Source organism: Nymphaea colorata, chromosome 5, assembly GCF_008831285.2.
Source record: "Nymphaea colorata isolate Beijing-Zhang1983 chromosome 5, ASM883128v2, whole genome shotgun sequence".
NCBI classification, from domain to species: Eukaryota; Viridiplantae; Streptophyta; class Magnoliopsida; order Nymphaeales; family Nymphaeaceae; genus Nymphaea; species Nymphaea colorata.
Window position 1 is genome coordinate 9,834,164 of NC_045142.1, and position 71,879 is coordinate 9,906,042.

The following is a 71,879-nucleotide window of genomic DNA, read 5'->3' on the forward strand; positions in this document are numbered from 1 at the left end:
TTTTGTCCCCATCATCTATGCCATGAATCATTCAATCTTATCCTTCAAAGCATAAGTATATTTATAGGACCGAACGTTAACTAGTCTGATACCATCCAACAGCTATATCATGTGATCTTGTGGGATAAGCCCATGGGATTGCAAAAAAATGCTCAAAATTAGTTAGAACTTACCACAACACTTTGCTCCTGTGACATATGGTGATATGGTAAAACCTCTTTATGTAGCCAACAATCCAATCAACTCAAAGGATGGGTGCTCATTGATGGGGCAGTTGTTTACACGCAACATTTTTCTATTTCATATATAGATTGTAAAATGAGAAATATGCTCGCATCCATTATGCATTATAATCTTAACAATAGGACGTGACCTATTGGTACGAGGTTTGCCATTCATTGTGGTTCTACCAAATGTAATGAGACCAAAGATTAGGCCACATTACTCTAATATCTAAGTAACTAAATGTCATCTTATGCCTAAGCATGTTGAAAGCAAATTGTGCCATAGTTTAAGAAAAATTTGATTGGTGAAAATCTAAGTGAATCATTAGATATGAGGGATTTGAGCAATAGATCACCCTATCCAAATCCTTGATTCATGAAAATATTGATGCCTAATCTAAATGATATATGCATCTAGGGATTTGTGTGATCAATACTAAGTTTTGTAAGGTTGAGGTTGGAGTTAAGTTTGAAATCTAGGGTCTTAAGAGAGCAGGCAACGTGAATTAGGGTTTTTTAATGTTTAAGTCCATCTTTGATACCATGTCATGAATTTATATTTTGTCAATTAGTGTTTAGAGTCTAGGGCTTTGAAACATAGTTTATGAAACCAGGGTTTTAGTGATATGATTGAGGTCTTTAAGGTCAAGTTATAGTAAGGACATCAAAGTGGATCCAAATTTATGGTTTTAGCCAACTAAAGTTTAGATGAAAGAGAAACTTTTAAAGTAGAGGTGTCTCATATAGATTTATAGTTAGGGTATAGAGTAAGACACAATCTAAGGGTTTTTAAAGTTAGAGTTTTCGGAATCATGATTGTGGTGTTTAATGCAGGTCTTAGCTTGGCATTAGAATCAAGCATAGACCTAGGATTTATAATAAAGTAAGCAACCTAGTGTTTATATATTTTCGGAATCATGATTGTGGTTAATGCAAGTCTTAGCTTGGCATTAGAATAGACCTAAGATTTATAATAAAGTAAGCAGCCTAGTGTTTATATATATATATAGAAAGAGAGAGAAAGAGAGTCTCGAGCATAACGGGCGGATAGACGGACGTGTCTCACGTGGGTGGGATGCGTCCCATCGAGTTTTAATGAGAAAAGGGGACATTTCGAGATGGGGTCCTCGAACGCGCTCTCATTTCTCCCCCTCTTCAATCTCTCTCCTCTCTCATGCTCATGCTCTCCGCCTCAATTAGAAACCCTCTGTCGCCCTCTGCCCATCTCAACTGCTCACTGGGGACTCTCCACCTCTCTCTGCCCCCACTCACCGGATGCTCGGACCCTAAACATTTTCTTAAGGCTGTCCCTTCGAGCGGACTTCATTTCCCCCCCAAGCTCTTTCTTTGTTCTGTCTCCCGTGGCAGTTGGCAGCCAGTTGTGGTAGCCACTTAAAACCCTATATTTTTCATTCTCTCCCTCACACACTGACCCTTCCCTTCTTCAGTCCTCCACTTTCCTCTGCCCTCACTCCTCTGGTGCACCAATGACTAGAGAGCCATTGAAGCCATCCAATGTTTGGGAAGTGATGATTGGAAGACCAGCCACAAACCTCAGGTGTATTCTTTCTTCTGGTTCTTCTTCTTCCTCTTTGTCTGTTCCTAATTCATTTGTTTTCTTCTTCTTTCTTCTATTTTATTTGAATATCTCTTGGGTTGAAACATCAATCTAAAACATACTGAAAAGCTAAGGAGATACCTGTTATTGAAATATGAGCATCTCTGTCAGCAGTCTTATTTTTGTTGCCTGCCGTTGGAATAAAATTATTTTCAAACTGAGTGCCTGCCGACCTAATTAGCCATGAGTATAGTGTACCACACATGATCAAATTGATGGCAAAAGCCTACAAATGGTTTTTGTGTTTTCTGTCATGAGTATAGTGGACCACACATGATCAAGTTGATGGCAAAAGCCTACAAATGGTTTTTGTGTTTTCTGGTTTTTCTTTCCCTGACTTTACTAACCAACTAGCCACCTTTTCTTTTCTTTTTCTTGCTATTTCTCTTTTTCAGTTTAAGAATTTGGCTTTACTGAAAGATTTAGTTTATAGCCCTTAGTTTGAAGCTTCCATTTGGTTTTGCTGATTATATTTCTTTTCTTTTCCCGTCTTGATAATTTATGATTTTGTTATTCCCTTCCCTTGGCAGTGGTCAAAAGATGGAAGCAACTAATGGCAGCTAAAAGTTTATCATGACACCAATTATTTCTAAAGATGGCCAGCCTTTGAACCAGATGATGGTACAACAACAAGAACTAACAGAGACCCTTCGCCGAACATAGAGAGTAGTCATAACCCCTTGGTTCAAGATTTCTCACATGGTCCTTCAAGTACGATTGCCAATAGATTTGACCCATATAGATGCTCACATTTTATGAGAGTGCTGGCCTCTTCCACTTAATTTTGGCATCTTTTTGTTGTTTATGTGGAAGATGAAGCTCAATTCTAGTGTGAAATTTTGTTTTTCCTTAACTTTTTTGGTAAAATTTGGCTATGGAAAATGTTGTACAGCTTTCCAATATGGTGCAGTTCTTTCTTAAGATACAATAGAAGTCCGGACTATTACTTAATGGATCTGATTTTAGCTTGTAATGATGAGGCTAATTCAAAGCTCATGACGGTTTTGATGTGTATGTGGCTATGGCAATTCTTGATGCCAATGACTATTTGAGAGTCGAATTTGCAGTTTTTCAAGGGCATACTTGAATGATCCTTCAAGCGCATACTTGAATGATCCTTCAAGGGCCTACTTAAATACAATTATGAAGGTCCTATACGCATAATGTATGTGATCTCTTGGATTTATTTGAATTTATTGCGCACTTGATCATGTTCATTGCCGTTATCAGATGAGGAAGAGCCCTTGCAATCTCTAAAAACATGATGGCTTTTGTAAAATGGTGCTTTTATAATGTGTGGAGTAGACGGCACTTGTCAAAAACAAGATTGTATTTTGAGAAAACCAAAGATCAGGTCTGCCATTGTTACAATAGGATATGAGAACCAAAGATACAAATACTATAAGAAAACTAAATTTGAGTGGGCCTTGGCGTCATCCTAAATCTCTTCTATGAATTTGCGTGACCATGAAGACACACATTAGTAGGTAATAAGGTAATGGATAAGAGAGGAGAAAGTGTGTGAGAGAAGGAACGAGAAAAAAAAAAAAGGCCTTAAGTGTCTACCGCAGACCATTCCTTCTACTCGCTCTGTATGCTTTCTGCTGATTGCCGTGGGAGAAAAAAGAGAGAAAGAGCTCGGGGGTGGGAACTGGGAATGGAGTCCGTTCGAGGGGACCGCCTTCAGGGAATGTTTATGGTAGCGAGCATCTGGTCGAAGAGTGGGCAGAGAGAGCTGGAGGGGAGAGAGGAGAGGGTTGAGAGGGCGCTCGCCGCTCGAGGACCCCCTCTCAAAATTTCTTTTTTCTCTCTCCACATCTTAATCGTCCGATTAAAACTTGATCAGACGGCATCCGCTACAACAGGACAGCATGTTGTTGGTGGGAAAGGAAGAGGCGACCGGCCTCCCATCAGAAGGGTGCTGTTGCTGCATCTCCCATCCCAATCCGATGTTCGGCGCATCATTTTTTTTCTTTTTTTTATTTTTATTTTGGATGCGTCATTTTTTCTTTCTTTTTTATCTTTTAAAAACAAAGAATGTTTTCAAAAAGAATGTGGAGTGGAAGAGAGCATATATATATATAGCATGAGTATATATATATATTTAAGATGACGGTTGGGCTTGCCTGCCTAGACACCCCACACCCAAAAGTTTAGAAAAATAAACCGTTACCTGTTAAAGTTTTTCAAAATTTCAATTTGGCTGTTGTAGCACTTTTGAAAAAATACAGTTGGCCCCTACAATTTTTTTTTTTTAAATGTAGTTAGCTACTGTACTATTTGACCCCCAAATAAATGAACTCCAAGCTCTGCGCTTGTGATGGAAGTTGATGTCATTGCTTCTGGCAGTTAAGTGAAGGACAATCTAGTTACCTTTCATTGTTAAGAAATAGTTTTATCATATTGGGGCTAATTTGTAATTACTTTAACGTTTTCTTCTTAGGAGTGGTTGTTTTGAGAATTAAGTGAAAAAATTGTGTGCTTACATGAGGTCTTTCCAAAAGTTGCAATACTTTGAAAATATTTTTCCTTGGTCAATACTTTGTATTAATATTCTTTATTGGGCAAAGGCCATTTTATGTTAATTGTCATGCTATTTGTTGAGATAGTGTGCCTAAGTTCAGGTAGGATTTCTACAAGGGTATCCAGCAATTTGGGGAGTTTTTACCATGACAGATGAAGTTTACAAAGGTATGCTTAAGTTCAAAGTGTACGTAAATTATCTACTCCTACACTCGACCCAATCATTAAAACACAAGATGACAATGCCATGCAGCTCAACTATCTTATCCATTAGAGCACGTATGCAGAAAAAACACTTCAAGAAGATTGAAGAACAACTCCAAGTCGTCCATGATAACATGGAAACTATCAAGTCTCTCGTGGATGTAGAGAAAAAATAGTTTAAGGTATGAGAAAAAGAGACCTTAAAAGCACATTCCAAAAACCTGTCGAAGAAAGAAATTAGTCCATATTCTTTCAGCAGTCGATCAAAACCCCTGGCATACAAAGATTTTTATCTTATGCCCAATTTTAGCGATGCTAGAGATGCTAAAGGATACATGAGGATGTTGCAGAATCAGCCCCAAAATCGGCCGCCAGAAATAAAAAAGCATGTGATCTTCCTAGGATCAGAAATTTCAATTCTGAACATGGATACATGCCCAGCTATAAAAGTCGCTAAACTAATTTAACTATAGGCTCAACACTTGTATATGGTGGTTACTGAGAAAATGATGTTTCCAAAAAATGTATAGAGAATACTACTCTTCACCTTTTCAGGATGTGTAGCAAATTGGTGGAAGTTTATACCATACTTAAAAAATAAGAGATCATTCAAAAAGACCTAGCAGTATTGGGAAACTGGATAATTTTGCAGTTTCAGTCGAACCTGCTAGCACACCAGTCATCACATTGGTTTATGTTCACAAAAAGAAAGTTGAAGGATCTGAGCCAATTGGAACAATACGCCAAAAATTATCTCAATGAAGCATACCGCCCTGGTTAGAAGTGAATTTTGCAAATAATTTTGCATCAACTAGTACGTACAAAATCTTTCGTAGTGGAAGCAGTGAAAAGAATACAGATTTAGAAGAATCTCAATCAAAGGAATCAAATTATGAAATAGAAATAATATATTTAGATAGTGAAGTCCCAATAGCTCCAAAACACCAGAAAAGGTGGGCAGCCTCAGAAAAGTAGCAAAGGTTATATAAGTGAAAGGTATAACTCTTATTACATTTTGGAATTTCACACCAAAAAATAGTCTTAAACATTTAGAGATAAGGCAAATAAAAAAAGATGTTCCTATCCAACATTTTCATAATTATCTCAATCTAAATTGTTGTGGACAAAAGAGAAAAATGGAAAAAATAACAAACCTTCATTGATACAGGTGCAAACATGAATTTTTACAAAAAATAAATAATTAACGACTGGCTATACATGAACGCACCATAGTAAAAACAATGAATGGATAAAGAAGACTACATAATTTTGCCAAATGTAATGGCAAAAATAGGAGAAAAAACGATCGGTGCAAACTTTATACATATCAATGATGTCAGACATGATTATCAGGCTTGGATCAGTTACATTAGATGAAATTGGTTCATACACTATCTGTAGAGTCTTCAAAATAGGAAAAAAAGGATAGGTAGTCCCACATGTGTTAGCCTCTTTTAAAAGGATGTAAAATAAAGGAAGGAAAAAATAGGCCAACACAAAGAAAATGTCTATACTTGAAATCATGAAACAGGAACTAGAATTTAAAGAGGAAGAGGAAGTAAAGAGAATCATGGCTATTAAATTTATAAATTTACTATTAGGACAGAGAATAGATTGTCTTCCAGAATTCACCCAAGTAGTGGATTTGTTGTAATCATGCTTTGTAGAACATTTATTACAGTTTTGAGATAAAGATTCACCAACAACACACATACCTACTATACACAACATTCCTTAGTCTCTAAACTAGATAAAAAAGAAATTACTTCTTAAATCAAGGAATTAGAGGATAATGGTCTGATCAAAAAATCAGAATCACATTATGAAAGTGCAAGCTTCATATTAAGAAATCATGCAGAGATAAAAAGAGAAAAGGCAAGAATGTTAATCAACTATATTTCTCCAAATAGTTTGACAGTTGACATAATGGCATTTACCCAACAAAATATTATTAATACAAAGGGCTGCTTAAGGAAAAATATTTCAAAGTTTGATTGCAAGTCTGGATCTCATCATATTAAGATTGTATACCAGGACATACATAAAACATCATTCTACACTCCTTGGTTTGTATGAATAGCTGGTCATGTCAATCGGTCTTAAGAATGCACCATCATAATTTCAACGAAGGATGGATGAAATTTTTAGAGGCTATGATTTCATAATAAATTATATTGATGATTTTCTAATAGTTTCACAAACAATGGAAGAACATTTGTAGCATCTTAAGATCTCCACTGAGATATGTGTCAAACATGGCATTGGACTATCAAAATCAAAAGAAAAATTCCAAAACGAGAAATAGAATATCTTGGCATCAAATTCATAAAAGGAAAAATTACCATGTAAGATAACGTTTTAAAGAATATTGAACAATTCCCAAATCAACTAGAAAATAAGGTGTTGTACTAAAGGTTTATTGGGTGCCTAAATTATGTTGGAAGTTATATTCAAAATGTCTCGTAGAAAACACAGGCAATCGGAAAAGTAATGAACCATGAGCCATATGAATGGAATAAAGCAGCCATATGAGCAATAATCTCTTCGAAAGAAGAATACTAGAAACTATCAGAATTAGAACCAGCATTCTCTAGGCCCTTTGTCCTGTCAACAGATGCATCCAATGATACACGGGTGGCAAAAAGTCAATAAAGAAAAGATGTGTTTTATACAAACGGGCAGTTCAAGTTCAATTAAATCACATACTAGCCTACCAAAAAAGAAATCCTTGCAGCAATCAAAGGATTAGAAAATTTTCATTCTTATCTGATCGGGGAAAAGTTTATTTTGAGAACAAATTCACAAAATCTATTAATCCTTAGAAGAAAAATCACTAGCAGTCTGAAACTGCAAAGATTTGCATAGTGGTAATTTTTGTTACCTCAATATGATTTCACCGTTGATTTGGTCAAATGGATACATCATTCCTTACAGACGTATTCACCAGAAAATGCAAAATGATGAGATTAAAAGGGTGGCAATGGAAAGACTTGTAGGTAGATATGTCTGAATGAAGATTGAAGGCTTTCAAAAAAATAGAAAGCTATATCCGAAATTTACAGATGCAATAAAAGGATGATACCCAAATCTGGATTTCTTCTACACCACAGCAAGAAGAATTACATTCATTGTAAACAATCTCAAGTGGACATTATTTGAAGTTGAGATATTGTCATGGGTCATTGAGACAAACATTCTGGACAACTTAATACTCCATCGACGTCAATTGTATGTTAATTTTGTTTCTAGATATTTTCTTAATTTTATTGCAAGACCCAAAAAGGAAGAAACACTATGTTAAAAACTTCAGAGGATCAACTTCGTCAACTATCTGGAAGTAATAATTTTTCAAGACAAACATCTCATCTACAAAAATATTCTAAGGACAGTAGAGTTTGAAGAAAGTTGCACATCATTGGAGCAGACCACTAAAGAAATTCGCTAGTGTCGGAATTGTCAAATCCAAACAAAATGATTCTACCCCCACCATGAAATTGTTGTATGAAGAATATTGGAATCTGAGGCAAAAAGCAGTGAGACAAAATAAATCCAAAACTCCGACAAGAATATATTCGACTCTATAAGTGGAATGACAAGTCATTTGTCCACATGTATGAGTCATTTGTTCTTTTGTAAATCTTGCTAATCTTGTAAATTTTGTAAAATATTGTTCACTGCGAACAATGTCACTTTATGTTTTTTTTATATTGGGCATATGTTAGTTAGTTTTACTTTTGAGAAGCGAATATATTCGCTGAATTTTTGAATTGACACCATATGTTAGTAACTCTGTATAAATAGATGTTGTTAAGCTCATTACAAGACATTGGTCTTTTGCCATCAACTTTGTGCCTTGTGCCAAGAAATTTTCAACCCTTTATTTGCTTTGAGCAAAGAGAGATGTGAAGTTTGAGTGTGGTTTGCCTTTGCAAACATTAGGTTTTATTATCCACTGGCAACCCTTCAGTGGAATTGTGCAACCACGGTCCCTCGTCCTTGTAAATCCAAAGTAGCCCTTTGTAAGGTACTATAGCACTGGCTGTCACTATAGCAAATATTGTAGCACCACTCATTTACTTTCCTTTTGGTGCATTTCCCCTCCCTTCCATTTGACCTTCCATCCCTTCTATTTGATCCCTTTTGATCCCTTCCATTTGACCTTCCATCCCTTCTATTTGATCCCTTTCGATCCCCTCCATTTGGTATGAGATCCAATGGTCTCCTCCTCAAAATATCCCATGTGCTGTTTTCTTGTCCACCTATCTTTTATTTTCACCTTACCTCTGCCCCAATCTTCCCAGTTTGTCAAACACTATAACGAATGTTATGGTGAAGATCCTATACAACCTGGTCAAAAACCTGTGTACAGCCAAGTACTTGACCTTCTTAAACAAGGATACATACAAGGAGGAGAATTCTAGAGCTTTCGGGATCTCTATTCTAAGGGAGTGTCAGACTAAACATTCAACTACAACTGCATAGAAGTGTCAACTATCCTAGAGGTCACCAACAGATCGTTGGATTTTCATAAGATGGCTAGGCAAAAGATAGATGTCATTTTTCTTTATTCTCAGAAATGATACCTCTTTGTTTTCATCAGACAATTCTATCTCATGTTTAATGAGAGCAAAGTGGATCTCAAATATTTTTGTGGAAAGTCTTGCTTTGGAAATAAAGTGTCTGCCTGACTATACTCGAGATAGCATCTTCATCTGCGAAAGATTGGGTTCTTTCTATAGCATGACTCGTCTACCATGATTTTCTTTGTGTGGATTTTCTGAGGTAGATGGCATGTGGCATGTGGCATGACTGCATGAAAAATCATTGTCATGGTCTGGATGACCATGTCTCTCTTCATGTTCATCGTCATTGTCTAGCACAATGTGCTCCACAAGTTTTGGTTAATGATGTTTGATCCATTCGATTTCATGTGCTGAATCTATCCACTTTGATATGTACTCCCAATCAATTCATTCATCGAGAGTTGCCTTGATGTGGATTTCACTTCCAAACTTGTGTGGAACCTTGTTGAGATTGCAGAAAACGGAAACAAATGAATCACTATCATCAGGGTCTAATATTATATATTTGAGGCCGAAGTACAAGGGTTCTTTATCTGTCATTGACATAAAGTATCCTTCCCAACCTGTGATATCTTGAATGCAGCAAGTTGGGCCTTGTCATTGTTCAATAGAGGCTGAATCACTCCATGATAGGAGCATTCCTTTGTTCAGGGCAAACAAGGCTTTCTGTTTGCACCAAGGGTTTGCTGGCATCCTTTGGGATAGTTGAGAGATTTCTATGCACTTGTAGTTGAAGGTTCGGTCTGGCACTCCCTTGGGATAATGATCCTTAAGGCTCCAGAATTCTCCTCCTTATATGTATCTTTGTTCAAGGAGGTCAACTACTTGGTTGTACATAGGTTGTATAGGATTTCACCATAACATCTGTTATAGTGTTTGACAAACTGGGAAGATTGGGGCAAAGGTAAGGTGAAAATATGAGACTAGTGGGCAAGATAACGGTACATAGGATAGCTTGAGGAAGAGGCCATTGGCTGTCATACCAAATGGAATGGATCAAATGGAAGGGATCAAATGGAATGGAGGGGAAATGCACCAAAAAGGCAAGTAAATAGGTGGTGTTACAATGACAGCCAGTTCTATAATATCTTACGAAATGCTACTTTGGTTTCACAAGGATGAGGGACAGCGGTTGCATAATTCCACTGAAGGTTTGCCACTAGATAATAAAACCCAATATTTGCAAAGGTAAATTACACTTAGACTTCGCATCTCTCTTCGCTCAAAGCAAAGAAAGGGTTGAGAAGTTTTTGGCACAAGGCACAAAGTTAATGGCAAAAGACCGGTGTATTGTAATGGGCTCGGCAACATCTATTTATACTGAATTGCTAACCTATGGTGTTAGTACAATAATTGAGCAAATACATTTGCCTATCAATAGTAAAATTGACTGACATACCCCCAATACAAACAAAAGCATAATGTGACCTTGTTCATAGCAAACAATACTTTACAACATTTACAAGATTCGTAGGATTTACAAGAGGACAAATGAGTCATACATGTCGACAAATGACTCGTCATTTCACTTATGGCATCAAATATATTCTTATCAGAGCTTTGGATTTATTCTTTTGTCGCACTGCTTTCTGCCTTGGATTCCATTATTCTTCGTACAACAATTTTATGGTTGAGGCAAAAGACTTTTGTCTAGATTTGATAATTCTGACGTTTGTGAATTTCTTTAGTGGTTTGTTCCAATGATGTACAACTTTCTTCAAACTCTTTTGTCCTTGGAATATTTTTGTAGATGAGATCTTCGTCTTGAAAATTTGTTACTTCTGGATAGTCGACAAAGTTGATCCTCTGAAATTTTTGGCATAGTGATTATTCCCATCTGAGTCCTGTAATAAAATTTAAAAAAAAAATCTCTAGAAACAGGGTTAGCATATAATTGACATTAATGGAGTATTAAGTTGTCCATAATGTTTTTCTCAATGGCACATGATAATGTCTCAACTTCGAATAATGTCTACTTGAGATTGTTTAAGATGCAGGTAATTCTTCCTATTGCGATGTAGTAGAAATCTAGATTTGGGTATCTGCCTTCTCCTGCATTTGCAAATTTTAGATATAGCTATCTAATTTTTTGGAGATCTTCCATCTTCATTCAGGTGTATCTACCTGCCAGTCTTTCCAATGCTGCTTTGTTGATCTCATCAATTTGCATTCTCTGGTGAGAGCGTTTGGTAAGGAATTGTGTACCCCTTTTACTAGGTCAACTGAGAAATCATATTGAAATAACAAAAAATTGCCACCAAGTGAATCTTTGCAATTTCGGACTGCTAATGGTTTTTCTTTTAAGAAGGATTGACAAATTTTGTGAATCTATTTTCAAGATAAACTTTTTCTCAATCAGATAAGGATGGAATTTTTCTAATCCTCTAATTACCGCAAGAATTTTTTTTCGGCAGGCTATTAGGTGATTTCATTGGACTTGAATTGTCTGCTTGTATAAAAACATATCTTTTTTTATTGTCTTTTCTTTTTTAGAACAGCTGCCCATGCATCATTGGATGCATATGTTGATAGGATAAAGGACGGCGAAGAATGCCGGTTCTAATTCTGACAGTTTTTGGCATTCTTCTTTCAAAGAGATTACTGCTCCTATGGCTTCTTTATTCCATTCACATGGCTTATGATTCATCACTTTTCAGATTGTCTATGTTTTCCATAAGAGATTCGAATATAACTCTCAACATAATTTATGCACCTGATAAACCTCTGGCACTGTAACTTATCTTCCAGCTGATTTGGGAATTGTTCAATCTTCTTTAAAATGTGATCATGCATGGTAAGTTTTCTTTCTTTGAGTTTATTGACAAGAAATTCTGTTTCTCGTTTTGCAATTTGGAATTTTTCTTTCGATTTTGATATTCTAATGCCATGTTTGACACATATCTCAGCGAAGATCTTAAGATGTTGCAAATGTTCTTCCACTGTCTGTGAGACTATTAGAAAATCATCAATATAATTTATTATGAAATCATAGCCTCTAAAAATTTCATTCATTCTTCTTTGAAATTGTGATGGTGCATTCTTAAGACCGAATGGTATGACCAGTCATGCGTACAAACTAAGTAGAGTATAGAATGTTGTTTTATGTATGTCTTTGTTTGCAATCTTAATCTGGTGATATCCAAACTTGCAATCCAACTTTAAAAATATTTTTCCTTGGGTAGCCCTTTGTATTAATACTTCTTTGTTGGGCAAAGGTCATTTTATGTCAACTGTCAAGCTATTTAGAGAAATGTAGTTGATTATCATTCTTGTCTTTCCTCTTTTTATTTCTGTTTGACTTCTTACTATGAAGTTTGCGCTTGCATAGTGTGATTCTGATTTTCTGATTAGGCCTTTATCCTCTAATTCATTGATCTGAGGAGTAATTTCTTTTTTGTCTAGTTCAGAACCTACAACTGGTCTGCTCTGTACAGTAATGTTATGCACACTAGTTATGTGTGATGTTGGTGAATCTTTGTCCCAAAACTATAATTGATGTTCTAGACAACATGATTTCAACAAATCCACTACTTGGAAGACAATATATTCTTTGTCTTGATAGTATATTTGTGGCTTTAATAGTCTTGATTTTCTCTACTTCCTCTTCAAATTCTAGTTCTTGTTTCATGATTTAAAGTAGAGTCATTTCCTTTATCTTGGCCTCTTTTTGTCTTTCTTTGTTTTGCATCCTTTTAAAAAAGGCAAACAGACGTTGGACTACTTGTTCTTTTCCTATTTTGAACACACTACAGTCTGTATAAAATTACAAATAGTGTATGGACCAATTTCATCTAATGTAACTGATCCAAGTATGATATCATGTCTATCATCATCTATCTGTACAAAGTTTGCACTGATTGTTTTCTTCCTATTTTTATCGGTATATTTAAGGCAAATTGTGTAGTCTTCTTTCTCTGTATATTGTTTCTACTTTGGTGTCTTCAGGATAATATAGTCAATTGCTAATTATCTCTTTTTTGCAAAAATTCATGTTTGCACCTATATTAATGAAGGTTTGACCTTTTGTCCATTTTTTCCTTTTATCTGGGACAATTTGGACTGTGATAATTATGCAAATGTTGGATAGGGAGATCTTTTTTATTTGTCTTATCTCTGAATTTTTAAGACTATTTTTTTTGTATGAAATTTCAAAAGGTAATAGGAGTTGTACATTTCTCTTGTATAGCCTTTGCTACTTTCTTTGAGGTTGTGCACCTTTCTTAGTGTTTTAGAGCTATTCGGACTTAATTATATGAATAAATTTTCTCTATTTCAGAATTTGATTTCTCTTATTATGATTCTTCTAAGTTTGTAGTCTTTTCACTTCTTCCACTATGGATGATCTCGTACGTGATAGTTGATGTGAAATTATTGCAAAATTCATTTCTACAAACTAACTAGTCTGGTTCAGACTTTGATGTTGTGAACTGTTATGTCTTCTTCTTTCTTTTTTTACACCATGCAGATTCGCCCTACTGCTACCAAATATGTTTTTGAAATGTTGATGATATCCAGTGTTTCATCGTCTTCTTCAATTTTTAGTTGAAACACATTTTTGTCTTAGAGACACTCTTCAAATTCTTCCTCATTTTCTGTTAAATCTCGAACTTGTTCGATCTCTAGGACTTTAAACATCATTTTGATTTGTTTACGGCTTCTGCTAGGGCATTTGTTGGCATAATGGCCCTTTTTTGGCAAGCAAAACACCTGTCATCCTTTTTTTTTGTCATTGTTTCTTCTTGTTCTGAAGAATCTATAGAGCTTGAACTGCCTTTTCGTTTTGGTTCTTCTGAACTTTGGCTTGAATCTTCTTGATAGATTATGTTCTTATGTGCCATCAATCTGACTATAGATATTTTTTTTGGCTTTGGGACATTCATTTTTTGCTCAAATTCTATAATATAACCTTTTTTTATTTCTTGTTGGCCTATCTGTTGCAAATCTACGAGAGTTAAACTTTCTACCAGTACATTTTTGTGAGATAGTTCATTCAGTACTATATTGCCAAGTGATTCTGGCAAAGAGGCAAGAAAGGACATACTAATTGTTGGCAATGCATGTGCTCCTAGGCGGTATGCTTCATTGAGATAATCTTCGGCGTACTGTTCGAATTGGCTCATATCCTTCAACTTTCTTTTTCTGAACATAAGTCAGTCTGATGACTGATGTGCTAGCAGGTTGGGTTGTAACTCCAAAATTATCCGGTTTCCCAATACTGATAGGTCTTCTTGCATGATCTCTTGTTTTTTCTAAGTCTGGTAAAAACTTCCACCAGTTTGTCACATGTCCTGAAAAGAAGAAGGGTAGTATTGTCCATGCATGTTTTAGAGACATCCTTTTCTGAGTAACTATCATATACAGGTGTTGAGCCTATAGTCGGATTACTTCGGCAACTTTTGTGATTGTGCATATATCGATGTTCAGAATTGGTATTTTTTATCCTAGAGAGTTCACATGTTTTTTTTTTTTTACTTCTGCATCCTCATGTAGCCTTTAGAATCCCCAACATCACTAAAATTAGGCATAAGATAAAAATCTTTGTATGTCGGGGGTTTTGGTCAGACTAATGAAAGAGTATGGGCTAATTTCTTTGATCGACATGTTTTTGGAATGTGCTTGTAAGGCTTCTTTTTTTCATGCCTTGAACTCTTTTTTCTCCACATCTAGGAGGGGCTTGATAGTTTTCATGTTATCATGGATGGCTTGGAGCTGTTTCTTAAATCCTCTTGTTTCCTCTTGAAGTGTTTTTCTGCATACATGCTTCAATGGATAAGATAGTTGAGTTGTTTGGTATTGTCATCCTGAATGACTGGGCTGAGTGTAGTAGTAGATGGCTTATGTTTGCTTTGAACTCGAGCATACCTTTCTGAACTTCATCTGTCATGGTAGTAGTATAGGTCATTTTTTGGGGGCCACTCTACTAAGGACATAATTTGCTCTTTCTAATCTTTCTGCTTTGGGTGATGCCATCATCTTCATCTTTACTGTAGAATTCCTGTTAGGGGATGATTCTCCTCAGAGAAATTTTTTATGGTTGGAAGTATCGGAGACAGGCTTAGTGACCTTATTGGTTGCAACTGTAACTCACACCCAAAAGTTTATAAAAGTAAGCTATTACTTGTTAAAATGAACTCCAAGCTCTGCCCTTGTGATGGAAGTTGATGTCATTGCTTCTCGTTGTTAAGTGAAGGACAATCTAGTTATCTTTCATTGTTAAGGAATAGTTTTATCTTATTGGGGCTAATTTGCAATTACTTTAACCTTTTCTTTTTAGGAGTGGTTGTTTGAGAATTAGGTGGAAAATTTGAGTGCTTAACTAAGGTCCTTCCAAAAATAAGTGGCTATTTGTTATGTGCTTTGAGTGGCTTTTTTATAATTTTTTTGCTTTTTAAACTAGTTCTCCATTGAGTGCTCAAAGAAGTAAAGGGCTGAAAGCAACTAAGTGCGCCAAATGGGCAGCCTAGTTTTGTATCTGGCCGTGGCCAAACTTCCCGAGCCTCTAGGGGCTCTATGCAGCTAAAATGGTAGCATGTGGTCGATATTGTTCCATGCCAAAATATTTGGCAGGCAAAACTTCTGTTGTTAGCACTGTGCTTATGATTGGGCCAATTCATCCCTTAGGAGCTGTTTGGAAATAATAACAATATGTTATTGTTACATGTATTTCTTTCTGAGTAAATTTGTAAAACACTTTTTAAAGTGTCTAATAAATTTAACCAATTTTTGTGGTAGATACATAGAAGTGTAACCTAATGTTTCTATTCTCAAACAATGTTTCTATTCTCAAACAGCCCTCTAAGACACGTTTGATGGGAAGGTGTAGCTCCTTGCACATCAAACATGGTATCAAATTTGTTACTTTGGGGTGATTTCGAGAAACATTCCGAAAGTTCATCAATTTCGGAGCAAAAAAAATTGATGTTAGGATGAGCATTGCTTCTGCCGCAGCCGCCCTCCTCCTTGCCTCAGCCTCAATGCAGCACGAAGAATTATTTCACTTTACACATCCGCTCTGTTCAGGAAACAGAGCAATAAGTTGTCCCTATGATGGTGCAGCGGAACAGTGACACTGAAGGCGGGTTCCGTCTCGAACCGCTGGTGAAGAGAAAAAGGAAAAACAAACAAAGTTATCTTTGCAGAAGCAACAAATACGTGGTCGAGTTCTTCTTCAGCCTTATGCTGCTGTCATTGGGCTCCATCGTCTCGCTCAAGGGAAGGAATATGCCCCTAGCTCCATGGGGAAGTTATACCAAAGCATAAGACAATTGGATACTTCTTACATAACTGCAGGCCCCGCTTCACTTGACAATGTAAAGGCCGAGCTCGTAAACCCTCCGCTGCCTTGTTTCAAGCTCGGCCAAGGTAGCCTCCCTTTGCCATAGAAGGGCACTACTAGTGCACCCGCTTCCAACAAAATGTTATACAAATGCATCTACTGCCACAGAGGGTTTTAATCGGAGAGGTCCCAAGCATTGAAACCAAAAAAGAAGCAAAAAAGTTTGCAACTCGAAGGGTTTCCTGTAAGATCATTTGGTGGGCCGACATATGTCAATTAGGAATTTCAGACATTATGGCTGTCTTAACTTAAATATCCGCTTAAGTGATTGCATTTTGGGATATTACGTCATTTTAGATGGTATGGGGTAATTTTGAAATGTATAGATACCAGTACGCAATTACGGAGTCTTTGATGGACAGAATCCGTAATTGTCCTTATTATAAAATGGTAGTGGTCCCTGGGGTCGTGCAAGGGTTGCCTGAAACCTTGGTTTCTAGGGTTTTCCTCTTCCCCATCTGAGAGAAACCTCAAGCGCGCCGCACGTACCCTGGAAGACCCTGCTGCGATCTTCCCGTGCACCAGATCAGATGGATTCAGGTACGCTTCCACTTTAGTTTAAGGTTTCATTTATTTCAATGATTTAGCATGAGCATGATCCTGTTTAGGGTATATACGTTTGGTTTTGTATATGCGATATGGGGAAAAATCCCAACAATTGGTATCAGAGCCCATGTTCTTCGTTAAATCGTTGAATTTTTGGATGATTTTGTGTGTCTTCCCGTTGGGTTCTTCCCTGTTCTTCGGCTGCAAGTATTGTTTTCAAAAAAAAAATTGGGAAGGGGGCGACGGCCTCCATCGCATGGGCGATGGAAGCCGTCGGCTTCCGTAGCAACCGGAGAAAAGGGAGAAGGGGAGGAGCGCGTCGGCCGGGATGGGTGGGCAGCAACCGCCGGATTCGTACGGACCGGCCGCTTGCTTGCTGTGCGCCATGCCTTCGATTTCTGAAGGAAGGGCAGCGAGGGACGATGGCGGGAGAAAAAGGCTTTGCCCACCTCCGTCTGGCCACATCCAGCCTCGCCGGGGAGTCCACCATCGCCGGACGGCGCCGTGCAACGAACTGATGCCCACCCTCTGCCTGCCGGTGGCTTCTGGCCGCCGCTTCAGCCACCCATTCAAGCAAAAGGGGCAAAATCTGAGAAATAAGGGCTCGCCCGATTCCAGCACCCACCTTCGCAACTCCACCGCCGGGAGATTCCTCGTCACCGGACGGCGCCATGCCACCCGCCGGCGCCCACCCAAGGCCCCCGGAGGCCTACCGGAGGTGGTGAATATGTCGTTCGCTGCCGTTCGGCGTCTGGCAGGCGAACGGTGGTTTTCGGTCGAGTGGAGACGACGCTCGGGCGGTCGAGCTGGGTTGGACCGGGTCGGGTCTTGCAGACCCGATCCGGATCCATCAGATTTTAAAAAAAAAAAAATCATTTTGCCGCCCGCCCGCGCCTCGCAGTTAAAAGATTTCGGACCGGGTCGGGGCTGGCAGGACCCGACCCGTATCCATACGGCCTGGTTTTAAAGCTCGAACCGGTTCATTCGGTTTCAGACCGGTTCAATCTGATTCAGAACCGATTCGGTTCGATTCAGACCGTTTCGGACCTTTTGGGGACCGATTCAGATCTTATCTGGACCGGTTCAGTTGTTTTTGGGACCGGTTCATTCAGTTTTAAAACCGATTCGGACCCTTTTCAGAACGGTTCAGTTGTTTTCAGACCGGTTCAGTTGATTTTCAGACCGATTCAGGGCATTTCAGACCGGTTTAATCAGTTTTAGAACCGATTCGAACCATTTTCAGACCGGTTCAGTTGTTTTCAGTCCGGTTCAGTGGATTTCAGACCGGTTCAGTTGATTTTCTGACCGATACAGGGCATTTTAGACCGGTTCATTCAGTTTTTGGACCGATTTTAGCCATTTTTTTACCCGGTTCAATGGGTTTCGGAACCGATACGGACAATTTTGAACGGTTTGTCCAATTTTTAGACCGGTTCAGCCCTATTTAGGGGCATGTGGGTGTTCTAGTTGCGGTTTAAGAACGATAAGGGCCACTTTAAGGCCGATTCAATGGTTCTTGACCCACTTAAGTACAATTATGGTATCGGTTTATAAAATTTTGGACTCTTTTGGGCCCATATCATTGAATCATTTGGTTTTGGATTTAATGTAGGGCAAATTTGTATGTAATTTGGTTTATGCATCAAGTTTTGGATTCATGTAAGGCAATTTTGTATGTGTCACGTCATTGAATCATTTGGTTTTAGATTCAACGAATGACAAATTTTATATGTAATTTTAATTCATGTATCATGTTTTGTATGTTTTAAACTTGTGGGTGTACTTTAGATGAATATTTGGATTATGAATTTAATCTTTGGCCATGTCTATTGTTTAAAATGAGTACGTTTGTACTTTATGTCGCCAAAGTGACCTCTGTTGTACGAATTTGCCTGTTTTGAACATTAGATGATAGTATACTTGATCCATGTGGACAATGATCAACCCAAAGGAGGATTGTTGTTTGGTCAGGTTTAAGTATACAGGACAATGAATATGTGATAATTTTTCAGGTTTCCATGTGAATAGCGAGTCAATCCAAAGATAGGCTCGTTGTTTGATATGGATAATTATCTATATTCATTGTTGACCAAGAATACCACTTATAGTTAGTATTTCAATCCAAAGATTGGATATTAACGTTGCACCGGTACCTTGTGATGGGATTTAGGCCATTGTATTTAAATTCATTTATATTTGTTATTTCATTTTTGTACATGTTTTGATTGTGAGCATGTTTGGTATTTTTTGTTCTTTGTACAGTGAGTTCTACTTCCATGATATCTGCAAATTTGAGTACTGAGTTAAATGGTTCGAATTTTAAGGACTTGAAAGAAACTGTTATTATTGTTCTGGGTTGTATGGATCTAGACCTTGCATTTAGGGAGTTATGCCCACCTCATCCAACAGATCAAAGTTCCCATGAGGATAAGCGGTACTTTGAACGGTGGGAACGCTCAAACCGCATGTGTCTAATGATCATGAAGATATCAATCCCAGAAAATTTTCGGGGCTCTATTACTGAAAATGCTAGTGCCAAGGCGTTCCTTGAAGAGATTGAAAAACGTTTTGCTAAAAATGAAAAGGCTGAAACAAGCACTCTTTTGAGTAAACTTGTGAAGCTGAAGTATAAAAGTAAGGGGAACATACGGGAGCACATTATGGAAATGTCTCATATTGCTTCAAAATTACAGGCGCTAGGTCTGAGGTTACCCGAAGACTTTATAGTGCATATGGTTCTTCTTTCTCTTCCACCACAGTTTGGACAGTTTAAGTTAGTTATAACTGTCAGAAGGAGAAATGGACTCTTAATGAGTTCATTTCGCACTGTGTGGAAGAAGATGAGAGATTGAATCATGATAGGATAGAAAGTGCTCACTTGGCTACTACGCCTAAAAGTAAGAAAATGAAGGCTATTAAGGAAGTTGCAGTTGATCATGCATCCATCAAGAAACAAAAGAAGCATAAGGAAGGCAAATCAAGCTGCTTCTTTTGCAAGGATGAAGGTCATATGAAGAAGGATTGTACTAAGTATCACGCATGGCGTGAAAAGAAAGGTACGATTCTTACTTTGGTTTGTTCTGAGGTTAATTTAATTTCAGTACCAAGGCACTTGTGGGTAGATTCGGTTGCTACTACTCACATAAGTGTTTCCGTGCAGGGCTGCCTAAATTGTCGAACGTCAATTGATGCTGAAAGATTCATCTATGAGGGCGATGACATGAAGGCGAAGATTGAAGTCATAGCAGATTTTTTGAGTTATTGTTAAAGACTGGTTGTTATTTGAATTTGATAGAAACTTATGTAATACCGCCTTTTAGACGGAATTTGGTTGTTATTTCCTTACTGAACAAATTTGGTTATTATTGTTCATTTAGAGGAAATAAATTTAAGTAGTTTCTGCATTCAAATTTGAATTCCACTGGTTCTTTGTCTAGTAGCGATAACTTTTATTTGTTTGATACGGTTGCTTCATATAATGAAACCTTGCATGTTACGTTTAGTGGTACTAAAAGAAAATTAGCCAAAGAAAATTCTGCTATGTTATGGCATTGGCGCTTAGGACATATCTCTGAAAAGAGAATATAAAGGCTTATGTCAAAAGGAATTCTTGAGTCCCTTGATTTTGCAGACTTTAATGTTTGCATTGAATGCATAAAGGAAAAATGAACAAACATTAAGGGGTTATAAGTTTTTTTAATCCATTCAGTAAGTCTTTCTTTGAAAGAAAAACGTTCATTTCTTTGAGGATATTGAGTTTGGGAGGTGATCAGGTTATGAACATTGCTTTTGAAGAGGGACCTGAGTCCACTCTATTCAGAAGAAGGCAATGATGTCGATAAACTGAAGAACAAACTCAACAACCTCAAGAAAATTAAGTAGAGGTGTCACTAAGGAAATCCATATATGGACTAAAGCAAGCTTTCCAGTCAATAGTATTACAAATTTCATTAAATTACAGTTTCATTTGGTTTCGAGACTAATATGATTGACGAATATGTATACCAAAAGTTCAGTGGGCAAATTTATCTTTTTTGGTTTTATATGTCGATGATATATTGCTGGCAAGTAATGATGTAGGCATATTGCATGAAACTAATAATTTTTGTCAACAAAGTTTGACATGAAAGATCTTGGTTGTGCATCTTTTGTATTGGGGATCCAAATATTTCGAGATCATTCTCGGGGTATCTTAGATTATCACAAAAAGGTCTACATTGATAAGGTGCTTCAGTGATTTGACATGAAAGATTGTAAACCAGGAGATACTCCAGTTGCTAAAAAAAAAGTGAAATTGAATCTAAGGAAATGGAAAGGATTCCCTATTCGTTTGTTGTGGGAATTCTTATGTATGCTCAGGTTTGTACTCATTCGGATATTGCTTTTATCATTGGAATGTTAGGCAGATACTTAAGTGATCATGGTATGGATCATTGGGAAGCAGCCAAAAGGGTATTGAGGTTCCTACAAAAAACAAAAGGTTTTATGCTCACATACATGAAGTCAGACCAGTGGGAGATCATTGGGTATTCAGATTCTGACTTTGCTGGGTGCCAAGATAATGGCATTCAATCAGGTTTTGTGATTGCAGAATTTTGTCACGAGGCTGCGCATTATGTATGGTATAGAAAGACCACTAAGGTTGTTGTGTGACAATAATTCAGCAATCATGTACTCTTATAACAGCCATAGTTTGTCAAAGTCGAAGCACATCGACATTAAGTTTTTGGGCTGTTAAAGAGGGGATACAGAATGGTCAGGTATCTTTAGAGTATATTGGGACAAACTCTATGATTGCGGATCCGCTTACCAAGGGTTTAACACATAAGGTCTTTCACGAACATGTTGTTCATATGGGGGTGTTATCCTTGGATGATGTGCTGGTTTAGTGGGAGTTTATATTTTGTTTACTCTTATGTATGGACACATATTCAGTTTTCTGTAGAATAAAGTTTGAAATTCTTTGGTTTCATTCTGTGTTTATGTGTTAGGTTTTGATCTTCATAAGGTTTTAAAGTTGGACCAGTTGAGAATAGACATGTTGTAATCACATTGCATGTAATTCTCATGCTATACATCCATATCAGATCTATGTCATTGATTATGTTAACATTTGTGATCATTGAAGGTTTAGCTAATTTTAATATAGTGAAAGCCGCTTTGGTTCTGTGTTGATATGGTCATGGACGAGATTGGTGAAAATGATGTTTAATAAGATAGCAATTATGAGCTCCTAAGGTTTTGTGTAATGTCTGAATGTATAAAGACATATTTGGCCCAAGTGGGAGATTGTAAGATCATTTGATGGGCCGACATATGTCAATTAGGAATTTCAGACATTATGGCTGTCTTAACGTAAATATCCGCTTAAGTGATTGCATTTTGGGATATTACGTCATTTTAGATGGTATGGGGTAATTTTGAAATGTATAAATACCAGTACGCAATTACGGAGTCTTTGATGGGCGGAATCCGTAATTGTCCTTATTATAAAATGGTAGTGGTCTCTGGGGTCGTGCAAGGGTTGCCTGAAACATTGGTTTCTAGGGTTTTCCTCTTCCCTATCTGAGAGAGACCTCAAGCGCGCCGCACGTACCCTGAAAGACCCTGCTGCGATCTTCCCGTGCACCAGATCAGATGGATTCAGGTACGCTTCCGCTTTAGTTTAAGGTTTCGTTTATTTCAATGATTTAGCATGAGCATGATCCTGTTTAGGGTATATACGTTTGGTTTTGTATATGCGATATGGAGAGAAATCCCAACATTTCCATCATAGAGAGAGAGAGAAGAGAGAAGCGGGCGACTAGCGAGAACCTCACCGGATTTTTGGTTGGTTGTCTCCTTGGTTGGACAGCAATGTTGCCACCCATTTTGCCTCAGTCTATTCTGTCACCGGTAGTCGGAACAGGAGTAGATAGATGTCACTCTGTGGTGTAGCCTGTGGTTGCAAGAAGTGTGGTTGCAAGAAGAGCAGGGATATAAGGAATAGAGAAAAATGAAAGAGAGAGAGAAAGAGAGAGCGAACGAACGGCGGTTTCGAGCATTTATCGAGTTATTGGCTATTTCCTTTATCGCCCCAGAATTTTCAATAATTTGTGAAAAGTTGGTGCTTTTAAAACAATTGCATCATCACCACAAAACGTTTTATTAGATTAAAGAAAAAAAGGCTTATGCTCCACATGTTTCACCTTATCTCCAGAACCCATAACCATCAAACGAATAAACAAATTACTTAGAATCTTTATTCCATCCCATCAAACGTAACCATCAAACGAATAAACAAATTACTTAGAATCTTTATTCCATCCCATCAAACGTTCAGCAAAAATAAAATGGACAACAAATTTCTCATTCCATTTATTCTTGAAAACATCTTTCAGTTCCAGGCTGTCAAACTTTACCATATTGAATTCGATTTAGTTAGGTTCTAGAATATTCCAACACCTTTGAGTCATATTTTTTGAAACTAAAGTCAAAACTGGCGATCCTAATATTCAAGGCTTATACTTAAGCGGGTGGACTCTGATCTGATTTTTCGTTACAAAACCGCATATGAAATTCCGATTCAATTAGCAAACTGGCTTTGATTGCTAAATTTAGCTTAGTGGATTCGAAACAAGGGATAAAAAGTATATTGGATTCAAAAAGTATATTGGATTCTTTAGGATTCTTGAGTTTGAGTTGTAAGAACTCTATTCATTTAAACTCGACTGGGTTCAACTAAATAGTGAATACTAAAATATAATGAGAGAATAGTTAAACAAATAACCAATTAAACTAGTCAAACAAGTTACGGTGTTGAAAATAAGACAGACTTAACATAAACAAGCCAAATGAGTTATACCAGTCGAGTTTGAGCTCAATGCTGTATTGCTGAGTTGAGCTTGAACATGTTCTATGAGATTGATTGAAGTTTGAGCAGAGCTAAAGCTCCAGTTTTCTGAGTCGAATCATGCTCCAGCTGACCCTTCTTCATCCCAAGGTGCACTTGCAAAGTGAAGTGAAAGGCCGCTGTCATGGACAATACTTTGCGGGTGCTTTGTGGGCTTTACACGCACTCGAACAGAGGATCGACAAACAGGTGAAAAAGTCCCGAAGCCGCGACCGCCCAAACCAGGTCTGGGATGCGAAGGACCCGACAAATAGTCTCGGACGAGCATCTCGCCGAAGTGGGGGGCACAGTGGTCAAGACTCGAGACTCGCCCGGGTGCCCAAACTCTGAAGCCGCGCAGGAACAAAGCCAGAAGAGGACCAGTCGAGTTGGAAGACGAAGACCCTTCGGCGCCTGTCTCCCTCTCCTTCTATACGGATTGGTGATGGCGAAGGTGATTGCAGGTCGCCTGCTTGCTTCGCAGAGGATGCGCTTCATGCCATCGTGCTCTTCTCTTCTCACCAGGAAATTCAGCACCGATTTAAAGGGTAAATAACTCTCTTTTTCGTTCCTTTGCGGTTTATGGTTTGTTGTGTTTAGGAACTGATGATTTGATACTGATCATTTTGGTACCCTGAGGTTGGCTTTTGCCAATACTGGGTATGTTTGACAAGCATGCTATTTTTCTTTCTTCCACTGAAGACAATGGTCTTGGTGATCAATCTCGGTCGTTATGCTGTGTCCTATGTGAGACCTCACGCTCGTGGATTAACCACCGAGCTAGAAAATGTCACCTTTTATGAGATGACAATGGAGTTTGAATTTTCGTGAATGGTCTTGGTGATCAACCTCGGTCGTTCTGCTGTGTCCTATGTGAGACCTCGCGCTCGGGGATTAACCGCGGAGGTAGAAAATGTCACTTTTTATGAGGCTATACTATGACAATGGAGTTTGAATTTTCGTGAATGGTCTTGGTGATCAACCTCGGTCGTTATGCTGTGTCCTATTGAGACCTCGCGCTCGTGGATTAACAGCCGAGCTAGAAAATGTCACTTTTTATGAGGTTATACTATGACAATGGAGTTTGAATTTTCGTGGAGATCTCAACAAGGTCATGCCGTTCATGGGACAACAAGAAATTTTATCGGTGTAAAACGACGTTAGAATGCTAAATAAATGGGCAATTCATGTAGCATGTATAATTTCTTTAAAGTGCGCGCTAGATTGCTAATCAGAACAAGGGCAGCACTGAATCAATTACATGATTTTATTCTGGGCATTATTGATGCATATTATTGAAATGCTTTTGTCTTTCATAGATGATTACTTACTTCAAGCTCATTACTTTGGAATTTCAATAGAAACAAAATCTTTGTTCATGTACTTGTTTGCAACCGTTTTCCTCAAACAAATATAGAAGACGAGAAAAGGATGGGCAAAAGGGTGAAAATGTGAGGAATGGAATTCCATAATAACTTAAAGTTTGCTAATAATAAGGGTCATATTTGGGCTTTCTGGACGGCGTCACAGGTTTGGTCACAGATCCAGTCCTACTACCAACATGAAGCTCCAAAATCAAATAGTTATTCTGCCAAAATAAAATGATTGCTGCACCACTAGAATGTAACTGATGAGCTGAAGCAAGCAATCAATTGAGCGCTTAATATGGGTGATTTTAATCAGTCTGTAAGTATTCAAGCCATGCCTTGACTGTTTATGACTATGCCATTGCTACTAGGAAGCAAAATTGTTTCATTGCAGTACATGTGTAAGCCTTGTGGATATGTGGATGGAGTAGTTCTGTAATATTGCATAGAGGACCTGACAATAAATCCATTAGTTTCATCTTCCAGTCGGTACAGCATCTCATTTAGTATATGAACATTTCAAAGCAAGAAAGTCTGCAGCAGAAATTTTAATTCTTCAACAAGCAACTTCATTGTGTAGTTCTCTTCTTAGGAGGTATATTAGTTTTACATCTTTCAAGTGCGAAGGTGAAGTATCCACTTGTGGTTGTTAAGCTTTGTTATTGACTACTTTTACGGTTGGCAACAAGGGTAATGAAGAAAAGGTATGGTAATGCAAACACACTTCCATAAAGTCCTTTAAAGCTATGTACTAGGATGCTAATTTTCTCCTGGATCGTGTCTCATGTTCTTTTAGGACCACATGTTCCAACAATAATAGTTGCTGAATTGACTCAGCAACAACCTTGCTGTCAATGCATCACTCAGATCCTCGGATTTCAATGGTTTTGTAACTTGTTGGTTGCAAATGGGCAAATGATGGTGTCGATTAGATGGTCTTTGGTCTTAACACATGAACTAAAAAGTGAATTACAGCATACTGTCAACCTGTCATGCAGAAGCCCAAAATAATAAGCCGCTTATATGTTAAAATTTTAAATCGTCATTGGGTAGTTTGAGATATCACAAGCCTGAAGTAATAAACACAGTTTTAAATCGTTTTTAGGTAATTTGAGGTGTCACAAGCCTGAAATAATTAGTACACTTTAAATCGTTGTTCGGTACTTTTGGTGTCGGTAGTTAACCTTAGTGGTTCACGTTTATGTTCCTCCTATAGGCTCTTTCATGAAAATTGTGTGATTCAGTTGTGGGCAAGAAACTGAAAGGATCTTTTTTAATACACTAATTATTATACTCTTTGTTCATGTTGTTCAGATGTGTTTCTTGACATTAATTACAAACTTACAAGGCTTTCAACCTGGAAAATGTGGTGGACGTTCTAGAGATGCCACCAGATTTGACATTAGTCTTATATCTTGTTAATACTTGGAGGTCATTTTCCGGATATGATTTCCCAGACAAGTTTTAACTGCTCAAATGTAGTTCTTACATTGTTCCGGTACTCGAGTATTAAGATAGCTACCTGCTGAAAGTGTTATCTGAAGGTGCATTGACTCAAGATCCAGATTATATGAATCCTGCAATTAGGTCCAAGCTCAGTTGATCCAACTTCTTTGGGGGCTGATAAATATGCAATGAGATAGTCAATATAAATTCTGAATAGAAATTAGTAGAATTAATAATTAAAGTGCCAAAATAAGTTTCTGATTGGTCTTTCTTTTTTTGATTGTTTGCAATGTCATGGGTTAATGTCATCCCAGTCCTTAACGATCTTTTCTTTTTTTTTCATAAATAGATGGTCAAGGTTCATTTCTCAAGCACTTATTTGGACATGGACGAAAAACTGACAAGCAATGGGAAAGCAGGAAATTTGACCTTGCTAATTTTCTCTAAGTAAAAGTCCATACACATGTAAAATTTTTGGCAGTTAATTATGCCCATACTATTCATATTATATTATAATGGCCTTCACTAGAGACCTTTTGGCACTTCAGCATTCCAGTGTTTAAAAGTGACCAAAGATTTTGCAGTTGGGAAGTGGTAATTTCAAGTTAAAGAATATCTAGGAGGTGAGAAAGAGAGAAGAAAATAATAGAAGGAAAATGAAGAGAATTAAGTAAAAGTCTAGTTAAGAACAAAATGACTTGTTTCGATTTTATACCCTTCTTGTGAGTGAAGAACAAAATGATGTGTCCTGTTATTGTGTTACCTTCCCATTTTATTTCCCTTAGTTAACAGCAATTTTCTAGACCGGAATGTTCTCCGAGTCTTCTTCAAGTAAAGGTCCTTCATCTAAATAGGAGCTAAATAGGAGCGCACATGCATGTATGAATCTGTTAAGTACTGTAACTGTAAATTGTGTTTCTAGACATACTATTTACGTATAATACTAAGTATATAATATCGGTATACTTGGGTATATATCATTACAAGCATATTTGTATTTTGTACATATTACATACATAGAACATAGCAGTAAATAATATGCAATACCTTTTCTGTTCTACTTTTTTTTCTTTTTGTATGAGGCTTATTTGGTCATTTGCTGCTGGGCTAGTCTCTGGCTAGAATACCCCCCCTTCATCTCTTGTATCTTGTTGAACCCCTTTGAAGTGTGCTCTTTCGGGCAACTTTTTTGGCTAATGAAAGCATTTATCTTTATCTTTCTCGTGTTTTGGCATTTACAATGGTCTTCTTATGTTCTCTTCTAGACTTCTATTGCTCTTCTGAGCACTAAATATACTCAAGCTCATATAATTGCTTGATTTCTGTAATAACCTATGGCTAGTTATGAAATAGTACCAGAGTGTTCCATATCAAGACTGAAGTTATTTAAAGTGATGGGACACGTGGATGAGTGAAGGCAGAGATAGACATGAAATAGCAACTGAGTTACGGTGAAGGAGATCAAAGAATGAATACTTTTGAACTTATGCTTTAGGACAAAGTTATTTTCATCTGCTCATCATATACATGCATGTATCTATGTATGTATACATGTGTGTGCACGTGTATGTGTGTCATGCAAGTATGCATGTGTGCATGGATTGTTGCTTAAGATGCATTTGTGTTGGATATTTTCTAAGGATTTTTAGACTACTTTTGTCTATGACATTGGTTAGAGACCATGGATGAAGATATAGTCCTTTTAAAGACCAGTAGTTGCATTTTGAAGAGCTGAAAGATCAATGACAAGATTGCACCAGGCAATAAAAAAACAATTTTTTTCTTACAAGGAATTCCATGCATTGCATGTTGATGAATAAAGGGTAGATAATGACATCTAAACACTTTAGTTCAAACCAAGAACTCTCCTATATAACAATGAGAGGTTAATCCTGGTTAATACATAGTAGAACATCTCATCCCTCTTACATCGAAGAAGGTTTTGATGTATGTTGTAGAATCCTTAATTTTTATAATCACAACCTATGTCACATAGGTACGGGTACTGGTGTGGGTATGGGTACAGACCATTTTTAAAAAACTTGGGTGCGGGGGTACGGCTGTACACACACGCATATATATATATATATATATACAAAAAATTACAAATAGAACCCCATATGCATATTCAGCCATTACAACTTATATCTAAAAAGCACCTAGCAAGACAGAACCAAAAGATGAGAATGAGAATGTTAAATAAAATGCAGATTTAAGTGGTCATGATAAAGGTCAGAACCATGCCAAAGCACAAATATGCACTAAGCAGCACAAGGATAAAATGTCGTGTAATCAAATGCCACAATCACAACACAAAGATTCACATAGATGGACTTGCAGAGAAGGATAAGGGGTCTATTAGCAAATGTAACCATACACCAAGACAACGAAAGGGGACACTACAACTACAAAAAAAAGGAACACTACAACGAAAGGGGAAACAAGACAGCGAAAGAAAAATGGACGGCGGCATGCCAATCGAAAGAAAAATCACCACAACGAGAAAGGGGCGAATGCCAGCAGAGAAACGCCTCCAATCGACCCCACAAACTTCTTCTTCTTCTTCTTCTTCTTCTTCTTCTTCTTATTTTTCTTCTTATTCTTCTTCTTCGTCTTCTTTTTCTTCTTCTTCTTCTTCTTTCTTCTCTGAAACTCAGTACGACCTAAAACTCAGTTCGTCGTCTTCCCTTCGCCGTTTGCCGTCGCCACCTACCGTCGCCGCTCACTGTACACCGTTCGCCGCCAGCCGTCGCCGCTGTCGCCTGCCAGTCTTTCGGTGAAGGTTGAAGAGCGAGGTGAAGAGAAGACAAAGAACGATGGTGGTTTAGCTTTAAGGGTTAATAATTTTAACGTGAAATATGTAAAAAATGTTAAAAAGTTAAAAACGATAAAAAAAAATTCAAAATCGGACAGATTTAGACTCGGTCAACTTTTACCGAGTCTAGAAAAGGTCGAACATGACCTTGGGTGCATTGACCGAACCCAGTGCGGTCAGCGCAGCACCCATGCCGCACCCATGGGCGTACCCGTACCGGTACCGTGCGGGTACTCCTCCTTTGGAAGATTACCCATGTGACTAAGATCACAACACGTAGTTTCTCTACTACATATTGTCAAATGTTGATTTTCTTGGTGAAGGACTCTTACATGAAATATGTAATAGCCCAGAAATAGAAGTGCATTTATTGGTGGATCATTGTAGTGTGCATCACTAATTATTTATGAAACCCGATAAGAAAACATTTTGAGCAAGCCGATTTTCAATTGTCCTTGGGATACAATGGGCACAGAAACCATGTCAACTCCTTATTTAGTGTGGGTTATCTAGAAGGACTAGCTTAGTTGTCAAGGTGTCTAGGTGTGCCTAGCCTAAAAAGGCATCCAAAAGTTGTTGCAATTGTGCTTAGTTATTTTTAATACTAAAATGTTGGTTTTATGTTTTATGTTTTATGTTTTATGTGTTAAGTCAGCATGTTAGCAAGTTAAAATTAGTCAAAATCAACTCATAAACAGCAAAATAACATGTTTGATACATTGAATTTGAACCAAATGATAGACTTCTCATTGTAGAACTGAAACTGACTTCTAAACAATATACATAAAACAGAAAATAACCAAAATAATACCTACTTTGAAATTTGTGCTCTCTAAACTGGACCTATGGTAGATGGCAACTGAATATGAACAAATTTAAAAGATTGTAAAAGACATCTACATGACTCTGACTTAAGCTGTCTAATGAATACATTAGTAGAACCCAAATCACACTACAATCCTAACTCAATCAATTCATGTAAAAGATAAGACTTTGCAAGCAATCTAATTTCTGCACAAATTGTAATTTTCTAAGATACTTATAGCAAAAATACTCTGTTTTCAACATAAATTTTGCAACCACTGGGTCAAATCAAACTCCCTGCAATAAAGTTAAGCTATACGCAAGAGATAACAGGTCTTGGGAAGCAAAACAAATCAAGTATCAGAGGCCAAAGTCACCCAAACTTTCAAATGGACTAGGTGCCAGCACGCCTAGTCCAGCTTAGGTGCCAAACCCAGACCCTACGCCTAAGTGCATGGGATGTGGACTGATGACTAGTTCACACCTAGGCATCTCCTAAGGGATCCTTAACAACTAGGAGGAGTAGTGACTCTATTGACTTTTTGAACAAATTGCATGCGACGTCATTTGTGTGTCAACAAATGCATTCCAGATAAATGATCTTCCACATAGGTAAAAGTGGGACCAGAATATATCATCTAACTAATTAGAAAACGAACATTAAAGTTTTCCCGGTTAATATCTACTTATGAGAAAACGAAGACGTTAAATGTTTCGTTGTCTTGGAAACTAGAGAAAATTAAAATGCATAATAAAATTGCTAATTGGAACCCGATTCTAGTAAAATCTGTTAAGTTTGTACAATATGGATCGAGTCACCCAGACCCGACCCATTTGATCCACACGCCCAACACATCGTGGGTGGTGGCATACTTGTAAATCTTAATGTTATTTTGTGTATTTTATGATGTACCCTAAATCGTGATTAGTGTATAATGATAACAAGAGGCTGACGTCATTAGTTGCTGCTCTCTTTCATCTCTCTCTTGCTTGGACGTGCAGTCCACTTCTCTCTTCCTCCTCTTGCATCTAACTTCATTTGGTGGTTTGGTATTAGATATCAAAATCTTACATGGTATCAGAGCAGGGTTTTGCCACTGAGAATGTCTGGTAAAAATCTCTAATTTCTGGCCTAATCTTTGTTTTTTTTTTGCCCTAATCCTCAAATCTCTATTTTCTGCCTTAATCCCCAAATTTTTGCCCTAACCCTAATCCCCAAATTTTCTGCCTTAACCCTACCATCTGCCCTAATCTGCCCTACCGTCGGCCACCTAACCCTAATCTCAAAATTTCTATTTTCCCCCTATTTTTTTATTATTGCATCTATGGATCCCTACCGCAATTCCAGCATCTTGTCGTCCAATTTCCTCTCCCAAATCTCACAAAAGCTAAATCATACCAATTATTTGACATGGAAACGTCAAATAGTCCCGTTCATCAAAAGTCACCGTCTCTATGGACATATCAATGGCACCACACCTATGCCACCTGAATGGATTATGCGAGAGGTGAAGAATGTTGTAAGGCAAGTTCAAGAGACCATTGTAGAAATCAATCCTGAATATGATATGTGGATGGCTCATGATCAATCTCTCGTTGCTTATATCACCTCCACACTATCAGAGGAAGTTTTGGCAGGTGTTGATGATGATCTTTCAGCACTTGAGTTGTGGAATGTAGTTGTTATCACGTATGCTCAAGTATCAGAAGCAAGATTTCTACAACTCAAGAGGCAATTTCAAGATATCAGGCAAGGCACACGTTCAGTCTTGGAATATCTACATGAGATCAAAAATGTCAGCGATCAGCTTGCCATCATAGGGCATCCAGTCAGTGACAAGGACAAGGTACAACAGGCTTTGAGTGGATTGGAGCCAGAATTTGATGTTTTCTACACTGCTTTAGAGGTATTGTTTGTTCTTCCCTCTTTTGAAGACCTGAAAGCAAAATTGATTCAGCATGAAGCGAGTCACGTACAGCGACATGAATTAGTTCATTCTGGCAATCACAATGTGTTGGTCACTGGGACCCATGCTTTGCAAGGAAGTCATCCAAGAGTTTAGAACTCACAGGCAGGGATAGAGAGAGGTATCATTCCTACACCTAACACAAATGCACAGGCAAATGTACCCCGAAGGATACCTACTTGTTTTTATTGCAATAAGAGAGGTCATGTGAATTCAGAATGTTTGCATAACCCTCAGAACAAGGGAAAACAGATCAGACGTGATAATAAGGCAGTAGGGTCATCTGTTTCGAACACGACCGCGGCATCGAACATTTTCCATGATGTGCAGCAGATTCTAATGACAGCACTGTTTAAAGTCAATCTCAAACAAAATGAGGAAGGACAATGATATGTGGATTCTGGTGGTAACTGGTGACGCAGGTAAGCTTTCTAATGCTCTCCCTTATTTAGCTAAAGGCTCAGTCGTCACAGGAGATGGTTCCCATCACAAAATATCACATATTGGAAATGCACACTTATCCATGGCTCATTCCTCAATACCCTAATGGAATGTTCTTGTTGTTCCAAATGTCAAGAAAAATATCATTTCTGTGTCAAAGCTTATTGATGATACTCATTCCTCTTTTGAGTTTACTCCTTCTTTTGTTTATATTAAGGATGTTCAAACCAAGAAGACATTCGCTGAGGGTGTTCGCAAAGGAGACATGTACGTCATTGAAGAAGCTCCAAAAGTGTCTAAGTCTTGTGTTTCAAATTCATCCTTTCCTAGTCATAATGAAGTCAATATCATAGAGTATGATATGCCATCTCTTTGGCACGGTCGTTTAACACATTGTAGTTGGTCTTTCATTCAAAGTCTTGTCGCAAACGGACTATTACAAAAGTTCAGTCTAAGTCCTGTCAATGAGTCTACCATGTGCTCAAGTTGTCATATTTGTAAGAGCCATGTTCTTCCTTTTTAATCAATAAATAAGCGAACTTCGAAGTTATTTGACATCGTTTATTCTGATGTTTGGGGCTTGCTCCTATTTCTTCTTCTTTTGGGAGTAAATATTATGTTGTTTTCATTGATTCTTATTCTCGTTACACTTGGATTCACTTCATGAAAAGCAAATCTGAAGTTTTCCGCTTGTTCACCTAATTCCACGTCTTGGTCCAAAACAAATACTCTAGTAATATCTTGCATTTCCAATGTGATGGTGGTGGTGAGTTCATTTCAAATGAATTTACTGAGTACTTACTAAATCATGGGATCACTAGACAGATTTTCTGTCCACACACACCACAACAGAATGGTATTGCTGAAAGAAAACATAGACATATAGTTGAAAGTGCTCTCAGTATGATACATAACACTGATGTGCCCCATGACTTTATGGACTGAAGCCTTCCATACTATTGTTCATGTTATTAATCGACTGCCACTATCCATGCTTGAAGGAAAATCTTCATTCTTTATTTTACATCAAGAGCAACCAAATTATGATGAGCTGCGTGTTTTTGGATGCATTTGTTATGTTCATGTTGATGTTTCTTTGATAAATAAGTTTCAAGATCGATCTGTCATGTGTAGATTTGTGGGTTATGCAGAAAATTATAAAGGCTATCGTTGTTATAATCCAAAGACTGGACGTGTGCATATTTCACGACATGTTTTTTATGAGCCCAGTTTGAAGGATTTAAAGGAGCCACATGCAACACTTAATGTTAGAAATGATGTATAAGACTCATGGCTGAATGCTGAAATATTAAACCAAAGAGCTGATATACACCACGCACAAAGTGACAGAACTATTGATGAGGTCGAGACAGTCACAAACACTCAAATGGACAGCATACCTTCATCTACTCAGACCAACAGCATGAATATGATTTCACCTAATCGGTTTTCAGGAGTGGTGTATAATCGACGATCAGTTCCAGCTGATCCAGAAACTGCCACTACTTGTCCACGTAGATCAGAACGTGTGCGGCACCCTATTGATAGATGGGTAAGTTATGATAATTTCTCTTTGGAATTTCATCTCTTCATGACAGAATTGAACAAAAAGGTGGAGCCAAAATGCTATGAGCAAGCGTGCAAAAGCAAACATTGGATTGAGGCCATGAATGAAGAAATGACTGCCTTAAATGAATGTCAAACATGGGAGATTGTTCCTTGTCCAGATGGTAAGAATGTAGTGGGCTCAAAATGGGTTTACAAACTCAAGTATAAACCGAATGGAAGCATTGATAGATATAAGGCTCGACTCGTGGCTAGAGGCTTCACTCAGCAGTACGGGGAAGATTATGATGAGACTTTAAGTCCAGCCATCAAGATGGGAATAGGCCTGGGCATCGGGTCTGGCCGGCCTTACAACGTGCTAAAAGCCTGAACGGACAGAACCTGTCCGCGAAGCAGTTCGGCCAGAAGATTACGTAGTTTCAGAGACTTCCCGAGGTCAAAACGAGCTGAAATTTTCAGCATAGTCAGATAATTATATCCTCTTAGTGCTGACAAAATTTGAAGTCAAAACTCCACCGTTTGATATTTCTGTACGTAAGTCATTTGGTTGCCTAAAAACAGCCTGGACTAAGGGCGTGCACATCGCACCACCCGGCCCGATGCCCAGGCCTAGATGGGAACGATCCGGGTTATCATCTCTCTTGTCATCTCATATGATTGGAATTTATATCAGTTGGATGTTAAAAATGTTTTTTTTCTTGGCTTTCTAAAAGAAGAAGTTTACATGGAACAACCTCCTGGATATGCTACCAATGATCCAACCAAGTGGGTGTGCAAATTACAAAAATCGTTGTATGGGCTTAAGCAAGCATCTCGTTCATGGTTCGATAGATTTTCCCTCCATATACAGCAGGCTGGTTTCCTCAGAGGTCCACTTGATCATTTTTTATTCATCTATCATTCAGGTGAAGTTACCACTTGACTACTCATATATGTAGATGACATAGTTCTTACTGGAAACTCTTCATTGTCATATATCTCATGTTAAGGAGGTATTGCAATAAGAATTCAAGATGAAGGATCTCGGCAAACTACGGTATTTCTTGGGTGTTGAGCTTGATAGAAAAGGTGATACATTAACTCTTACACAGCATAAATACACTCTTGATATTTTGGAGTAGGCAGGTATGACAAATTGCAAGCCCATAATTACACCTAGTATTCTCAACATAAAATTAAATGCATTTGATGGGTGTGATGCCTACCCAAATCCTAGTTTCTAAACGGAGTATAGTTGGCATGTTGCAATATCTCACTTTTACACGCCCAGACATAGTATATGCTCAATCAAGTCTCTCAGTTTATGCATGCACCCACAAAAGGGCATATGGATGCTATCAAATGTATTTTGCATTATCTTAAGGCTACTCTTAGGGATGGACTCATCTACACAAGACAGTCAACTGTTTTGCATGGCCACAACATTTCCACTTATACTAATGCAGATTGGACAGGTGATTCAGATGATAGACGATGAGTTTCCGGTTATTGTTTCTTCCTTGATTCCAATCTTATTGGTTGGAGTAGCAAGAAACACCGTGCAGTTGTCAAATCTAGCACTGAGGCAGAATATATGTTAATGGCTGCAGGCACAGCTGAAGCTTCATGGTTACATCATTTGCTTGGGGAACTATCTCTTCCCATTGCTCAATCATTTCTATTTTATGACAGCCAAAGCGCGATCAAGATTGTTTTCAATCATGTTCTACATAATTCACTAAGCATATAGAGATTGATCAACACTTCATTCATCAAAAGCTTGCGGAAGACGAGATTGCATGATCAAACCCCATGCACAACTTGAGGGGGGCTGTTAAGTTTTTACAATATGGATCGGGTCACCCATACCCGACCCATTTGATCCACACACTTAACACATCATGGGCAGTGACATACTTGTAAATCTTAATATTATTTTGTGTATTTTATGATGTACCATAAATCGTGATTAGTATATAATGATAACAAGAGGTAGACATCATTAGTTGCTGCTTTCTTTCATCTCTATCTTGCTTGGACGTGCAGCCCACTTCTCTCTTCCTCCTCTTGCATCTAACTTCATTTGGTGGTTTGATATTAGATATCAAAATCTTACAAAACCTTGTGTATGTGAACAGAGAACTAAGACTACAAAATAGGTTCTGTTACTTCTCTATTGCCTGTTTTGTTTCCTTTCCCACATAAAGGATTTAAGTGATTATCGAGAATTCATAAAGGAAAGAAATATTCCTCATTGGAACAAGATATCTGCCTGATGTAAATGAATGGAAATAAAATCATGATTTTTGGGATCTATAATGTGGAAATTATCATGTGGTTATTATATCTGCTGCAGTAGCTGGTACTTGAATCATTATCTTGTGGCTGATCTGCTTTCTCCGAATGTCAGCAGCAAAAAGCTGAGATATCGAATCAACTGTAGACTTAAAATATGCTCTCATTTGTCTAATTTGCATTAATATTCGTTTGGATGTGCTGGATCGTTATGATGCACCTTCTATTATAAATTGGGTTCTTATTTTGTTGGATAAAATCCTTTAATTTTTTTCAGGCTCTTGTAATTTGGACTCTGATGTCTGGAACAGATTCTCCTTGTTCAAGACATCTCTGTTGCAAAACCCTGAAAATTTTGCTCCTATGATGAATTTTTGCAAGAGATGGGCCTCAGCTTCAACAGCCACTACAACAGAGGATGAGGGCAAAATAAGCATAGGGCCCAAGAAGTCTGGATCTGATGAAGATGGAAAAGATGCAGGGGTTGTTTATTATGGACCCATTTCTTCCACCATCAAGAAAGTGAAACTTCTCTCCCTCTCTACTTGCTGCTTGTCAGTATCTCTTGGCCCTGTAGTGACCTTCTTAACTGCACCAGAAATGAATGTGATTCTCAAGGGGGCTGTTGCTTCGTCGGTCATATTTCTTAGTGCTTCCACCACTGCAGCACTGCACTGGTTTGTGAGCCCCTATGTTCACAAGCTCAGATGGGTGCCTGGTTCAGAAACATTTGAGGTTGAGATGATGTCTTGGTTGGCAACCTATATCCCAAGGACAATAAGGTTTATTGATGTCAAACCACCAAACAGCAACAGACCATTTGTCACTTTCAAGGCCAATAACAACTTTTACTTCATTGATGAAGAGCACTGTAGGAACAAGGCTCTCTTAGCAAGGCTGACACCTAAGGGACCAACCCATGAATCAGCGTTTAAGAACTTGTGAGCAGATACTATGCTGTCTTTGTTGCCTCTAGATTCTGGTCTTTCAGATATCTAGTAATTGGCATTCACCAGGCTGAGACTCAATGATGGATGACCAACAGTAGATCAGTTTTGCAAGGTAAGAAACTTTTGGGTTCGAAACTTTTGAATACCATTGTTATGAAAAATTTTGGCTTTGCTCTTTCAATGCATTTGTTAAGCTATTAAAACGCACTGTACTTGGCTGTTGGAGCATAACTGTGTCCATCTGGCAGTTTTACATGAATGGGTTATGTTTATCAAATAATGCTTCTTGTTTTTTCTTTTTATTTTTATTTTTTAAGACTGTACTGTGACGGGATCTAAACAGGTAGGTTCCTATGATGTAATTTGTTTCCCTTTCTGGTTATGGTTATATAACTTCAATTAAAGAAGCAATTAAGATATAGACAAGATTAAGAAGCTTATTTTTACTGACATAGTTCTACATAGCTTTATTATCTGTCTCTTCACACGGTACCTTGGTATTTGGTAAACTCCTCCTTTAAGATAACATCATTTGAAAGTTCATGACTGGATAAGCTAGAGATGTCTGATTTTTTTGTCATAATGAGGTTGTGGGTATGGACACTTGCAAGGCTGAGGCAGTGTCCTTAGGGGTGACATCTGAACCATGAAATTCTTAACTGGAGATGGTTTACAATTACATGTGAAATGTTAATAAACCCTCGGGAAAATGCTCAAATTCTATCCACTTGTTCCCTTTCATTGTATTTTGGTACCCTTTTATATTTTCCACATGAGACAAGTTGGAGAATGCACTTAGAAAGTTATTTCTGCACCAAATGCTTTTTACATAAATCCCATGAGCGTCACTAAACGCTTGGGATGGGCTCCTGTTTCGCGTAATTCTCTTTAATGAGAGACCAAAGGAATCCCTTAGCCTCCAGCACTATTTTAGGGCAGCCAGGAAGAGCTCACCACACGCATTGGTAACTGAATGCAAGACTTGGGATTTTGTCATGCACCATTACTGTAAGGAGACCAAGAAAATGGGATTCATTTTTGCAGTGACTGGGAGGCGATGGATGAGTAACTCGTGCACTACAGAATCTGCTACAGAATTTGGTGGACACCCACCTGAATATTTTTGTACGTACCCATAATTTTCAGTCCGCGACTGTGCTAAGTCAAAGAGGAGTCTCATGGGGCTTTTCAGAACATTATCTGAAAAAGTTCTGAAATATGTTGAAAACTCGACTTTGAACGTGCCTCCGATTTAGACGTGTGATTTGAATAGATATCACCCGTCTTGTCAATTCTTGGTTTGGCCATTCTCAATGCTGCGATTGGATGTAATCTACACTTGATCTTAGCAAAAGACCCAGAAAGGTACACTTTGACTGGATGTAATCAAACACAAGAAGAAGAGCTTGTATTCCTTATTTCAGTTTCAACAAAGTAACAAATTATCAAATTGATAATCTGAAATACCCTCTCTGAGTTTACCTTGCCTAAGTATGTGCCATCAAAAAATTAACATTAGATGACACGATACATTCAGTGAGACGATTCTTCTTTGCTTTCTTTTGGAAATAAATGGAATTTAGAGTTTTGGCAAAGAGCGAAAGTGGATTAAACTCACCAAACGCCTTGTTCCTGGCGTAAGCTGTCCAAGTCCACCTATTTATACCCTAGGGAACATATTCTGGTTTATATATGTTTCTTTTTTGGATCAAATGCATTAATCTTAATGGATTTTGGAAAGTGTCGAACCTATTCTTCAGGAAAAGGGATGACTTAACATCTTATATGAGGTGTTGGCTTGCAAACCTTTTCCTTTCTCTGCCGTATCACGGGAAACCTCTCCTGATGAAACTTCGTTCAAGCATGGCCTTCGACAACTGGAAAAAGTGTCTGACTTGGCCATACTTGGTAAAAGATGAATCATTTATACATGTGATGTATACCGCACAAATACGGTACATACTATTATTACATACTTATGAAGCTTATCTAATCACCTTCCGAATGTGTTTGATTTTGTTATTGAGAGTGCTGGGGAAAAAATGACCAGTGCTTGACATTTCAAACACGAAAAGAATAAAATGCAGGCGCAATTCATGTCCATGAAACAACTCTCAAAGAAACCAACATGTACAGGTTACTTATTATTATGCAGTTTTACTTAAGCCATTCATTTCGTTTTCCTTTTTGAAGTAGAATAATTTTCTTTCTAAAGTAAATCTTTTCTTTTCATTCGAAGAGTTAAACTTCCCCGGAACGGCTTCTTGAGGGACAACCCCCCCAATAGCAGGTGCTTGCAGCAGAAGTGGACGTATTTCACTAATCCAATGAGGACCATATTGGCGGTCACTTTCGTTATTGGATGGGTAGGAGCATTCGTGGGCGATAGATGGTGTCTTGCATGAAAGGGTTTTGTTTCACGTGCCTGTTGGGGGAGACACGTCACGTATAAGAAAGAGGCTGCTCTGGCTGTCTCCCTTCTACGAGATGGAAGGAAGATGATGATGAATTGAGGGGGACAAAAGGAAAGTGCTGCACGTTTGAAGAGAATGTTCACAATGACTAAATTTGCAAAACATATGACATGACACAATTACCAACGTATAAATGATGAAGTCTTAAGACACCTAACCAGGTGCAACATGGAAGAACTTTAATGTACGCTTAGGTTTGACTAGTGATGGATTCAACCCATTTGCCATCGTATGGTCTGTTTTGCTGGTGATATATAATTTGTCATCTTGGATGTGCTTGAAGCAACCATATATGTTGTCCTAAATCATCTCAGGATTAACAGCTCCAAACACAAATGGCATGAATGTTTGTCTACAACCGTTGATGGATAAATTGAATTTGTCATGGGCTGAATGAGTATGTGCATTTGCCTTTCATAGATAACAACATTTCCAAATGCTTGTAGCTTTATTGTAAACTATATATGATTTTTCAGAATATGCGTGCATGTCAGGTTGGAGTACGAAGGGTATGCTAGCTTGTCCGGTTTGTTATAAAGATACAGGTAGTTGCAAATCGATCTTCAACACTAATCCTATAAAAGTTATTTTGTATCAAATAAAAAGTCTTCCTTAGCCTCAATTTTGGTGTTGAGAAAAAAAAACTCGCAGAGAGTTGTTTATTGTGAGCCGATTCAAACAACTTGGCATGATGGTGTTGCTTTAGAAAAAAGAGAGAGAGAGAGGCTATTTAGATGTTATAATATAAAAATTTAAAAAAAAAATACGTTTGTTTCAACTACTATACTTCATATCTTATTCTTTTCATGGATGCATATGCTCTGTCATCAGAGGCAGAACAAATTTTGTCGGGGAATTTCATGCCAAATTACTAATTCAAGTAAAAACAGTGGGGACAATTTTTTCAAGACCCTTAGGTCGTAATGGATTGTGGATACCTCAGTGCTTATCCACTAATTCTTGTCCACTAAAACGAATGCAGATTAATGGTCATTATGTTGCCTGTAAACTGTTGCAATGGTTGTGAAGTGACCACGTCATTACTCGGGGATGCGTTATTCCTCATTGCGTATAATTGTTTGTGTTTGTTTCCTGCATTGGTTGAGTGTCTGTGTGCTCTTTGAAGTGGTTTTGAGTAAGTATTGAATAAACTTTCCCTTGATTAATTTAGGAATTAGACAGTAGGTAAATATATATAATGCTTTAAACTTTAAATGTTTACAGGTACCTTAGCAGATGGCAGCTTATATTGATAGTAGAGAAGGCCCTTGAGAAGGGTCGGTTGTGGGATCTCTCTGTCTGAGCCACCAAGGTTTTGGCTTAATGTTTACTATCTACATATTATCTATACTACCTCTGTAGTCAGATGGCTGTTTTTTTATTTTATATCACTACATCGCAAACAGCAGTTTGACATCATTCCACTTTAAGCGGAGGAAGCCAACCTGACATTACTTACTGATTCTAATCCAGAAACGCCGGGTATATTTCATACCGCCTTACAAGTTCGTTATATTTCAAACCGCCTTACAAGTTGCTCCTGCGGAAGATGACCCCTTTTCATCGGAGACAGCCTTTTTGTACTAAACATTCTTCCACGTTCCATATACAGAAGACATCCATGTAGGTTTTGGAATACACGACCGCAAGCGCTTTTCGTTTGAACAAAAAGATAGACCCAGTATTTAAAAGACACCGATACGTTTTGCAAGATGAGAAACTAAAGTTCCACAAAAAATGGCACAAAAATGAGAGGATGATGCCTCCTAGATTCAATCTCCTAAAAATTGGAAACGAAAATGAAGTTGAATGTCATTTTCTAGCATTCTAGACATAGAATTTCTAGCCTTTCACAAAATCAAAGAACCAAAATGGATAAAACATTGGAAAATAAAATTTCCAAAAACTGACGCCTCACTTCTTCTTTCCTGCCTTGGCCGCATCTCCGGCCTTGGTCTGCAAAAATATAGCAAAAGTTAGAATCCGACAGATATAGACTTGGCTGACTATACGAGAAAACCTCATCTGAGAGAGTTCAAGCAGGAAGCATTTTCCGCACCTTCTTGACACCACGAACTTTCTTTGACCTGTTCTTTCTTTCTTTCATCTGCTTCCTAGACTTCTCCACCTTTGTGGCAAGCCCATTCTGAACATTTTACAGATCTCGATTAGTACAGTACTCTAGAGAGCAAGAAAGAACCAAATGCTTATCCAAGACAAATTAATCCCTCCAAGCAAATAACAGCTTGTCACCAGGGTAAATATTAAATAAACCTAACCAAGCCTAAACATCAATGCAGTCAAAACTTGAAGTAAAACAGAAGACTGCCCATGTGTAGAGCATCTTCATGTCGCCTACCAGCTGCCATTGGGCCTTTCAGATGCATACAAATAAAAAAATATAACTCACCCATAAATATGAATTCATGGCAGTAGTCAATAAAGATGCAGGGCTTCCAACTGAACTCACCACCCAACTTTGATGTAGATTTAACAACTAATTATCTAACATTTTGAACTGTAACAAGAATAAACAGCAGTAGTCTACCAATGCAGGAATTCCAACTGATTGAACCAGTGTTTAAAAACTGGCCAAGTAAGCTGGTTGACCCAGCTCGGCTCGGCCCCCTACCGGGTCAACCCACTAGGACTCATTTTAGTATAAAACTAGGTAAGATTCAGCCTTGACTTGGTTGATTCGGCCGAGTCACGAGTCCAAGAAGACAAGAACAAGTTATGTTTGATTTTTCTTTTACGGTGTGTTATAAAAGGCGTCCGTCGACAATGGGTATGTTCTCAAGCGAAAAGAAAAAAAAAAAAAGTGTTTAGTGAAGAGGGACGAGGGTCTATGATTTCCATCATCTATTCCGGTGAGAATAATGTCTGGCAAATACACCGGCTACAACCAAAAAACCCAAAAAACCGACATCTCAGGTAACTTCTGTTTTTTTCCGTTTGTTTTCTATTTTTTCTGTTTTCCCCCCTTTTGCATCAAGTATTCCAGTGACTGCCATTTTTAGGAAGTTCAAGAACAATTATAATCTAGTCAAACTAAATGAAATTTCAAGGCACATATACAGAAGAAAGCTAGAATGTACAGGATATTATATTAGAAAACATATTTGTTCCCTCTTTCTTCTTTTCTTTTTTTTTTGAGAGAGAGAAAGAGAGCTCTGAGTCAACCAAGTTGACTCAGCTGACTCAATGACTGGGTCCTCAACCTGGTAAAAAAAATGGAGAACCAGAAAGTGCCATCACCAGGCCAAGTCATGGGACGAAAGGACCGAGACATCCGAGTTTTGGCTGAGTAAAAGGTGGACTCAACCAAGTCATCTATGGATATGATCTAAGTGAGAATATTACATGTACAAAATATACTTATAAATGGTAAGAAAACCACATGTTATATCAGATTTTCAGTGTAGCACATAATATATATATATATATATATATATATATATATATATATATATATATATATATATATATTACACGCACACAAAACACTAGGAGCTAGGAGATGAATATACATTATCATACATGTTATCTGTAATATTCTTATGATGAACCAAAAGCACTATTTTATACATATGCACACATACTTTACGCAAAAAAGAAGATGTTGAAACCAGGCCACAAGACTGAGTTGTCCCAGCAAGTCACGAATCAGTTCAATTAGAGTCGAGTCCCAAGTCACTCTGCTTTAAAACCTTGAGAGAGACTCTTCGGCTCATGAACACATACAGGTCCAGAAACACATCTAGGAACAAAAAGATTGAACAAAGGCCTCTAACATTGGTAGACTATGTCGCATGGGTAGGTAGGTAATAAGGGCTCGCATACCTGTTAGTACACTTTTTTTGGACGCACATATGCCACATCAAGTGGGCACCTTTCAGACTAAGAACCACTTATGTTAAAACTTAAAATGTCAAAAGTTTTTTAAAATTGTTGTGTCCCTGTACCAAAGCCAGTAAGCCACACCCATGTAACTCCATTGTTAGATGAAGAAGACGGATTTGATTTTACAATGATCTCAAATGGAGGTGAGCAGCAGTTTTTCGAACACCCAACACATCCATTGCAAATATACAGCATTTAAGACCATCAGAGTGACCATCTCAGTTTTAAATTTTACATTTTCACCATACCACGTGCAAAAATTGGATGTCTTCATATCTCAGACATCACCTTATTTGATCCATAAAATAAGGCCTAAGGTTACTATCCTAAATACCTTTTATTATCAACAAAGAACCATGCTACATCCTGGTCCAGTCACACTTTTTGTCCATGATTAGTCTTTTCAAATTTAGATGATTTTCTTTGTTCTGGTTCCAACCGGTCTGGATCTATAGTTCTAAAGACTATGGCCCTAAATACCTTTTTTCATCGTCAAAGAACCTTCCTGCCTCATGGTTCGGTCACACTTTGGCCATGATTATTCTTTTCAAATTTAGATTTGTTTGTTTGTACTGGTTCCAACCGGTCTGAATCTCTAGTTTTAAGACCATGATCCTACATGCATTTTTATCATCGTCCAAGAACTTTCCTGCCTCCTGGTTCCGTTACACCTTTTGGCCATGATTATTCTTTTCAAGTTTAGATGATTTTTTTTGTTCCGGTTCCAACCAGCCTGGATCTCTACTTTTAATGACTCTGATACTAAATGCCTTTTTATTATCATCAAAGAACCTTCCTGCCTCATGGTTCAGACACATTTTTTCCATGATTAATTTTCAAATATAGAATATAGTTGTTTGTTCTTGTTCCAACTGGTCTAGCTCTCTAGTTTTAAGGCATCTTGATTGTTTCTTGTGTTCAGTTGGACCTAATGACAGACCGAATGCATGATTGCACCAGTTACATATGGACGTGGATTTTGTGACATCAGCATTGTCACTAGTCATAATCAGCAACATTGGCGTATTGCAGGAATTTTTTAATGAGAAGCTGCAATTCACTCTCTTAATTGAATGGCCAACTTACTCGCTAAATGGGATCACAGCAGCTATTAAACAACAGACGACGACATAAGACGATTAAGAGCCAAAACGAAGCAAGTAGAAGTTTCAAAGAAGCATACCCTGATGAGCCTATATTTGGGCTCGTATTTCTTTGCATTTTCGACGGTGTCATAGATTAAACCGAAGCCCGTCGATTTGCCACCTCCAAAATGCGTCCGGAACTTGAAGACGAAGATCGTGTTGGGGTCACGAACGTCATACATCTTCCCCAATTTCTCCTTCAGTTCGACCTTCACAAAGAACGTAGAGGAAAAAACAAAGTTTCAACAACTCAACCAAAAAAAAAAAGTAAGAAAGAAAGAAAGAAGGCCATCAATGGAAGCACAAGGACCTATAAACGGGAAGTAGTACCTTGGAGACATTAGCTCTGCCAGGATGGAGCACGTCGATCACCTAGCAAGAAGGGAAAGAAAATACAAGAGATAGCACAATCACAACAGAGATTCGAAAACGGAGGAAGCGAAGAGAACAGGAGGGAGAGGACACGGAGTCATTACGAATTGCTTCCGGGCGAGGAGACGGTTCGTCATGAACTTCCTCGTGCGGATAGTCACTGCCTTTGTGTCCGCCATGGTCAGGGCGTCAGGGAGTTCGCCGGACGGGGCTCGCCAGCCGCTGCTGCCGCCGTCGATTGGAGGAGGGAAGAACCCTTTACAAAACCCTAGCGACAACGTACGCGAAGAGGAGAGATCCAGCACCGCGGATCATAGTTATACCGATCTTCATGTCGTAAATGTAACCCTAATGGCATGAAATGACCGAAACATCCTTAATCAGCTATTTTCTCTCAACCCGAGCACTCTCACAGTCTCTGCCGATTCGGCTCGGGTGCAAGAGAACCGGACGCTGTTGCACTCGACCGCCCATCACGTTGATTTTAAGCGACTCGGTGGTGGACAAGAAATATTCCAGTTTCTGGATTTCAAAGAACATTTACTTTTAATTTGTGCGTGTAAATGTTTCTATCAAGTTTTCATGAAGAAAATCATGTTGGGCATCTAGTTGATAGATTCCCTACTTATATATGAAACAACAAATTGGATTCATCTAATAGTGACAAGTTTTAGTAATTAGATTAAATTGCTTGAAATAGGTCAATCCTTATTGGCTATAATATTTTATATCTGAGCTTTGTATGATCAAAGAGTGTCTCGTATGTTCTTATATATAGACCCATCTGAACTCAACCATAAATTTTGCCTTATCATTTAGATTCAAAACAACCAACATATATTATGATCATGTCTGAATTTTGCCAAAATAGCATTCTTAAAATGCAACTATTTCACATATTGAGACTTGGCATGCTTTCCAAATGTTGGATGCATGGAGAGCATCAGCTTCTCACCATTGAACACTTTATTATGTGTTTCATGCACCTCTTACCATTGTTCTATATACCATGGGTCAAATCACTTGTGTAGGCGTGGATGCCAAGCCGAGCTGCCGGCGGGTACCCGACTGGGGTCGGGCCCGAATCCGGGCTGGAAAAACTGGGTCCTGAGCCCCGGCCCGATGGTCCAGTCTCCCTCTCCTTCTTCCCCCCAGCGGGGCTGGGCCAAGCCGGGACCCGGGATATCGAGCTGGGCCTGGCCCGGGCCGCCCCTACTTGTGTATAGGGGCAGAGTTATGATTTTTTTTTCATTAGTTGGACTAAATTATAGTTTCAAAATTTTGACAGGGGCCAAAATATAATTATTCAAAATTTTATATAGTCTAAATAATTTTTTTAAATTACGTGTAGAATTTAATATTACAAACACTCATTTTCTACTCATAACCTCAACTTGCTTTTAAAAACATACGCAACATTAAAATTGTATTCACTCTCAGGACTAGATCTCCACAACAATCACAATTAGTTGAGTGATGTATATCTTTTCAACCTTCGTGTGTAAGCAATAGTACGTACGATATTATAGAGCATATATCAAAAAATTACATCTTCCATACTTGTATTCATGGCTATGGCCACGATATTCTAGCAAAACTTTAATTCATTGGTTGTTTTCAAAGGGCTTTAATTTTACATTTCTAAAGGAATTTAATCATCAAGAAGGCAGTTGAATTCAATCTATAACTTCAATAATTTTGATGGAAAGCTCGCTTGAGCCATATGGTCAACCATTTTCAACAATATGATATGTTGGATTTCAGTATTATCATTTTGTGGAGTGAGGAGTCACGACCCATTAAGACTCAAATACTCTAGACTTTTATTTTTAGCACGAGGAGATAACGGAAATTGGCTTGCACTAAACATATGTTAAAGATGATAAAAATATTTACAAAACATCAAAAAAGTAAAACAGTACAGAAGCACATTTGCCATGACAATCACTTATATTAAGGGACGCAATTAGAGCACATTTAGAAGATCCACCATCCTCGACAAATATTTATACTATGGTCATACACTTGCATATGTCTGAAAATCAAGGCACTTCTCAACTTAAAGTATATTATTATTTATGATTGATAACTTTATGGTGGCCTCAATGGTGTATGCATTGCACAGGCAAGTAGGGTCGACACAGCGACAGAGTACACTTTTCCGAACAAGGTTGTTGCACTTCCCAAGACAATTCGTGGAGTAGACTCAATCATGATGGTTGTAGATAGATTTTCAAAAATGCTCATTTTTGTTCTTTGCAAGCAAAGGGCAGATGTGTCACTGGTTGTCTCTTACTATTTCAAATATGTTGTGTGGGTTTATGGTCTTCATCTTTCAATCACATCATATTGGGATACGAGGTTTTTGAGTCATTTATGGCGTTTATTATGGTCTATGCTAAGTATTAAACTTCAATTCAATAACGCTTACCACCCCATGAGTGGTTGCCAAATCGAAATAATTAATCGAACTTTAGGAAACTTACTTAGATGTCCTATAAGAGAGCACGAAACCCTGAAACTTTGTGCTACCACAAGCTAAATTTGTATACAACAAGTCAGTCAATCGATCTACTGAAAAGATTCATTTCCAAATGGCAGGCATATAGTCGGTTCTGGAACCATATTGTTGATTTATCCTCAGTACCCAGCCTTGAAGAACACTCACAAGTGCTGCAGTAGCCATCATCTACTCTTCCTCTCTGTATCTCTCTCTCTCAACACGAAGTCACCAAATCACTGCCTGGTTTTCTCCACCATCTCCCTCTCTCTCTCTCTCTCTCTCAAACAACTAGGAGGAACATCAAATGTTCTTAACATTAAATCAAATGATGGGTGCCTATGTTATGAGGAGGGTCCTGGTGCCACCTCCTATCAATGTCGGCGATAAGAAGAACAGGAACAAGAAGAAGAAGAAAAAGGGGAAGAAGACAAGCACCGAGCAAGCTTTGGCCGCCAAATACATGGAGGGCTGGTTCTTGTCTAGCCAATTTTGAGGTACCCAAAAGCATCTGGTGTTGTTTTGGAGCTCCATTCTCATTTGGTATGCAGTGACGACCTTCTTTTTCCCTCTGCATTGGTCGAAAGGAAAGGACTCACAAGGATGGGTGGGATTGGAGCTCCAATCTTCGCTTCTCCTTTTTTTCTTTTTCCCACGCTTCCCTCCTTCCTCCCAGTGTGTGCTTGCTCCCACCCTATACACACTCTCTCTTTGGAGGAGACTCAACATCGAACATGGTAAATGCTGCCCCTCTTCTCTTTTCCTTGTTCCCCTCATTGCTAGAGCCCTAGAAACTGTAAAGAAGAGGTTCACGGGGATCGTCCATGGCCATATGCTATGGCCAACAACTAAAGATGATCCTCTTCATTATTCCTTATGCTTAATTTTCTCAAGATCCCATATTTACGTTGATAGCCTTGCGATTCCAAGCATCAGTATTTGTTGTTCTAATTATATTTTTTTTCATACACAGATTCTTATTATTGTTTTTATACAAAGTTTTCTATATTTCATTACATGATTAACGTTCCTAATAAAATTTTTTTTAGCTATTTAATCTCGTCAGCAAACACACAAATGCCAACGGTCCACATTTTTACTTAACAAATCAACAAACATGCGACCGCTGACCTACACTGTCGAGCGGATGGTTCCGCTCGTTCCAGGAGGATTAAATTCTGGGATTAAAATCCTCGATTTCGATGGTGCAGCCAAACGCAACCTAATAAAACTGTATAGAACATCAGTTAAGTTATCCTCAAATCATCAAAATGCAGAAACTTAAAAATCGGAAAAACAAATATCCAGACAGTTTTACCTCAGGAGAACATAAAAATTAAACCAAAATAATGGCACAAAACCGCCTCATCCGTTCCGATTCTCAATGACAACATGAACCAACGGAAAAATGCTGGCAAATAAACAGCTAAGAAAAATAGTAACGCAGATGATCCAGCAGGACAAGCACGCGCCAGAAACCCCATCGCCAGTCGCCACTCATTTCTTCTTGGCAGCAGACTTGGTCACCTTTGCACCGGACGGATCCTTCTTCTCCACGCTCTTGATGACACCAACGGCCACCGTCTGTCTCATGTCGCGAACCGCAAAACGCCCCAGAGGAGGATACTCAGAAAAGGTCTCGACCACCATGGGCTTGGTCGGGATCATCTTAACGAACCCTGCATCTCCGTTCTTCAGGAACTTGGGCTCCTTCTCGAGCTCCTTGCCTGAACGCCTGTCGATCTTGGTCAGGATCTCTGCAAATTTGACCGCAATGTGGGAGGTGTGACAGTCGAGCACCGGAGCATAGCCATTTCCGATCTGCCCTGGATGGTTCATGATGATGACTTGAGAAGTAAAGTTGGCAGCTTCCTTAGCTGGATCGTCCTTTGAGTTGGAGGCGACAAAACCACGCTTGAGATCCTTGACAGCAACATTCTTCACGTTAAACCCGACGTTGTCGCCAGGCAGGGCCTCCTGCAGAGCTTCGTGGTGCATTTCCACAGACTTGACTTCAGTTGTCAGACCAGTGGGACCGAAGGTGACAACCATGCCTGGCTTCAGGACTCCAGTCTCCACACGCCCAACAGGGACGGTGCCAATTCCACCAATCTTGTAGACATCCTGGAGTGGAAGACGGAGGGGCTTGTCTGATGGTCTCTTCGGTTCATTGATCAAATCAAGGGCCTCAAGGAGGGTTGGGCCTTTGTACCAGTCCAGATTTGTAGATCGCTCAATCATGTTGTCACCCTCGAATCCGGAAATAGGCACAAATGGGATTTTGTCAGGGTTGTAGCCCACCTTCTTCAGGTAAGAAGACACTTCCTTCACAATTTCGTCGTACCTAGCCTTGGAGTACTTGGGAGTTGTGGCATCCATCTGTACCATGAAACGAGTAATTGTCAGGCAAAGATACCAGGTATAGTCAGACCTTCGTATAGAACCAAAGAAAAGAGAATAGTAATAGGAATTCCAAGCGTAAAAAACCCTCCTCACTGCTACAAATTACAATACTCATCGAGATATATTCAGCAGTACAATACTCATCGAGATATAATCAATTCTTATATTCAGCCTAACTTCAGGCACGCAAATACGCGACCTAACTTCAAAGAAAGGAAATAATGTGGATTTCTAATTTTCCCCCGTCCCAAGTATGCGACTCCTAAAGTAGTTTACCTTGTTACAGCAGCAAATCATCTGCTTGACACCAAGTGTGAAGGCAAGCAGTGCATGCTCACGGGTCTGGCCATCCTTAGATATACCAGCTTCGAAGCCACCAGTAGTAGAATCAATGATGAGAACAGCACAGTCAGCCTGTGAAGTTCCAGTAATCATGTTCTTGATAAAGTCACGATGGCCAGGAGCATCAATGACAGTGCAGTAGTACTTGGTGGTCTCAAATTTCCAGAGGGCAATATCAATGGTAATACCACGTTCACGCTCAGCCTTGAGTTTGTCCAGCACCCAAGCGTACTTGAATGACCTCTTGTTCATCTCAGCAGCTTCCTTCTCAAAACGTTCAATTACACGCTTGTCGATACCTCCAAGCTTGTAGATAAGATGGCCAGTGGTGGTGGACTTCCCAGAGTCGACATGACCAATGACCACAATGTTAATGTGAACCTTCTCCTTACCCATGGATGTTTTCTAAGATAACACTAGCAACTGCACCAACAAAGAACGAATAGAACATTAGTTAATCATGCACAAAGTCAATCATCTAACGATTTTGAATTTATTAGATCTGCCATTAATAAATCACATAGTTGAAAGGAGCAGAGACAAGGAATGCAGCAAAACTGAAACCATACCTCTTCATAAATTAAAAAAAATCATAATTTAAAAAATATAGTGGTTTTCTGCTGAATAGGAAAAGCCTTAAGAAACTAAAACTAACTGCATCCAAATGATAAGAAATTACTGTTGCAAACAAGGATTACACCAACCAAAAAGAAAAAGAAAGTGAATTCGTATTATTCTTTTAAAAAATGAAACAAGTATCCACATTCATACATTCAGGCCATTTATTTCATAAAGCAACAGCAGCACATAAGAAAGCCCACAAGATGTCGGATAATTTGAAAACTAGATTATTATAGGTATCAAATTTTCATCCAAACCATAGCAAAAATCATGATATTTTGAACATCACATATCGCCAAAAGATGCATAACAGGGTTTCAACATAACCAAAATAATGTCGGGGTTTTCTTGAAGCAACTTTTCTAATATATCCTAGTAAATGATTTTACTTTTTTTTTTCTTTTCTCTAGTTGAATAAGTTCATTTCATCAAAAACCATATAATTGTTTATTTCTGTTATTGTCATTTACACGTATGTTAATATTTCATTTAGAGCTGCCGCATCATACCAGTAACACACTTGCCGAGAAAAAAAAACAATACAATGATCCTTTGGTACATATCAAGTCACTGTTTTTGCAATCTTTCCAACTGAAACGAGATAAGCACAGAGTTCGATTCCTCATATATCAAATTTAAACGCCGTTGCTGAATAAATACTTGAAATGTAGACCAACAATCTAGGAAAAATCTAAAAAGAGAAAAATGAAGCACTATAATTCAAAAATAGCTATCAAAAAAGCAGTAAGGTGGAGGAAACAATACAAGACGGTCACTGGTCAGGCATAAAGAGATGGACCACTCTGGTCCCCAATATGAAATACCAGGCTGCAGAGGACGACACACCTCGAGAACAAAGCCTTAGATGAGCCAACGAAAATTTGCACCAACACTAAGATACGCAGACGTGCATCAGCACGACAGAACTACTTGACCCGGTTATCTATAATCCAGCAAAAAATAACAAGAAAACCTGCGGCGTCAACCACCAAAGGGCAACCAAATTTTAGAGGAAAGGCCCCACATCTTTAAACCCCTACCCGAGAAAAAGTTTCCAGTGAAATTTTTTAGAGCTTCTCCGAACTTTCAATCAATGAGAGCGATCTCCAACTTTTTTTCTTCAATTCCTCTACACGCCCTACAGATTGAAACTTTTCCACTGATGATAAACAATCAACCCTATATGAGCAGATCCAAGCACAAAACCCTAAACCCTTAAAGGCGTAAAGCTATCAACTGACCAGATCCAACTACAAAACTCTAAGTAAACCACTAACGGCGCAAAGCTATCGAACTGCAGAGAGTGAGAGAGCAAAACGATCAAACTGCAGACAGACAGAGCGAGAGAGAGAGAGAGAGAGTACCCCTTGTAGGCAGAGACCGCCGACCTGATTCGACGGCGAGAGAAGTGAACAGAGCAGAGAGAGAGAGACGACGTAGGAGAGAGGGTTCGAAACGAGCGACTCTTGCCCCTATTAAAGGCCGGCAAACCCTAGGGCAGGGGCTGTGAGGGCCATTTGTCAACCGTTGGATTGGGAGGAGATATACGGCTTACATTCTTCGGACGCCCGTTCCATAGATAAATCGGATCTTCGGTGTGTATAAGCATGTTACAAAATTTACGACCCTATTTAATCCGTTACCTGTCACAAATAGAAATGCAGTTTAATAATTAAGGCAACCTTACAAAACTGGACTGGTTTAAGCAGTATGGACTACTGGATTTTACAGGAGAAAATTTTATTAGGCAAGAATGGGCACGGGGTTGGGCTGCCGCCGAGTTTCGGCTCCAAAAAAATAGACTTGGACTGGCCCGATAATTTATAAGGGGAGAGTGGGTTGGATAATTAGTCTTTTAAATTTTTTATTAATTTTTATACATATTTTTAATATTTTATTATAATTAATTATATTTATATATTATTTTATATTAAAATATATTTTTAAATTTAATCGGCCGAGCTTGAATTTTCCAAATTGTGAACAGCCTAAACTTGTTTTTTCGAATGTGATCGGCCATGTCCAGGCTTAGATGGTCACTTCATCTTGCGTTTGTCTATGCGTCTTCTTTGATGTATTTTGCATGTGCTGTCGCCCTTATAATATCCCAAGGAACCCAAAATTTTTATTTAAAAAGGTGCTAATATTTTAAATATTATCTTTCAAAGGGTATTTATATATAAATAAATAAAAGCTATACACGTATTAATGTGTAAACAAAGTCATTTTTGTAGGTTGGTGTCCCCAATCCACTCCCTCTATTTTTTCTTTACATTATCTGCTATCAATGGCCTTCCTAGTCAATTTGGGCTTGACTCGAACGCACTCGTGGTTAGGCCTAACTATACCTATATATATATATATATATATATATATATATATATAAACCCTTACAAGATATGATGATAGAGTTAAAGAAGAAAACAAATGAGTGTTCTTGAAAAAGACTTATAAGGCAAGTGTTGTCCATGCAACCCTTCTCTCATTCTACGCTATCATCACAAAGGGTGTTACATTGTAATGACCTTTGATCGTTTTTTTTTCTATGACTAGAATTTTTAAATTCAAAAGTTATTATGTTTCAGAGTCCATATTATATTATAAATTTAATATTTGTATCCAAAATATAACACTGACATTCAAAAATGAACGTACGAAAAAAAATATAGTGGCAATGGTAGAATTTTTGAATTTTGGCACGCCTACAGTTTTAGTAAATTTTATTTTAATTTCTTAAGACATTTGGTATGAGAGAATAAACCCTATTGAAATTTTCGGTGTAACTCATAATGTGTTGGATTTATGAAAATTATCCACTTTCTTGAGTAGTTAGGAAGAGTTATGGAAAATAATAATATTCTTAATTATTAATAATAACATACTTGCTCATCCTCATACATATTATGTCATTCATATATACTATATGCCAAATTTGTATTGTTATTTGTTTGGATATATTTGACAGGGAATCATAATGGTGTTTAGAACCTTAAAAAATTAGATATCTTTTTCAAATTAAGTTTAATAGTGGCTTTTGATTATTTTAAAGTCCCAAATAAATGCATTAGAGTATTGAGAGCTTCATTTTTTGAAAATTTTAAAGTTATAGTGGGGTAGAACGCATTTCACATTCTTTTAACCCTCCTTTTAAAATTGCAAAGTTATTGATAGTACAAAACCAAGAGTCACAACCTCTTTCACAAAATACTTATATTATAGAAAAACAAGGCAGTGTAAAAATAAAATAATCATGACAGTGTTTCTGAAAATCCTGGCAAAATGACAGACATCTCTCCTTGTAATTACTTTTGAGAAAAGCAGAGGTTTACGTTTAGGACACTATCTTCGAAAATTTCAACAAACCTTCGGGTGATTTCAAAAATTTGCAAACAAAGGTAAGAACATTTTCATTTTCCTTTCCTTCCATCATTTTGTTTTTGGTTTGAGGGGCAAGTCTAACTGGCCGGAACCAGCAGCCAACTCGGTGACCTCCAATGCCAAGAGTAGTGCGGCACGGGCCGAAGCCCCATGTGAGCTTTTCTTTTTATTATTATTATTATTATTATTATTATTATTATTATATATATATATATATATATATATGTGTGTGGGCGGAGTCGGGATTTTTTTTAACGACGAGCCAAACAATCCAACCTCAACTCGAGTAAAGCCAAACTGAACCTGAATCTAAAAATACATTGCACAACTAAGTTTTTTTAATGTAGCAACCCACCTAGAGATAATTAAAATTGGAAATTATTCATTGTTTGTTGTATTATATTGTGATTTTATATATCAAATTTGAGATGTATTAAAATTCCATGGTGTCAATTTACATGTGTTGTTGTATCTTCCCAAAATTTTTGTATACATTTTTGTTGTTGTGTGTTGTAAATGTAAATTTGTTGTTGTATGTATTGTATATTATATTATATTCCAAAGAGATATGTGGATTTATATGATATATAAAATTCAGGTATGCAATCATCATTGACACAAAAACCACATCATTGGACAGGTAACACTGATCTTTAGTTTTGTGCTATATAAATATTAATGAAGATCGTCTTTGATCCATTGCTATTGCGAATGAAAGTCCTTCTTCTTTAGTGTGTACAATTTTTGCCATGAATTTATTAGTGGCACCAGTTTTACCAATGCTTTCCATCGCATCACAAGTCACATTAATAATATATTTACTAAAGTTTCACACATTTTCACTAATGGTTCCACTTTACCTTCTCATGCTAGTGAATACTTTACTTCTTTTTGTATAGGTTTTTCAATGTTCATAGACACTTGTTAATAAAATATAAATTATAAAACAAAATATAAACAACTTATGTCCTTGCACACTATTTAAATCATTTGAGTTCTAAAATTTTGCCTTACTCTTGTTACTAAGTCTCACTTAGAAAAGAAACCCTAAAAGGGTTGAGAGCCACTACCATGTCATTTAGTTAAAGATAGCAAAAATATATGTGCAATGCAAATGCATGAGCGATTATTCCTTTTAGAATTACTTTTATCTTTTGTATGCACTAATCAATCAATCAATCAACAACTTGTGATGGCTGAATCCCTTGGGGGCAAATCAGCAAATCTGAAAGCATCACTTGCCGACACGTGCCGGTCGTACGGGCGACAACGGCGGCAGCCTGAAGGAGAAGCCCATAAGCGGAGGTCTAAAATCCTCAGGAAACCACCCTCTTGGTCAGGGGTGAAGCTAAAAAATTTTTATGAAAAGAGCCGAATTAAAGTTTCTAAATTTTATCACAGGCCGAAGTATCATTTTTAAAAAAATTTATATACCAAAAAAAACCTCACCGTTTAAAACTCCAAGTCATTATGTGTGACTATGGGTTGAGGTAGGGAACACTTGGGTGGTGTTTGATCACTAGAATTCCACTTTCAATCTTGAAATTCAAAACAGCAACCTCGCTCAACAACACTGGTAATGACAATATAATGACTTTTTTTATTGATAAATTTTTAAATTTTAGTCATATGACAACATCTTACATTCAATAGGATTGACTTATCCTCTACAATTGTGGATGGAATATCCAAATCAATAATATTATAAAAGCAAAACATGGAAACCCAAGGTGTACAACTATCCAAATATTTGGAATATATATATATATATATATATATATATATATATATATATATATATATATATATATATATATATATATATATATATATATATATATAAAAGATCTAGTGAGATGATTTGCTTCCATATTTGGTAGTAGAAGACTAGAAATTGGCCCAAAGGTACATGCTTATGTCAAAGTGGACTCCATCAACTTCATTATATATTTGTTCCTATTGAAAAGTTGACTTTGATCTTTGAATCAATCAATTCAAGGGTTTTAAGAAAATGTAAGTTAGGCAATAATGTATGAAGTGAGAGGTATGATATTTTTTAAATACGCCAAATTTGTAATTATGAAATTCTATTATAGGAAAAGCCTACAAGGCATTAGTCATCTTGAGCTTGGTTTTCAAAGTGAACTGAGATCTAGTTAGCTTAAAATCCAACTTCCAATACATGCATTGGTATTGGATTTTATTGGATCATGGACTTTAGTGTCACAAGGCTACCAAAACTGCCTATTGAATCCAAATCTGGTTATCAAGCATATGTTTGGAGTGACTAAGAGGGAATCTCACCACAGGAGTGAGAGTAAGCCTGGGCAACGAGCTCGTCAATGCTTGAAACCGGAGCCCGGGTCCGTTTTGATGCCCGGTTAAAATAAAAAAATAGTATTTTAAAATAAAAAATAAAGAATTTAATATAAAATTTATTTTTAATAATTAAATGTATATCATTATTAAATAAAATTAACATAAAAAATAAATTGGTGTTACAAAGAAATTGACGGAGTCAATTTATGAGTACTTATTTTTAGTTGGAATTATTTCATTTTCATTGGCTGCTCTACCTACTCTACAAGACGAAATTCTTGTATTATATTGTTTGTTTTTGGACAAATTATTTAGATGAATACCCACTTGACTAAGATCAAGGGTACTTCCCAACAATCAAGCATTATTTTATCTTAAAGAGAGAAATTATCGGCCCTTTGTTTGGACACTTTACTTTTATAATTGCATTCCTTCTCAGACGCTACGACCTCCACCTGCAAACGGAGGAGAAAGAAGACTCTTTCCTTCCTTTTTGTGGGTCCCTGAAGAAAAGTCGTAACCTTCATCCTCTTTCATATTGCAAGTTCTCATTTTGACACAATCTTTTGCGTCTAATTCTAAAAACGACCACATTTTCTTCTCTTTTTTTACCTTTTCATTGGTTGAATATTTTTTTCCCAACCTTTATTTATTAGTTAAACGATCACGTTTAACAAATATAGCCCCTAAGAATCAATCTGCCCCAATCTTTCAGCCACATTTATAGAAGAATTACAAACTGATTTGTTTAACAAATGGGTCCTAAAGGGTTGTTTGGGAACAGTAACAATCTCAAAAAAATAAGGATTTCAATGTATCAAATGAATATAACTAATTTTTAGGTTAGATGCATTTATGTTATTGTTCCCAAACAACTCCCTTTGACAATAAAAACTGTTTTATGAATACGCTAAAAAAATTGAGGTGCATTTATGAAACACTTAGAATACTATTCATGAAAATATATATATATAATTAACTTTGAAACATGGTAGCCATGCCTCAAAAGTAATGAAGCATCTCTTAAATTATTTTTTATAGATAAAAAAAATGTATATACGTACAAGTTGTGTTTGTTTCATTGTAGATATGAAATTGACAGTGTCATGAATTCAAGATAAAATCATCCTCCCATCCAACCTTCAATCTATGGTTTTTAACATATAGCATGAATTTAAAAAACTATGCTATTAGCTTGTTTAAACTGAAGATATCCCAAAACATACATTGAATTTAATATCTCAGCCTATCAAACACAGCCTGCTTGATTCTAACAGTTTGGTATCAAACACAACCTAATTGATTCTAACATTGTGAGTTGTAAAAGTCTTACGAACATGTCAAAACAAAAAAAGTCTTTTGATTTTAATCCGAACGCAAGTAAGAAAAGAAAGGGAAGACGCGAGAGCGGTTAAGGATAATTTCGTAAATCCACACACCGCCCGCGGTTTCCGATATCTCCGCGAGGGAGAGAGCGGCCCCCTCCTTGTCCCTGGTGGGCCGGACGATGGGCCCCACAAGGTAACGAGCAAAAGACTTTTGTGCCATTATCTTTCTGTTCAATGACCACGACGAGCGGATCTTAAGTATACCAGCCCGTTAAAAAGTCTGAATTTACCGCCATTCATTTTAAAAACACGTTTGAACGACGTTAAGACTCGGGTGAAACATGATTTTACAATCAAAATTTGAAAAACATGTTTGATGCTGAAAAAAACTTTTATTGTATAGTTTCGGTGACCGCAAGTGAGGGGAAAAATTTTTCTCACGGGCTTACTATAAATCAGAATTGAGATATTTTTAACATACATATATATATATGTATATATATATAGTTTGGAGTAGACATATTTAGGTTGAAGTTTGTGAAGTTGAGCAAAGATTTTTTATATAATTCGTCTCATTTATATGCAAGACAAGCTTGAGACAAATTAAAGAAAAAGTTTGTGTAGCTTGACTCATTGTAAAATTACAATAAAATTGAGATCTTATTTAAAGAAAGTTTATTACTAAAGAGGAAAAAAAAGGAAAGCAAAAGATTAAGTATCTAAGGCATCTTTTCTAGATCCTTATTCAATCTTTTGGGTACCCACCGTCCAACTCCAAGTGAAGTCGAAGCTTCCATTGTATTTGTCGATTAAAATAAGGCCCTCATATGTAATTGACCTATAAACCATGTACCATGACGTAATTTTTGGGCGTGCCAGTGAAATCAAACGATGAAACGACCGTCTTCTTCCTTTTCAACCCACTTTCTCTAACGTCCAAATTCCGGCGAGGTCGGGCGGGAGGTTAGCGCGTTGGCGAGGCCGGAAAACCAACATTTTCTCCATTGACGGGACGGAAAGTGGTTTTCTGGCCTCTGTAACATCTCCGGCAGTTCCGCACCCCGGACCACGGCAGTTTCAGTAAGGTATTTAATCTCCGTTCCTGTTTGGTATCTCTGTGTATCTGAAAGTCATTAATTCGTATTTATTGGTCCTCTTTAATTTGATTCATTGATGGAATTCCGTATTTTCTACAAGAAATGTTCCTTGTTGATTTCTCTTTAGGAGAGGGGAACTTACCAGTCCGAGAGATTAGGGTCTTTGGGAGACCGACTGTTATTCTCCCGTCAATTTGGAGAGATTTCTTCGCCTTTTTCTTTTCAATCTCCCTTCCAACTTAGGGTTTTTTTTTTAGAGCTGTAAGGAGTAAAGCATAGTTTTGGATTTGTTTGTATTCCTTTTTTTTCACCCTTTCTTGGGAAAATTAGGAACCTCAGTCTCCACGGTACGAGCGTGTTTCCTCTTCTTCCTGGCTACACCTCTACGAAGACGTGTTCAGTTCCTTGCGTTTACAGAATACAGTAATCCATGGAGTTTCCATCTTTGGAAAGCTGACCATCTTTCATTTAATGTTTGTTTTGACGAGTATCAACCTGATTGTGTTTTCCTTTGCTTTTTGTTAGATGTTTAAAGAAGCAGAACAGCAGATAGAATGCCTTGAGAAACTTCAATGTCCATGATTTATAAGTGGATTCGTAGAAGGAGATGATGCGGAAAATTCAGCTATTATGTACGTTGTGCATGGTTCTCTCTTTGTTTTGTGGTTCTGCTGTGGCAAATTCAACAAATGAAACTCACGACTCGGGAAGAGTGTTGGAAGCACAACCGCATAGAAGATCGGTGACTGCTCCCCGCAGGAATTTGGAAGACTCTGTCATAGATGGGTCCGGTACAGAGCCTTTTAAGATCGTTGGTGATTCTTCTGATGAGTTCAAGGGTAAGAAAAGCAGCACCTCTAAAGTTGCAGTCTCTACAGTTGCTTGGCTCACCCTGGCAATGGCAGCGGCAAGTGGCTTAGGCTCAATACCGTTCTTCTTTGTGGAGCTGGAACCTCAGTGGGCAGGGTTGTGCAATGGGATGGCTGCAGGTGTCATGTTAGCTGCAAGTTTTGACCTTGTGCAAGAAGGGCAGAACCATGGCAGTGGCAGTTGGGTGGTTGTTGGGATCCTTGCAGGAGGCGTTTTTATCTGGCTCTGTAAGAAGGTTGTGCTTTTAAGATCTAGTCTGATGGTCTCAGCTGCGTATAATGTCAAGATTCCATCTTAAGCCTTCACGTCCTTTAGTAGAATGCTTTTAGGAGCATGATGTTTAAGTACAACCAGATTTCTTGATCGATATGAGGCAATTTCTCTCTTACAATATCTAGTAGTGCTGCGATAGGAAAAGTTTCCTCGGGGTTCCTTTTTCTCTTTCCCTTTTTTAATACTATGATTGAATATACTTAGCTATTTGCTATTGCATCATGATTCTGTTTTTAAGATCAGATGCAGCATACATTCAGGGTAATATGACTTACCCTTTTGTTCACATTTTTCATGGTTCTGCTTCTTATCTGTCTCGTAGTGATTGCAACTCATCTTTCGGCAGTGAGATTGTCAAGAAAAATAGGAGTTGAAAATGTTAGGGATATCATGCATCTTGTTTCCATGTAATTGTGGCCACCACATCTCCCCATATACCTGTGCTAAAATGTGTCATTTCACGTAATTGCTACTAAGTATATTCTCTTGGCTTGCTTCTTTAGTGCACTTAATAAATGTTACTAGCTGGTTTCCCATGTGAATGTTCTGATTTGTGAAAGGAATGGGATTTTAAGGGGGTGTCTGGTACCAGTAATTTTCAGGTTGTACCTTGCTCATGGTGTGTGATAGGGAAGATATTACAGGAAGAATAGTCAGACCCCTCTTGGGTTGAATTTCCTGAAATTTCACACTTTGAAGGCATAACATGGATGAACCTTTTCATGCTATGGTTCACCTATGTTTGATTTCTGGTGTACGGGTCTCTATGGGCAGGTGAAATTTCAACCGCACACTATACCCTGTAAAATATTTCAGGGTTATCAAATATCCCTTCAAAAAGATCAACTTCTCTTGTGGGGTGTTTTCTGCAAAAGTGCCACATAGGTTTCATTTAGCTAAATTAGGTATTCTTTATATATGAAAGGAAATGCTCTGGTAATATTACTGGTCACTTGATGGTGTTTTAGGGTACCAGCAGCAAATTTATGCTAGTGATTGGTCATTAAAGTGCTTTATGTTGTCTTGCAAAGAGGGGAGCATTCTTGTTCCTGGTTCCGGATTTGGAGATCTTATTCATGTTCAGTTGCAATAGGCCTTTAGTAGGATTTTGAATAGTAATTTTTAGTATAAGTCCAATATTTATCTGGTAGTTGCTGTTCATTCTGATAGCACAAATGGATGTCAAATTTTTAACAATCGAAACTCAGTGATTACTGTATCTTTCTTTTGTAGACTTCCAAAGGAAACTGATTTTGTAGAGGTGGCATGCGGAAAATGTGAGATAAATTTTCGATCTATGTAATGTGCTTCTGATCCAGCCGATTCTTGTTATATAGCTATTAATGAATGTTGCCCTGTCGCAGTGTTTCTGATTCACTGGCTACTGATGAATCATGAATTTTATTTATGAGACAAGTAATTATAAGCTAGGATGCTCTGCTAATGAAAAAAGTGCATTTTCGTGTACCTAAATGGAGATTCCATTCTTCTGTAATTGCCACTTTTAATTTCCTGCTTGTGTATTCCTTTAAATATACTAAATCTATCCTGTAGTTGGAGTTCTTGTTTCCCCCATTTTCGGGAATGTCTTTGCGGTGGCACCTCAGCTTTCTGATGGAAAAATGGACATGCTTGTTCCTTCTCTATTATAATTTCAACAATTTGTTTTTCAAATTGCAGTTTTTGGAGCAATATGGTGAAGTGAGCATGTTGGACATCAAAGGTGCTGATGCGAGGAAGGTCATTCTTGTGATTGGAATAATGACTCTTCACTCTTTTGGTGAGGGCTCTGGTGTTGGAGTCTCCTTTGCTGGTTCAAAGGGGCTTTCTCAAGGTATTCTGGTAACATTAGCCATAGCTGTGCATAATATTCCGGAAGGCTTGGCTGTGAGCATGGTCCTCTCCTCAAGAGGCGTCTCTCCACAAAATGCAATGTTATGGAGTGTAATTACTTCATTGCCTCAGGTATTAAATTATCATAATTTTTGCCCCATTTAATCTTCCTTTTATTTTCATGTTTTAATGCAAATTGTTGTAGAAACAACTTGCCATGGCTTAAACATGAGGTGATAAATGAGCGCAGATGTTTTTGCTGTATATAATATTTCTTCCAGCCAATGTTTATTCATTGTGATCTGTCTGGCAGTAGCTTTGTCCACTTTTTATTTACGGTTTTCGCCATGACATGGGTTGGTTCAATATTGGTTCAATAGTATAGATAGAGCACTGTGGAATCTCTTTTTAAGCTATGTAATCACCTCCATTTGTAGGTTGTTGTCCTATGTTTATGTGTCTTATGAGGCATATTTTGTGTTCTGTTTTTCACTAGCCGATTGTAGCTGTTCCATCATTTATGTGTGCGGATGCATTTCACAAAGTCCTTCCTTTCTGTACGGGCTTTGCTGCTGGCTGCATGATTTGGATGGTGATGGCAGAGGTGCTCCCTGATGCATTCAAGGTAAGATTGTCAGTTTGTTTTTTTCCTGCTTTGTTGTTCCCTAAACATAATATTGTGCTAATATATTTCAAAATGTCTTCAATTATTTCTAACCATGCAAGATATGTAGAAGTAAGCATTTTCTGCACTCAGAAAGTACCTAATTGGATAGTAGGATAGCATAACAATTGTTCTGCCAGTCTGCTACACATGATCTTGTGTTCCATCTCAAAGATGGAGCAATAATGTTCAAACACTTTTCTCTCTCCATCAATTAAGGGATCCTTGTTGCCACCACAAAGCAGTTGACCTTCTTACTAGTATGGGTTCTCAGCCGACCTTGGCCATCCAATGACGATCTACCGTTGGTCTTCTAGCTACCTTTTGTTCCCCAAATCCGAGTCATATGCCCTTCACTACCAGAATCCAAATCAACCATTGCAATGTTTGTTGTGCTCTCTCTCTCTCTCTCTCTCTCTCTCTCTCTCTCTCTCTCTCTCTCTTTCTCTCTAACTAGTTGCATCAGGCCGCCCTCTGGACTCTCTCTCTCTCTGTGCTTGATGGAACCATGATTTTTTTACTATCATGATTTTGAGCTTTCCATTGTTGAAGCCAGCCATATATGATTTACTTTCATATAGGATCTTTAACAACTAAAAAAGGGTAGCGTACACTAAACCAATGTTTGGCCTTGTAACACAATCAATTGCATGATTCCTATGATAATATGAAACCCGTAATCAAATCAGTTCTTATCTAATAATGGAACACTATTGGATTGAATGACAATGACATTGTTGTCCCAGATGAAGTGAAACATTTTTGCTCATGCACCGGAAGAGAGACATTTCCCATTCCTTAGCTGGAAAGACACGTGGTTTTGAAAGGGATTAAGTGGAACAAAATTGACCGGGTGGTAGAGTCCTGAAAACATTTGTTTATTTCATATTTTGGACCTTAGCTCCATGGCGCAATATGCTACTGCTGGAACATGGAACAATTGAAATCTTAGATAAAAAATTATAATGAATTATTTCCATTAATGAAGCATGTAAATCCATTGGAAAATAAAGAATGTGTGTGTTCGATGAAATTGTTGTTGCTATCTGCTCCAATGTCATTGGTTTAACTATAGATACACCTTTCACATCATCCTAGGTTGATAAAACTTCTGTGATCTACATGTATAATCTAATAAGTTCTACAGTTTGTTTTATTTCAACTTTAAGGCCTTTGGCTCATGAGATTCGTTATCATTTTTGGATGTAAAAGAAGATTTTCTTTATGCAGGAATATTTTAAAGTTTCCACCAGCTAATTTTTAGATGCTCATGAGATCCTGTTTATGGATCAAAACAATGACCAGAAAATTATTCTTGAGGTCTATTTTTTCCATAATTGGGTGTTCATATTATCAGCATAATGGTGTCTGAACTGTCCAATCAAATGCGAAGTATTTGGTTTGAATGTCATTGCCCATGTGAATCAAACATTGGACAAATGAACATAAATGTCAAATTGACAAAGTGCTACTTTGATCTAGTACAAGATGCTCTGGACAAAGGGTTCTTTTGTCCTTGGATCCTTCAATCAGGTACCTTATGTTCCCATTGCTGTGGACAAGTTGTAACATGTTTCTTATTACTGCTGGGTAGCAAGGAGGTTCTTATATATACTATTACTATATAATTGAGATTAAGTGTCATTTGGTAATTGTAATCGGAACCAATGTTTGCTAAAGTAAACCATTCCCTTTTTTGTGTCTTCTGCTGCATTTTCTTAAATGTCTTTCAGCCCTGCTGCACTGTGTTTCATCTAACAGTTCATAATCAAGCTCTACCTTATTGCAGGAAGCTCCCCCTTCACAAGTTGGAACAGCTGCTACAATCTCTGTAGCCTTTATGGAAACACTAGGCACAGTATTCCAGACTTTCAGTGAAGGATACAGGTGACTTTCTCCTTTAGTAACTTTATCTTTGTCCTTTAGTAACTTTACATTGTAATGCATAATGTGGTGGCTTGTGGAGCCAAATTGTTGTTCCTGCTCAATTATTTGGGTGTTGCTTTGATCGCTACAAGAGGCATCATCACCCTTAACTCCTTAAAAGTGATATGTAGACTACACGAATTCTACTCGTCATACACAACGTAAATTATGCTTGAAAAAGACAAAAGCATGCCTTAGCAGGAAATTCTTCCAATGCATGGGTGGTTAAACAAGTTCTAGTGTCTTGGGATCAGCCTTGCACCTCTGTTTGTCAAACATGAAATCCTGCATGACATGGATAATGCTTGAAGAAACCTGAAACGTGCTCTCTACTAGTAATTGTGCAATGTGCCAATTTAAGTTATGGTGTCACATACAGGCATAAGATTAGATGAGTATGGCTGTTTTTGCATAGCTTTTGAAGCAAAGGCAACGGTTCTTCTTGATGCCTGAAGGTGCAGAGGCCTATGGGATGATCATGATCCTTCTAGTAATGAAAACTGATTCTCTTAAGTGTGACTAATCTTTTAATACGTTGGTGTGATTTGGACTCAAATCAATTTTTATTGGTGAGTAAAAGGATAATGCCTTGGTATACAACTATTGCTTTTTGATGTTTTGACTACTCCATACCCATCTGTGTTAGGCACAGGAATATTTTGACAAATGCATACTGGATCTATGTCGGGCACAGGAATATTTTACTGCATCATCCCTATGTGCTGTTGGATGTGCAGATGCACATTATCTAACATGCTTACATTTGTTGATTCTGTTTTTGTAAATTTTGGATTTTTTTTGCAGCTCAGAGCATCTTTACGGGTTATTGGTTTCCCTTCTTTTTGGACTTGGCCCACTCATGGGTGGTGCCATTTTGGTTGCATTGGCTATCCCGTTCCGCCTGCATCACTCTTTTCTCACAGGTGCCTCTTCGGGGATTGCCTTTGTCCTTGCTGCATGGCGACCTTTACAGTTGTGGGCTGGTGCAAAGATGGGATTTTTCACTGTTTTATCACTGCTGGGTTTGGGTTCTCTCCTCTTCCATGTATCGACAACAGGCCTTCTTAGGCTAGCCAGGCGAAAGGCCTCAACAAACAGCCTTTCGGCATCTGGTTTCCCCATAAGTGCTCTGACACTCCAAGCATTCCTAGCCTGTGGAACTGTAGCTCTTCACGCCCTTGCTGAAGGTCTTGCTCTGGGTGTGGCTGCTCCAAAAGCCTATGGTCTTGGGCGTCACATGATGCTGCCAGTTTCCTTACATGGCCTTCCTCGTGGTGCAGCTGTGGCAAGTTGTGTGTATGGTGCAACCGATAGTTGGCGAGGTGCAGTCGCTGCATCGGCACTGACAGGCCTTGCTGGTCCAACATCTGCTATCGGGGCAATACTTGCAGGCATCGGCTATAGCGGGCTTGATTACTGGATGGTCCTTGCTTGTGGGACTCTTCTGCCAAGTTTTGGAAGTATTTTCCAGCGCGTCATCCGGTTGGACCCCAGAAGGAGTGTCTTTGGGCTTGTGATGGGATTGACATTCGCATTTGCATGCCTCACCAGCACCAGGCTTGTGTGCTTACACACACCTTATTGCAATTCTGCGCCTGAAGCTGTGACCTAGAGTTTGCCAACCAAGATGAAGCTGATCATGTGGTTAAAACAGATGGAAATCAACCTAGAAGAAGGTATTGAGCTTAACAATATTGCAGCATGCCTGCCTGAGAGCAACATTTGCCCCATCCGGAAGGCGATTTTTAAGATGAAATAGGTATATATTTACTGTGGAGATGCAGAAAATGCTCATGATTTCTTTATCGTAGCCTGTAGAAAATGTTTCATAATTTCATCATTCAGGAATACAAAGTCTATCTGGAGTCTCTCTCTCTCTCTCTCTCTCTTTCCCTCTCTCTCTCTGTGAGTTCAATTCCCGTTTGAGGTTTGAGTGTGGCTCTGCATGACTCAAAACCGTGGTCTGCTTCAATATGAATGTTCGAATTCTCCTTGATGCCTATGCCGTTCCCTCAAAAGGCTAAGTCCTTCCCGTGCATTGTTGCAGTTACTTTCTGATTCTGACCCGTCCTTTTGCTTCGGTAGGAGAGAATATTATGACCTTGGTTTTAGTTATTCTAGACATTTAATTGCCCCTGTGGATGCTCAGGTTCATACTTAAAAAACGGGAATTCTACCATCTTACACTATAACGGGTTTTAAGCATCTCTCGCCCTTCAGGAGCTTGGGGAGAAGATATCATTTGTAGCAGTTGGAAGTACCAACTTCCCGAATTCAATCCCTCAGGGGGTTGGTAAAACGAATGGAGTGGGTGTTGTTAGCGTTCAGTCTTTCCAAGACATCACTCTAAGACACCTAAGGTTAGGTTTGACATATCTCGGGTACCAGTGAATCTCAAGCCCATGACAGATGAAATCCACAGTTGTATCAAACTATGGAATTCAGCATGTACCCTCAACGTAGATTTTTAACTTCATACTTTAATATAAAAAATGTGGATTCGAAACTGGATGGAGGGAGGGGGTTGGACTTGAAAACCGTAGATCTGAGATATGTGGTGATTTTAAATCACTGTGGATCTCAGATTTCCGTTAATGAAACACAAGCATTATTGTGTGGTAGGATGAAATAATTATGCTGCTTAATTGCTCACCTAACATCACAAAGCAAATTTAAACAAAAAAATTAATAATGAACCGTAAGCATTGGTTTCCGCTTTGGACCACCACCCACGGTACTCAGATCTTAGAACTGTAGCAGTAGCACTGCGGAGATCCTAACCGCTCGTTGCAGTGGAAAAAGGACTGAATCTTAGAACTATAGTTTTATCAAAATATAAATTGATTCGGAGACGAATCAGCCTAAACAGGTCAGTATGGTCTGAATCAAGTCTTAGGCCTGAACCCGTCGCTGCCTTGTGGTAGAAGCGATACGATGGGTATGGGCTCATATGTGCTAATACTAAAGCAATATTTACAACACATCTCTCAATTGTTTCTCCCTCAATTGAAGTAACCTTTCTCATACCGTATCGCTATGCATTATTGAAAGAAGCATAAAGATGAAGATGTGGAAGGAAAAATACATAGTAATAAGAGAGCTGAATCAAAGTCATTGGCAGCATGCTATGTGAGTCTATTCTGATGGAACATTTACTTCATCGAAGATTTCAACAGCATCTCCTTTCCTAATTTATTTTCAATAGCATTTCCTTTCCTAATTTATTAAAAACGAAATTGTCAATTGAAGAAAAAACTGAAAACTGGAAAAAGCAAATAAGAAGCTGCAGAGACAAGTTGATCCAACCTTATTTTGTTATTTTGATACATAAGCTATATTGGCTGATGGCGAATCTATGTTTCATTTCACATTTTTAAATAGACAAATATGCCCAAGAGAATTGCTTGTCAGTTGTCACAGAATCACAGGCCCTCGTTGACATTTAAAATGAAGTAAGAAGGAAATTATGGAAAATACATTGCCCTCTGCAAAACGTGAGGGCTCTTGCTCTACGGCTTGTTTCCTAAGAGAACAAAGGGTCAAGAAACCATTTGTTCTTTATATGTTGGTTACCTCCCCCTCTCGAAAGCAGGAACAGTGAAACAGAGAGAGTCTGGACATAGCGAAGGGAAGAAGCAGAGAAGAGAAGGACCAAAATAGAAGATGTTCTGGTTGGAAGCTGTTCTTCCCTTGGGGATCATTGCCGGCATGCTCTGTGTGATGGGTAACGCCCAATATTACATATACAAGGCTGCCAATGGAAGGGTATGGAGAATTCCTCTACTATCCTTGATTATTTGCGTAGACTTGGTGCGAATTTGTAGCACCCACTTTTTTCGTATTTGGTGCTGCGACGTTGCTTGAGTTTTGTATAGGGGACGTTGTTTTTTTGATCGTGGTCTGAATGATTGCAGCCAAAACACATTGGAAATGACATGTGGGACGTTGCAATGGAGAGGAGGGACAAGAAGATCATGGAAATGCTTTCTGCAAAGCAAGGCCAAGTGGGTACCTTTTGCTTTTTTGTCTTTGTGGTTTTAATTCACGAATCGGTGGATTTTTATTCATGCTTGTGTAAATTCTGAATGTTGGTTTGTGTTTTGTTTTTGGTAATGAAGCTGTAATTTTTGGAACTAGGGAAGGGTTTCTCTTTATCAGGAACTTCACTTTTGTGCATGAATTTGTTGAATTTTGGGGCAATTTTGATTTTATGTGGTGTATGTATACGGCGTCTTCAGGTTCGGTGTTATTGGTTTGTTTGTTTGTGGTCGAACATTGGGTTATCCTCCGGTTGTTCTTTCTCTGGTTCAGTGGACTGCACAATCAGTGATACATATTGATGCGTCCCTATTTTTGATCTTTCCTTCGTAGGTGGCATATGGTAATTGTTTCATTAGTTCAGCTCTAACTTAAATCTTTCCAGACAAGAAAAATCTATGCAAGCAGGTAACATGGGGGAGTAGCGGAATGACTGGTGGAGACACATTCGTATCCCTAACTTGAAAGAAGGTTAAAAACGAAAGAATTAAAGACCTTATTGGTGACTAAAGTGAATCCAAGTTCTGATGCAACAAAGAATTCCTTAGGCAAATAGTAGTGAATGATGGTGAAAGGTAATAAGAACCTAGTTTGACTGGGGTAATTAATATAATGTCCAATAGGGAACCTCAAAACCGACAGTACTTTCAATTGCAAATTCACTACTTGAACAGTATTTTGTGAAAATCTCTAACCATGTAGTTCTTGAGAATAAAGGCCTTAAACACTCTTACCCACAATAAGGGCAAAGTATCCACACAAAATTCATATTAGTGACTGGTCGGACATGCATCAGACATGGGCTAGTTTGCAGTGGGTTATCATTTGCATAAACGTACAACTTTGCTGGCTTGAATGTGGTTTAGTATTGGTTGGTGCAACCATTGATGATAAAGAAATCTGAGACTATTGGTGTGAAGTGTGAACGTAATTCCTCCAGCAGATCTTAACAAGTCCAATTCATTTCTTTGAGCTAACAATGTCCAATATTAGATGAATTTGATGCTGATAAATGGTGTTCCAACTTTTATAATTACTCTAAAGATTAGTGACTTCATCTTTTTTTGGGGATATAAAAATTCTATAGCAATTTGTTGGAACAAGTCAAGGAAAAGTTGCTTAAAGTTTGTTCCCGTTATATGTAAAACATGCTCACCATCATGCACACTTTCTGTGTAATTCGTGTTTCACAATTCTATTAGTCATATTTGTTTTGCATATGTAGAAACTAATTTTATAATCATATGCTTGGAAAGCTAAGCAATAGCAGTCTGCCGGTTATGTTTTTGACAACATAAAATTCAGACGGGCTAATCTTGAATCTAGCAACAGCTTCATTTTGTATGTTGAATTTGACCATCTGCACATTTGAATTTTATAAGTATTCTAAATCAAATTATAAATATTTTGACACTCTTTTCTCAGTTCCTTTGCATCTAAAGAAATATTTCTTTTGTTCTTTTCCCCCTTATTCTATCACTGCTGAATTTTGGTCTGCTCTCTTGGAATCTTTGATTTTGTGAATGTGGTGTATTTGAAGGTCCAATTCTCATTATGCATGAATTACATTGGGTTTTAGTATATTAGGATTGCTTTCATGGCCTCAGGCACTCTAGAATATTACTCTTTTCAGTTTCATATTTTCCTTTTCCTTTTCTTTTTTTTTCATCTTTAATGAAAGCAAGTAAGACTTCATAAGAATTAAACAAAAAACTGTGAATCATATTATGGAACAAAAAAAGAAGATGAAGACCTACCAATGTCTACAGTCTCCATCTCCAAGTAAAATATAAAGAAGAAAACATTGTTGTGTTTAACACTTTAAGCACATATTTGTATGCATGGACAAACCCATGATCCCAAAATTAACATTTCATGTAACGAGCCGACCCATTCCCGAGCTCGGACCCCTAGTTTGGCGGATCCCAACTCACTTCCTAGCAATTTCAATTCCAGCCCAAAAAATGTTAGGAAGCAGACAAGCAACTACTTTAACAATCCTCTTTATAAGCCCTTGAAGTCACCTCACAATCTTCAATATGAGACCTAACCCATTCCTGAGCTCGGGCCCCTGGTTTGGCAGATCCCAACCCACTCCCTAGCAGTTTTGATTCCAGCCTAAAAAGATATTAGGAACCAAGACAACCAACTACTTTAACAACCCCCTTTATAAGCTTTTGAAGATTCTTCACAATTTTCAATACGGGACTAAACTTTTGGAGTGCTATATTTTATGTTCATTTTTCGTAGTTTCCCCATACGGAAGAATAGCAGAATTTGTTCCTCAGTGTTTTTGTCATGTCAGTGGCTAATTTTGAGAATCATGTGGTTTGTTTAGAATCAGCACAACTCCATGGTAATTAATATTGTGGTAGATAGACAGTCATTCTCTGTCTCCTTGATTCTTATTCAAGGAAATTATATCAGCTTCCCTATTTAATTCCCTTACTTTCCAGCCTTCTCCAACCTTGCTAACTCATGGCACTTTCTAAGGAAAAGTCATAACCAAAACAGATGAAAGATGAGTTCTTCACATTGTTGCAAATAACATTCAAAAGCTGGTTTCAAGTTTAATTTTGTCATGTAACTATCTGAATGAGGCTATCCAGGAGACCAAAACTGTAAGCTTGCTGGCTTACCTTTCACAAATCAACCTTCAAGGAGGAGTTCTAGCCATCGTCATGGCTAGGGACTCAAATGGACTGTAACTGGGATGGTTAAGTATTTTAAGGTTGTGGTGGATTGAGATTCTAGACAGAGAAAAGCCCTTGTACTAGATCCAACTCATTTGCATGCCTGTTCACAGGAGTGAGATATAGCAGGGTCTAACCAGGAATGCAAAACCATTTTCACAAATT

General features: G+C 38.0%; 5 protein-coding genes and 1 long non-coding RNA gene across 7 annotated transcripts in view; 4 read left to right on the forward strand and 2 right to left on the reverse strand.

Annotated features, from left to right (window-relative positions):
- The first annotated feature begins 1,358 nt into the window (after positions 1 to 1,358).
- LOC126410083 (uncharacterized) lies at positions 1,359 to 2,856 on the forward strand. Its single transcript, XR_007573467.1, has 2 exons — positions 1,359 to 1,782; positions 2,373 to 2,856. It is a non-coding gene; the product is annotated as an uncharacterized LOC126410083 (long non-coding RNA).
- Positions 2,857 to 24,108: 21,252 nt separating this feature from the next.
- LOC116253895 (uncharacterized) lies at positions 24,109 to 37,946 on the forward strand. Its single transcript, XM_031628885.2, has 2 exons — positions 24,109 to 24,453; positions 36,863 to 37,946. The coding sequence occupies exons 1-2, from the start codon at positions 24,159 to 24,161 to the stop codon at positions 37,528 to 37,530; spliced, it is 963 nt and encodes a 320-aa protein (XP_031484745.2). The 5' UTR covers positions 24,109 to 24,158; the 3' UTR covers positions 37,531 to 37,946.
- Positions 37,947 to 41,747: 3,801 nt separating this feature from the next.
- On the reverse strand, positions 41,748 to 45,737 carry LOC116253834 (40S ribosomal protein S24-1). The gene is made up of 5 exons (XM_031628788.2): positions 45,534 to 45,737; positions 45,388 to 45,429; positions 45,096 to 45,266; positions 42,069 to 42,155; positions 41,748 to 41,965 (listed from the first exon to the last, which is right to left on the reverse strand). The coding sequence occupies exons 1-5, from the start codon at positions 45,606 to 45,608 to the stop codon at positions 41,924 to 41,926; spliced, it is 417 nt and encodes a 138-aa protein (XP_031484648.1). The 5' UTR covers positions 45,609 to 45,737; the 3' UTR covers positions 41,748 to 41,923.
- Positions 45,738 to 49,181: 3,444 nt separating this feature from the next.
- On the reverse strand, positions 49,182 to 52,816 carry LOC116254812 (elongation factor 1-alpha). Its single transcript, XM_031630395.2, has 3 exons — positions 52,660 to 52,816; positions 50,609 to 51,097; positions 49,182 to 50,308 (listed from the first exon to the last, which is right to left on the reverse strand). Exons 2-3 carry the CDS (start codon positions 51,068 to 51,070, stop codon positions 49,427 to 49,429), a joined length of 1,344 nt encoding a protein of 447 aa, XP_031486255.1. The 5' UTR covers positions 51,071 to 51,097; positions 52,660 to 52,816; the 3' UTR covers positions 49,182 to 49,426.
- A 6,407-nt stretch (positions 52,817 to 59,223) lies between these two features.
- Positions 59,224 to 66,851, forward strand: LOC116254488 (putative zinc transporter At3g08650). Of its 2 annotated transcripts, none has more exons than XM_031629904.2 (6): positions 59,224 to 59,405; positions 59,943 to 60,522; positions 62,241 to 62,525; positions 62,890 to 63,018; positions 64,847 to 64,944; positions 65,788 to 66,851. In XM_031629904.2, the coding sequence occupies exons 2-6, from the start codon at positions 60,025 to 60,027 to the stop codon at positions 66,593 to 66,595; spliced, it is 1,818 nt and encodes a 605-aa protein (XP_031485764.1). In that variant the 5' UTR covers positions 59,224 to 59,405; positions 59,943 to 60,024; the 3' UTR covers positions 66,596 to 66,851. The 2 variants fall into 2 exon arrangements, with proteins under 2 accessions (XP_031485764.1, XP_049933917.1); XM_050077960.1 differs by lacking the exon at positions 59,224 to 59,405 and adding an exon at positions 59,599 to 59,840.
- Positions 66,852 to 68,517: 1,666 nt separating this feature from the next.
- Positions 68,518 to 71,879, forward strand: part of LOC116253872 (NADH dehydrogenase [ubiquinone] 1 alpha subcomplex subunit 1) — a 7,376-nt gene continuing 4,014 nt past the window's right edge. Inside the window, exons 1-2 of the mRNA XM_031628846.2 lie at positions 68,518 to 68,748; positions 68,898 to 68,987. Coding sequence (XP_031484706.1) covers positions 68,647 to 68,748; positions 68,898 to 68,987 — 192 coding nt within the window. The 5' untranslated portion in view covers positions 68,518 to 68,646. The remainder of the gene's footprint in view (positions 68,749 to 68,897; positions 68,988 to 71,879) is intronic.

Coding starts and splice junctions, on each gene's coding strand:
- LOC116253895 (XM_031628885.2), top strand. CDS start 24,159: ATGCGAAGGACCCGACAAATAGTCTCGGACGAGCATCTCGCCGAAGTG. Junction 24,454..36,862: donor ATTCAGCACCGATTTAAAGG/GTAAATAACTCT, acceptor AATTTTTTTCAG/GCTCTTGTAATTTGGACTCT.
- LOC116254488 (XM_031629904.2), top strand. CDS start 60,025: ATGATGCGGAAAATTCAGCTATTATGTACGTTGTGCATGGTTCTCTCT. Junction 60,523..62,240: donor TTATCTGGCTCTGTAAGAAG/GTTGTGCTTTTA, acceptor TTCAAATTGCAG/TTTTTGGAGCAATATGGTGA. Junction 63,019..64,846: donor TGCTCCCTGATGCATTCAAG/GTAAGATTGTCA, acceptor ACCTTATTGCAG/GAAGCTCCCCCTTCACAAGT.
- LOC116253834 (XM_031628788.2), bottom strand. CDS start 45,608: ATGGCGGACACAAAGGCAGTGACTATCCGCACGAGGAAGTTCATGACG. Junction 45,267..45,387: donor GCAGAGCTAATGTCTCCAAG/GTACTACTTCCC, acceptor TTCTTTGTGAAG/GTCGAACTGAAGGAGAAATT. Junction 42,156..45,095: donor CCAAATATAGGCTCATCAGG/GTATGCTTCTTT, acceptor TAAAATGTTCAG/AATGGGCTTGCCACAAAGGT.
- LOC116254812 (XM_031630395.2), bottom strand. CDS start 51,070: ATGGGTAAGGAGAAGGTTCACATTAACATTGTGGTCATTGGTCATGTC. Junction 50,309..50,608: donor TGATTTGCTGCTGTAACAAG/GTAAACTACTTT, acceptor TTCATGGTACAG/ATGGATGCCACAACTCCCAA.